The sequence below is a fragment of the Rutidosis leptorrhynchoides genome, chromosome 10 (assembly GCF_046630445.1).
Source record: "Rutidosis leptorrhynchoides isolate AG116_Rl617_1_P2 chromosome 10, CSIRO_AGI_Rlap_v1, whole genome shotgun sequence".
In the NCBI taxonomy this organism is placed as follows: domain Eukaryota; kingdom Viridiplantae; phylum Streptophyta; class Magnoliopsida; order Asterales; family Asteraceae; genus Rutidosis; species Rutidosis leptorrhynchoides.
The window spans coordinates 14,926,820-14,998,908 of NC_092342.1; the positions used below are offsets into that span (position 1 = coordinate 14,926,820).

The following is a 72,089-nucleotide window of genomic DNA, read 5'->3' on the forward strand; positions in this document are numbered from 1 at the left end:
CCTTGTCACAAACTGGTCACAACACAATTATAATAAAATACTAATAAAATAATTAAAATAAAAGCACTTAAGACTAAGCACAAACCCTAAGGGCAAAATAGGCAACTTACAACTAGCCCGGGTTTCAGTCTGTTACAATTCCACCCCCCTTAAGAAGATTCCGTCCTCGAAATCTGGTCTTGGTCAAACAAACGAGGGTAGCATTTTCTCATCAACTCTTCCGTTTCCCACGTAAGATTAGATCCCAAACTGTGTTTCGACTCAATCAACACCATCGAAATCTCTTTCTTTCTCAGCTTAGTCACCTTTTGGTCAACCACACGGACCGGCTCTTCCACCAATTTCTTATTCAAATCAACCCTTAAATCTTCTAAAAGAAGAAGTTGTGTTTCATCGTCGACTTTACACTTACGAAGATAACACACGTTGAATGTATTATGAATACCAGATAACTCTGACGGAAGATTTAACACCACAGTCTGATCATTCAACACTTCACTGATCGGAAACGGACCAATAAATCTCGGTGCTAACTTACCACGTTTACCGAATCTGATAACCCCTTTCCACGGCGAAACTTTCAGATACACTCGTTCACCCACATTAAAAGTTACCGGACGTCTACGCGGATCAGCATACATTTTCTGCCTATCTCTAGCGGCTTTTAACTTTTCTCTCGCAATTGCAACTTTTTCGGCTGTCATTTGAACAATTTCGGGACCTGCAAACTGTTTCTCCCCGGCTTCTAACCAACAAGTCGGAGTTCTGCAACGGTGACCGTATAACATTTCATAGGGCGGCATCCCTATACTCGAATGATATGAATTATTATACGCGAATTCGACCAACGGCAAATGTGTATCCCACGAACCACCGTATTCTAACACACAAGCCCTTAACATATCCTCCAAAGTCTGTATTGTTCTTTCACTCTGTCCGTCTGTCTGAGGATGATAAGCTGTACTTAAATTCACACGTGTACCCAGATTCTGTTGAAGACTATTCCAAAAATTTGACACAAATCTGGAATCTCTGTCTGAAACGATCGATAACGGCACACCATGACGACTAACTATTTCTTTCACATACAATTCGGCTAACTCACTTAACGAAGCTGTCTCACGAGTAGCAAGAAAATGAGCACTTTTAGTTAGACGATCCACTATTACCCAAATCATATCATGTCTTTTCTGAGTTCGAGGTAATTTGGTCACAAAATCCATCGTTATATGTTCCCATTTCCACTCTGGAATCTGTAACTGACGTAATGAACCATAAGGTTTCTGATGTTCGGCCTTCACTTGAGCACATATATGACACTTTTCGACATAACGGGCGATATCTGATTTCATTGTTGGCCACCAATACATTGTTTTCAAATCATGATACATCTTATTACTACCCGGATGTACTGTCAATCTGGATTTGTGAGCTTCCGTCATAATTAAATCCCTCAAATCTCCAAGCTTAGGCACCCAAACACGATTGTTTAAGGTCTTTAGTCCACGTGAGTCATCAATTAAGTCCACTTTTCGTTTGGTCATTTGTTCAGATTTAATATGTTCGTCCTCTAAAGCACAGGCCTGAATGGTTTTTAAGCTGTTAATCAAATCTGAAGTTATATTCAAACGAAGAAATTTCACATTTTCACTTGACTTTTTACGACTTAGCGCATCTGCAACCACATTTGCCTTACCCGGATGGTATTTAATTTCACAATCGTAATCTTTGATCAACTCTTGCCATCGTCTCTGACGCATATTCAATTCTTTCTGTGAGAAGATATACTGCAAACTCTTGTGATCTGTACATATAACACAATGGGTTCCATACAAATAGTGTCTCCACAGTTTCAAAGCAAACACTACTGCAGCCATTTCAAGATCATGCACTGGATAATTCTTCTCATGAACTTTCAACTGTCGCGAGGCGTAGGCGATTACTTTATCTCTTTGCATTAATACACAACCCAACCCAGCATATGATGCATCACAGTATACCACGAAGTTGTCTGAACCTTCTGGTAAAGCTAACACTGTGCCTGACACAGTAGTTGTTTCAAAATCTGAAAAGCCTTTTCCTGTTCATCAGTCCATCGAAAGGCTACATCTTTACGAGTCAACTTAGTCAACGGACCCGCTATTTTCGAGAAATCCTTGATAAATCTGCGATAATAACCGGCTAATCCCAGAAAACTCTTAATCTCAGTCGGAGTCTTTGGAGAATTCCAATTCATTACCGCTTCTATCTTTGTCGGATCAACTTTTATACCTTCGGCACAAATCACATAACCCAAAAACTGCACTTCACGTAACCAAAATTCACACTTTGAAAATTTTGCAAATAGTTGTTCACGTTTCAACATGTTCAAAACCTGTCTCAGATGTTCAGCATGTTCACTTTCGGTCTTTAAATACACTAGTATATCATCTATAAACACAATCACAGACTTATCTAAGAACGGGCGACACACTCTATTCATTAGATCCATGAAGATTGCTGGCGCATTCGTCAACCCAAACGGCATGACAAGAAATTCATAATGACCATACCTTGTTCTGAACGCTGTTTTCGGTATATCTGATTCAGCAACACGAACCTGATGATATCCGGATCGTAAGTCTATCTTAGAAAAGAATGAAGCACCCTGTAACTGATCGAACAAATCGTCTATTCGAGGTAACGGATACTTATTCTTCACTGTTCTTTTGTTCAATTCACGATAATCAATACACATACGCATTGACCCATCTTTCTTTTTAACAAACAATACCGGAGCACCCCACGGTGAAGAACTCGGTCGGATAAACCCACGATCTAATAGTTCTTGAATCTGTGACATCATTTCACGGATTTCAGACGGCGCTAATCGGTATGGAGCTTTTGCAACTGGAGTTGTTCCAGGAACCAATTCAATCTTATATTCAACTTCCCTTACCGGCGGCAGACCTGGTAACTCATCTGGGAACACTTCGGGAAATTCTGATACTATCGGAATATCGGCCACTGTTTTCTTTTCTTTCTTCGCATCAATCACATATGCAAGAAATGATTCACAACCCTTTGCCATCGACTTTTTCGCTTTCATCATGGTTATCAACAGAAAATTATACCCTCCCCGCTCCCCTCGGGCCACAACACGGGTTCTATCGGTCGAACGAAAGGTAATCATTTTCCTATCACACTTAATATTAGCCCTAAGCGAGCTCAACCAATCCATTCCTAGTACTACATCAAAGCTAGGAATAGGTAACACTAAACAAGTCACCGGGAAAGACTTCCCTTCGATCTCTATACAAACCCCAGTCACATAGGTTGTGACGGGTGTGGTCTTACCATCAGCTACTTCTACACTAACCGGCTTGGGTAACACAGTAGCTGGTAAATTCAACTTAGCACAGAAATCTAGGGACATAAAACACCTATTGGCACCACAATCAAACAATACGCGAGCAGGTATTGAGTTGATTAGAAACATACAGGTGATTACTTCGTCGGTTGCCACAGCATTTTCCACCGACATCTGAAAAGCTCTAGCCTCTGCTGTTGGAGGGTTCTTCCTCTTCTGCCCACTCGAGGCAGTTGACCCTCCAGCTGATGCTGAACGCGCCCCTGACCCTGCCCCGGAACTACCACTCTTTGATGGACAACTAATTGCACGATGCCCTGGTTTGTGACAACTTCAACACACACTATTAGGATACGGGCATGCTGAAGACTCATGCCCAACAACACCACACTTTAAGCATCTTCTTGTAGCCTCAGAACACTGACCACTGTGAGAAGATCGACACGTGTGACACCAATTCCCTTTACCTGATCCAGATCCAGTACTACTCTGACCACTTTTACCCTTCGATTTAAACCCACTAGACTTCTTGAATTTAGATCCTGATTGACCAGATACTTGCCCACCTTGTTGTAGCACATTACCAAACATTCTGTTTCTGGCAGCCTGAACATCACTTTCTACCATCTTAGCCATCACAACAGCTTGAGACAATGATGTAGCTGTTCTAACAAAAGTTCTGTACTCAGGCAGAATGATATTAACAAAATGCTGGATACGAGATGCTTCGTCTGGAACCCATTGTTGTACAAACCTCAGTTTATCCATAAACTTCTCTACTACCTCATCGATCGTCATTTGAGGTGTCATCTTCATTTCAAGAAACTCAGTCTTGATTCGGTTCATATCAAATGGATTACAATATTGTTCACACACCTTCCCATGAAACTGCTCCCATGTGATCATACTCACTTGCTCTTTTGGTATACTAGAAATCAAAGAATCCCACCAAATCATAGCCCTACCTTTCAACAGTCTACTAGCATATGTTACCTTCAGCTCGGGTTCACACTGACACGCTTCAAATACCCTTTCAACTTCTCGCAACCAATTGAGAGTTACAGTCGGATTAGTACTTCCAGAGAACTCGGAGGGTTTGCAATCACGGAAGTTCTTATACGTACATCTTTTGGGTGGTTGCATGTAAGGTTGATGGAACATTTGCATTTGGTATGGATTCATCATCATGGGATTTTGGTAAGTAAAGGTGTTTTGTGGTGGCATATAATATTGGTTAGGCATTTGATTCTGAAACTGGTTCTGGGGCACATTAGGTATCGTTTGGGATTGCGCTGTTGGGAATCTAGGTGGTGTATCATCATTTCCAGAATGCCTCGCCAATTCAAGCTCATTAATTTTGTCCTCAGCCTCTTTTAGCTTGCTTTCTAACTGAAGGATGTAACTACTCTGATCATCATCTGACTCAACACCTTCTTCTGGTGCTCTGAATGTTTCGGGGTTAGATGGGCCAGTTGCGTTTCTATCAGCCATACCTGTGCTACAAAATAGCTCACACAAAAGCTTAGTGGATAACAGTTAGTTCAATCACAACTAACACACGTATATCCTATTTTCACTTAGCCCCCACTCCCACAGACATGTTTGACTTACCTCAGGGTTTGGGAACAAAATACGCGCACGTATTTGCTGCCAAACCATGCTCTGATACCAACTTGAAACACTGGCCTTTTTTTTTTTTTTTTAAATACACAGCGGAAGACTTTATTAACAAACACAATATAAGTCACGTCATTACGTTTAAGTTTACACAACGGTGTTACGTTATCACAAAACATTATTTATACAAAAGTCCACATCAGAGTTGGGTTGTCAAACATGTCTTCTGCAATAGCACCCTTCCCGACTAGCAGTACCTAAACCTGCAAGGGGAGAATATGTGGGGGATTAGCGCACCGCTAAGTGAATGGAATCTATCTAACAGATATAGCTTAAGTCACACACAAGCTATATACTAACAACAACACATGCTAACTATCAACTAGCATACAATAAGTCAATACGAGGATCGGCGGCTTGTACGAGCACACGACTCCTAGCTGATCGGACTTGAGTCTACCGATAGTCCCTGCTACTCAATTCACAGTATAGTTATCCAGATGCAGGGGATGCATCATTCACACTATACTCTACAATCAGTAGCCTATGGACCCAACCTCCCCTAGGCACGGTTGACCTCATACAGACTCTAACCTCTCCTAGGCACGGTCTCGAGTCCCCAGTCTCCCTAGGCCCGACTGGTGCCATTCACACAGTGTACACATAATTCACATACAACATCAGGCATACTATATTATTCTAACATGGCAATTTCTACACTATGCATGGTAAAAGAGTCAACCACAGTAGCATGATATGCTACTTAAACTCTATCCGGAGATAGACCCACTCACCAATTACCAGCAACTGCTCAGTTATTATTTCTGAGCTTCCTCCTTGTCCTTATAGCCTGAGAACAACACAAACAAAGTTAATATACATGTCCAATAAATAATATAATCATTTCATACAATTAACTAGGTCATAACACCATATATTCATAATTTTATGAGTCTACGTCATGACTCCATTCAATAATGTCATACAGGTGCGTGCAAAACATGACATACACACTAAAACTCCTTTTCCGACCTAAAAACAGTTTGATCTAGTTTCTTAAAAGTTCACCATTGAAAAGTATTCTTTATTACAATTCTAACGATAGTTTATTCATCAAAAACGGAGTTACGTTTTGAAAGTTACGCCCGTTTCAATTTCATAAAAGTACTGTAGCAAACAGTGACACTGTAGCAACTCGGTACTGTAGCAAATAGTGACACTGTAGCAACTCGGGGGTACTGTAGCAACTCGGTACTGTAGCAAATAGTGACACTGTAGCAGATAACGAACACTGTAGCAAATAGTGACATTGTAGCAACTCGGGCACTGTAGCAACTCGGGCACTGTAGCAACTCGGGAACTGTAGCAAAATACTGTAGTAACTGGTTCGAACACATTCGCTGATTTCGTGATTTTTTCCCCAAAAACTCGATTTTTGAGTGATTTTGATCAAATTTTAAGCACATGGAAGCTACTAAACATATATACAACCTATTTCTAACATCAATTAACACATACAAACACATAATATGAAGATTAAGCTCAAAATTCATCAAAAACCCATTTACACCCAAAACCCAATTTCTATGAACTAAAGCACGAATTCAAGCTAACAAACCTGGATAAATGATCACAAGGATGATATGAATCAATCCTTAAAGCCTCACAATCCAATTTAAGACTTAGATTCAATTAGGGTTTGTGAAGGGATGAAGTTTGGGTACGGAGTACTTATTTTCTTATTTAGGGAAATGAGAAGAAACATACAGAAACATACATATAAATGGGTTATAAACCCATACCCCATATCACACGGGTATTTACCAGTTATATTATATGATAACCTTTCGTATCTTCTTAGGTGGTCCTAACGTAGTCCAAATTAAATAAACCAACCTGTTCTGGGACCCTTGTCACAAACTGGTCACAACACAATTATAATAAAACACTAATAAAATAATTAAAATAAAAGCACTTAAGACTAAGCACAAACCCTAAGGGCAAAATAGGCAACTTACAACTAGCCCGGGTTTCAGTCTGTTACAGTCACTTTGATAATTATGACCGATTGTGAGAAGTCAATCGTAGGTTTTTAGGAAGAAAGAAAAAAAAACTAGGGCTCGATACCATGTTAAACTTTGGATGATCATTATTATTGATGGTCCTCCCGTAGCATACATGAGAGTGGCTTATATAGCCAATAACCCTAAGAATAATAAACGGGCTAAGCCCAATACACATGAAACATGGGCTAAATAGATATGAGTACATAATATGTCTAACAATATTTATTGTATCTTGTTTCATTGTTAAGTGATTTTCTTCAAATACTACATCATGTAAATTTTCTAAAGATTTACTCCGTACAGTATATAATTTCTTAGATATTCATGCTCTTATCTTGTATTTTTTTACTTTAATCTCTTTAAGCTTTACTTTTATTACCTTATTTGTATTCAAATTTGGATAAGTAAATGTTATACGTATGTATGTATTGTTTTCAAGTAATTTAATAATCTGGAAATGTATTTAGTATGAATCTATTATTTCAAACAGATGAAGTGCCTTATACAATTACAATGGAAGAGTTTTTATACACAAATAAACTAACAACTACTTTTAAAGTATGGATCCAAATAATCTAACAACTACTTTTAAAGTGGAGCATTTCATGGGTTTGGATCTCGTCTATCAATTTCTCCCCAGATTCCCTGCATCGTAATCAATAAATCTTCGAGTGACATGTTAGCTTGTTTAATATCGTTAGCTTTTACATGTAAATTGGAGTTTTTGAGTTTATCTTTACCACTACTATAAGTGGTAACAAGAGCATCCCACAGGGACTTGGCTGTAGGAAATTCGGTCAAGTTGATGGCTAGGTTGGGCTCAATATTTTGAATTAGCTTTGAGAAGACTATTAAGTCTTCTTGTTCCCATTGATCAAAGTCATCACTGCTTTCTGCTGGTGGATTTGATGTTAAGTGTTTTAGGAGGTTTTTTGATTTACCTCATATGGTCACTTTGATCATTCGGGACCATAAAGCATAGTTTTGACTCGACAAGCTAATGTTGATTTTTAAAATATCAGATAATTTAGGTTGTGATTCAAGGTTGTTCTTTAAAAGATTAGCCAGTTGGTTTGATAATTCGTGGCTTGACTGTTGTTGGTTGGGTTAGATCGAGTTTCGCTACCGTCGGAAGACATGGCAGCAACTCAATAGGAAGATGATGAGGTTTAAAACATGTTGCTATGATCAAAGATCAGCACACCCGCTCTGATACCATGTTTTCAAGTAATTTAAACAATCTAGAAATGTATTAAGTATGAATCTGTTATTTCAAAATTCAAACAAATGAAGTGCCTTATACAATTACAATGGAAGTGTTTCACTTCTGATATTGTGTTTTTCAAAGATGCCTTGTGACCCTCTAAAACTGGAAATGATGAAGTCTCATTTCTTCTGATCCAATGGTCAAATTTCCCTAAATGAAATGCTATAACTTCAAGTACCTACTGTTTGTTAGTTGCTATTCTTTAACATGTATAAGTGTAATGTAATGCTTCGGTATATTTTTATGAAGTACAAACTGTAAATTGGTCCAAGAGGTAGTGTATTTATTAAAAATATTTATTGTTAAAACAAGTTCCAATGTACTCGTTTATAAAAAGGATTTCTCGTTACAAAAATAACGTGTGAGCTCAGACGAGCCAAAGAATAGTACACCCTTCGTCATATATTAATAGTCATGTTTTCGAATGGATCTCAAAGAGATCAAGGAAACTTTCCTTAGTATGGAGCCAATGGCTCATAAATCCTTTTGTTTTCGATGATAACTGCTAATAGTTGCAAATTGTAATTAGCATTATCCTGTTTAGTCTAAGCATTGCATGTAATATGTTTCCCTGTTTCTTGTTCGATTATCAAGTATGCCCTCACATGCTTTGATTTGTAATCTTTTTTATATTAATAAAAGTTGCCTGTTTTTAAAAAAAAAATAATATTAATAGTCATGTTTTGACTTTAAAGTTCTTTTTTTTTCAGCTCCGACTTTAAATATTTTAGTTTGTATTAAGCATTATCTGATAAAATTTATATCAATGGATTTGTCTTTGAACATATTTTTACCAATATAACGTTCATCAAATACTATATAACAAAAATAAAAAATAAAAAAAATAAAATCAAAGTTGAAAAGAAAAAACTTCTAAAACTAAAATATGACTATTAATATGAGACGGAGGTCCATTCGGAAGCCCGGGCAGATTTACTTTAGTACCAGGGTGGTAGCACGGGCTACCACTGAAATACGCAATCTAGTAGAAAATTATTTGGACTTTTAACTAGTTACACCACTGAATACTGTAAATTTTTTTATGTGACACCATTGTGTAGTGTAGTTTTTTTTTTTTTTTTTTTTTTTTTTTTTTTTTTTTTTTAGCTTTTAACTGATGACACTAGTGACTACGATTCCTAGATTCGTCACTGTCGGAAGCATCGATTTATTCACGATTTGACTGCCGTTTATAGCCTAAATTGAACTTTATGCATGTTTAAAAATAATGGGAATCTTATTCTACCATTTTCTTAGCGTGTCACACTTTTTTCTTCTATTTCTAACCTAATTATGGATGAGAGGTCTATTCGGAAAGAATCTCTCTATTCATAAAATATTGAGATGAAAGATTTTCTTTACTCTTTAGGTGGTTTGAGGATTAACTTCACATACTCCGTTTTTGTAGGATTAAGTTTTATTGTTGTTATTGTATTAATATGAGACGGAGGGATAGACCATAAGCTCCATGAAGACCACTATAGAATTCTTTCATTAGTATTTCCCGTTATCTATAATCACAATTACATTGTTTACATTTACAATTACTTCCACTATTTTAATTAAAATGATCGTGATTGGTCGACCAAGATGTCATTTAATAATATTTGACATATCACATATACATCGTTCACCTTATTATAAAATTATAACTATTATAACTATGTATGACTCCATGATGCCAAGAACATGATTGTTCTAATTGGATCCTCTGTTCTGCTATCGTTGATAACCGGTATCGCAGCTTGAAGAACTTGTCGTAACCGATCCCCGAACAGTCTTTTGCATTCGTGAACCAAAGACGTATCAGCATTAGGAAGATGTTGAGGCTTCATTGTTAGAACAAAGTTGTTAATGATGATTGAATTAGTGAAGCTACATTGAAGAATCTTGATGAGTATTTATAGAAACGTGCAAGTATGGTGGTGGGCCAGAATGGACCCAATAAGGACCCACTGGATTTGTTTGTTAAGATCGTGCGGATGATTTTATTTGGGAGTTGATATATCCAACACTCCTTTTACCACTTCCACCATATTTTTAAATAACTTCCTAAAATACCCCTACCCCTATAAAATAAATGTAATATTCATAAATCTACATCACAGATTCAAGTTCCCTTCTTGTTCCATTTTCTCTCTCTATTTTGTCTTTTATTTTACCTCAAAATTCCCTATAAAATATATGCATCGATACAGTAAAATTAAAGAAACAAAAAGTTAAAGATAAAAAGCAAACGCAGACGGCGGTACACTGCAGCAAGCGACGGTAAACGAAAACAAGTCCGCGGCGATAAAAAGGCCTGAAAAAATATTCCGGCGATGTTACCATGGTGGCACGAGGCAGCGCGTGGCAAAGGGTGGCTCACCAATCACCGGAAAAAAGTACGAATAGGTCCCGAAAATTGGTACGAGTTTAACGGTATGGATCTCGGCTTCTAGTACGCTCGGACTTGGGAGAAATCATCGATTAAATATTATGGTGGGTTTTTGTATTTGGGGTGCTAATCAGAGTTCATATTCTTGTGGTTGAAAAATATTCTTCAAATATTAACAAAATGACAAATGAATAAAAAATGGCTGGAAGTTAGTATTTAGAAAGAGACAAAAAGAGGGAAAGTAGAAATGGAGTGAAAGACGATAATGTAATAAAATTAGAATTTTATTAATATTAAATATTTATACTTTAAGGGTATTTTGGGAAAAAGACTATAAATTGAGTGGATGAAGTAAAAGGGTTGTTGGATATATCACTCCCCAATTTATTTTTGTGGAATACAGATCAGTTTTAGGTAGTTGTTATAGTTTGGGTTTTTTAAAAATCAAAAGTCGTTTATACTTTTTTCTTTTTGTTTCTTCTTTACAATTTTTTTATTATTTATTTTTTTGATAAAACAGATTTTGGATATCTTTTTGCATCGCATGGGGAAAAAAACCGTCGACATTTCCGGTCACTTCTTGTTGACTTTATTTAATTTTATAATCTAAAACAACATTTTATTACACAGATACATCAATAATATAATTTAAGTATTTAACTATATACTCCGTATATACAATAGTACTTGATAAACCCTAAGATCATTGATATCCCTCGGTTCTCACACCTCACGCTTACAATTCCACCGAGAACACTACTATTAACAACCAGTCTCATTTATATTCTTAAATTTCGTTCTCGATCTATTTCATGATGGTAAGGGCGACTGGCGAGACTACTAACCACCGTTCGCAGTTGCGGCAATACTATTTTGTATTTTGCATTCATACTTGTATTTTGGGTTACTTAATTAATATCGTGTATTTCAATTATCTTAAGAAGGGTGTTATGAATGTGAGGGTTCCGTTAGTTTTGAGAAGTAAGTACTCATGTAATAATCAATTCTGAGAGAAAATATAGTGATGAATATGTGTGTTCTAACTAGTCACTAGTACCTAGAAAATGATGTCTTCATATACTGTAACTCATACTATTACTATCAAAACAAAGTAAGTTTGATGACAACACCCGCCCTTGGGACTTAGTGGTCTAGTATGGTACACCGACACCTTGTGTGTTGGATGTGGGTGGAGGTATCAAGTTCGAGTCTCATTCCTTAAAACATTCTAGGGTATTTACTTGATTTATGGAGTGACTCCAGGGAGGTTTTACCGACTCGTGTTCGGCCCACTGCGCCTGCCCATCGTGATGGTTTAAGGATCGGGTCCCTTTAATGCGGTTTGGGTTTTCACCCGAAAAATGCATGTGTGCGTGGATGATCGGATGGGTGGGTCATTTATCCGTCAGTGATTTCAAATACTTATCTTAAAAAAAAAACATTAATTTTGATAAATAATTTGTAAACATTTAAATTAATATATTAATTTGGATCAAAATTTTGTAAACATTTAGGAGCATATCTTATGGTGGGTAGAGGAAGAGCTGAAAACAATCACCACCATACGTTTGGATGAATAGTTTTGATTTAAATCAAAACTATTAATCACCACGTCCCAAACGTGATGATCCACATGATCATATTAATGCTTCTTGAGAGCATTTTATCATTGATGTAAAGATAGAGTGTATCACAAATGACAATTGGTAACCCTTATAATGAGGTGATGATATCCCTATTTATAGTACTCTGGAAATCAATCCCGCATGTTTATTGATATACACGCTTAATTTGATAATCATGCGCATCTTTAATGCGTGCATAAATCAGTAATACAAAAATTAGATTAGGAACCCCCAAAAGAAACATGTTTTTTGATGATAATGGAAAAACCGGTTTCTAAAGTGAATAGAGACCGGTTTTCTAAAAAAAAACGGTCTCTATACATCGATGTTGTGAATATGGATATGTGCCGGCGCATATACAATCAATAAATCAATATTGTATATTTAAAATTGAATCTAAAATATGATCCAAAGTATATTGCGTGTATGCAATTGTATTTTGATATACGGTGTGTATGCGTATCAGTGTGTATCAAACTTTTAGTTATTCTTATTTTTTCTCTCTTTACACAAAGAAATACCTCTATCAGTGTAATTTTTAACAATATGGATAACTTTATAAAAAGAACGAATGAACTTTACACGATTTGAATTAGTACCTTTACTAAGTGGTGGTCCAAGTAGTTTAATACCACCATGCAAAGCCTAAAGATAACGTTTCTTAAACTGATCACTACAAATTAAACACAACTACAAAAGAATGTTATTTCCCGCGGTTAAACGTTAATTAATTTTTATATATTATATATAAGCCGAAATCATATGAGTTGATCCTTTATTTCTTTTGTCTTTTCTTCCAAGGAAAGGACATATTCATAATTCGATCAATATGTTTTTGACTTTGTATCAAATATATTCAATAAATGGTGTAAACATAGTTTACTATTAAACTTTTATTAATATGTGTCAAAGAAAATGAAATATGCAATCCTTCAGAAATATAGTTATAAAAACCAAATAGATGCATGCTATGCTAAGCAAATATGCAAGTGTTAAATTAAGCTTATACTTAATTTGAATTATAAATTATTACTGAAAATGTTGAAATACCAAAAGAGGAGTTGAGAAGTCGGCACATATATAGCTTATATTTAATTCGAATTATGAATTATCAATAAAAAGGTTGAAATGCCGAAAGAGAAGTTGAAAAAAGCCCGCTCATTTAAAGCTTATACTTAACTCGAATTATAAGTTATTAATGAAAAAGTTGAATTACCGAAAGATAAGTTGAAAGAAGCCCGCACTTATAACAAAAGTTACGCTTATTCTTAGCTTTTGCTCATATAACTCGAGAATATTCATCAAATAATTGTATCATAAATCTGTTCAAAAAATAAATAGATAAAGTTATTTCACAAAAGAGGATTTTACTATTAAGTGAAAAAACTATCTATTCAAGAAAGTACAACACATGCATGAATATAATTAACGAGAAAATTATGGAGATAATTCTTCTTGTTATATTGAAAATTTGTGTTTAACCCTTTTTATTTTTATTTATGTCGTTGGTCTTTTATTAATAAGTATAAATCATTTTTGGTAGTCATTTACATTAACAGTTGTTAAGTTTATAGTTATATTTGCTTTATCCTTAGTTCTTTTAATATTTCATAACCCATTTAATCATATTCTAAAATTTAAAATAAAAATAAATATATATAATATACTCAATAATAAATAAATCTATTACTACCTAAATATTGACACCATGTGTCATAAATTAGCTATAATAAATTCCCTGTTAAATCTATTACTATTGGAAATCAGATACAGTTTAATTATTAATATATAAATATAAGTTGTTTTAATACAAAAAAAAGTTTTTATAATGAGATTTTTATATTTTTTTTATTGAAATCCATATCTACGTTAACTCAAATCAACCGCCCCCTTCTCCTTCTCTGCGTGTTATACGTGAAGGGTGGATTTGCAGTTGAACTCAATTCAATTAGGGTTAATTTCACGCAGCCATCGTCTCCTACCATATTACCTGCCGATCTACCCACCGGTTATTCTTCTCCTTATGGTTCAGGAAGGATTGCAGTAGTTGGACGAACCGGGTTCGACTTTTCAATTGCTCGATAAACTACATCTTTAATGTTCTGTTATCACTCAAATTGAATGTTATCAATCAATCCAATTGAATGCCTAACTCTCACCTTCACATTCTTGGCCGCAAGATAGGAAACTGAAATTTGCAATTAAATTTTGAATTGAATCGATCAGTTGAAGAGTTGGTTCACATACCCCATCATCATAATTTGTACATGGCTATAAATTTCCATTACCTACACCATTGTTATGCATATAAACCAAAGCACCAGATTCAATTGCAATGGCAGAAAGTAAGGAAACCTGCACATCTGACCTTCACAAAAAAACTTATGTGTTCCTTCATGAACTTGAACAAGGACATGAAGCAGAGGTGAAGGTGATGATCTGTCGAAGGAAGTTTATGAGCACTGATTTCATCGACTCCGATGAGCAGGTAAAAACTCGCATTTATATAGCACATTATTATTTTAAACTTCGTATATCTGTTACCAATAGATTGTAGGTTGGTTATCAATCGAACATCGAACAACATATATACTTATCATTAAATTTATTGTTGCCACTTTATGTTATTTTTAATCCTCATACATCCATGAATATATGATATCATTCCTCAGTTAGAAGCTGCAGCTTGACCAGGTATTTTTCATCATTAACAACGTATTTCCAACCTTGACTGTTACTCGGATTTGTATTTTTAGGATAACGGTTAGCCCATGGTTTTTTTTTTTTTTTTTTGAAACGCATAAACTTAATATCATTAGGAATGATGGAGCTAAAAGTATACAAGTTTTCAAGCTAGAAGGAGTAGGACCCTTAAACAACCTTCAACCTCAATATCATTAGCCCATGGTTACTGAATATAGAATATTTCTTCACTTTCCATTTATACTGTGATTTGTAAGTATGGCTACCGTTATTGTCATTGACTTAAGATGGTGTGTCTTTGTAGAACATAAATTCAACACACATAACACACATATGGGGTTATTACTGACCCAACATATCAAACTGATTTTGCAACATTATCCACACAATTCAAATATACTCAACCTCCAATGTTTAAAGGAAAATTTAATATGGCTTTCTTTTATATTTTCACTTTGATATATAAAATGACCTCTCTGCGTTGCCTTTGTGATGCTTGATAAAATTGAAGATGTTGACTTTTAGGATAATTTGTGGTTGCTTTAACGAACACTTCCCACTAATTACAAAGTATATAAATTTGCAGGTTTTCATGACTGTTTATTTCTTATATTCCTTACGTTATAATTTATATACATAATACATAGTTATTGCTTCAACTGCATACAATTATCTTTCTGCTTACCCCGATCACTTACTTTACAACATATAACACAATTCAAATATGCTCACCAATCACCATGCCCCGTTTGCCTTTACAGTTGTCTTTTTTTTATGTTAAGGAACTTTTAGTCGCCTTTGTGATGCTTAGAATGGCTTTGTGTTGCTGAGGTAATATTGCATTTACTTTAAGTAGCATTTGTTCGAGACAAAAATTTAACTCGCCTTTGTTTACCGCAAATGTGAGGGTGCCTTTTAAGTTGCATTTGTTTGAAGGAATATTTAAGATGACTTTGTTTTATACTTTTAGTTTCATATTTAAAATGGCCTTTCTAAGCTGCCTTTGTGATACTCCATAAAATTGAAGATGTTAACATTTACGATAATTTGTGCTTGCTTATTCGAACACCTCCCATGAATTACATAGTGTAAATTTGGAGGATTACATGACTTTTTTAGTCTCCTTTTTCTTTCTTCCAAAAATGCAAGCGAATCCCATTAATGTTGTAACCTAACCAGTTCTATCATTATTATCAAAGTGTAGGAACCTTTGCAATTATTAGGTATCTAAATGGCCTATATTTTATTATTATAACTTGCAGATTTCAATAAAATTTCAGTTGCTGGACATCGCCATGTATAATAACATTAGTTTTGGCTCGACACGTCAATCCTCTATGAGGGATGTTGTGAGAACTATTTGTTTCTTATATTCCTTATTTTATAATTTTTATATATATTACACAATTTTGCTGCAAATGCATACAATTGGCTTGCAGTTTACATCCAAACAATTCCCGTCACGCCTGTTAAAAAACCTGCAGGGCCACTAGATATAGATCAACATGAGGTCGCTGTTTATTATGTCGATCATTTCTATTCTCACCCTGCTTGTCATGACTAAAGGAAGAAGCCTCCTTTTGTCGAAGATGGAGCTTAGTGAGTTCTTTTTGCGTATCTGAAAGTTGTTGCGTAACTCCTATGATTTGTATCCATCTATGAACCTGCATGAACAATCATGTTTAACAATCATTACTATATCTACCTAATGTAAAGAACTATTTGTTTCATACATTCCTTATTTGATGTTTTATATGCATTGTACAAATCCTTTGTTGCAACTGCATACAAAAAAGTAGCTGACCTCAGCTAAAAGCTTCACTATCATGCCTTTTAGATAACCTACAACAACCAATCTCACTTCCGAGTGGCATACACATACCGTAAACATATTCGTGCAACGCACGGGCATTGCATAGTAGTTATTGAATATATTATTAATATATATAATATAAGGAAAAGAAAAAAAAAAACCTAAAATACACCAATTAATGATTGTGAATTAACATAAATATCTAATTTATGACTTTACTAATATATATCTTTTAAACACTTACAAAATGATTCAATTTTATCATGACTTATGCTACAATATTAACAACAATTTATTAGAGTGGATTTTTCTATAAATAAATTAAAATGTATCTGATAAACATGGAAGTGTTTATAATAAAAAATGTATAATTAATGTACTATGTATTTTTCTTCTTTAAAAGAAAATTTAAGTAATCAACACTTCTAAACATGTGTCATTGAGTCACATGTGTACCATAGTCCTTGAAATGAAATTTAAAAACTAAATATAATAAACAAATGAAAATGAATATATTATATTCAACAATAAATAACAAATATAAAAAACGAATCTTAAATACATCAAAGATTATGGATTTGCATATAATATAACTTTCATTTAAACTTCTCTATACCAGGGGTGGACCTATATTAAATTGAGTGGTAGTACGGGATATCGCTGAAATATGCGATGTAGTGAAAATTTATTGGGATTTTTAACTAGTGACGCCGTTAAATAGTGTAAATATTTTTGTGTCTAGTAAAAAAAATTTGGGTCTTTAACCAGTGACGCCACTAACTACCATTTCTAGATCCGATATTGCGTGTATACATACGTCCCATAAAACTTGTAGATATAATGTATTTGATTTTATTATTATTTTTTATTACTCATCGTTTATATCTATGTACTGTGTGTAATAATACTTTTTGCTTTTCAAAAAAAAAAAAAAAAAAACTAACTGTGTGTAATATATTCATTTCTTAATTATATTTACTCTTTATTTTAGTTTAAACTTTAAAATTTTAAATATTAAGTAAGTGAGTTATGAAGAGTTAAAAAATATAGTTGTAAATGACCAAATTAGGGCTAAACCATATAGTAAATGACTAACTAAAAATAAAGAAAATTTAATTGAAAATTTAACGATCGTTAATGTAAATAACCATATAGAATAACACTTGTAAAATAATGGATCATCAATATAAAATAAAAGTGTAAAGAACGAACCATATTTTTTATACATGGACCATCCATCCATAGATTTTCTCATAACTAAACAATACTTGCAAAGCTTGATGAATTGAAGATCATTGGAACACATCAATGAAAGTACAATATATATTTCATTATTTTTAAAGAAAATAATTTTTGATTATTGGATCAACAAGTGTTATCATACTAGCATGTACAAACTATCTTAGTCTGAACTACGTATGACTACACGATGCCAAGAACATAATTCTTCTAATTGGATCCTCTGTGTTCACTCTTTTTTTGGGTGTTCTAAATTCTTCAACATAATAAACCTTCGTTTCTTGATTTAGGTTATCATTGACAATTGGCACCGTAACTTGAAATGCTTGACGAAACCGCTCCTGAACCATTCTTTTGCACTCGTGGATCAAAGAAGGATCCGCATTGGATAAATTGTGAGACTTCATTGTTAGAATGTAATTGTGAGTTTTGAATGTTTATTGATCGATATGAAGATTTGAATAGAGTGAAGCTACATTGAATAATACAAGAGTATTTATAGAAAAATTTGTTGGTATGGTTAAGGCCCACAAGGAAGTCCACAAGGGCCCACTAGTTTTGTTAGGATATGGTGGATGCTTTCATCTTTTGTGGGATACAGATCAGTTTTGTAGGTAGTTGTTATAGTTTGGGCTTTCTAGAATCAAAAGTTATTTACTTTTTCTTTACAAACGAAGGTGAAGATCAGTTATTTACTTTTTCTTTACAGACGAAAATTCGAGGTTTTTTCACTCTATCATCAAACGAAGGTATAACAAGAATAATATTCGAGGGTTACACATCAATGGTTCATGGCAAGAGGACCCAAATCTAATCAAAGAAGAGGTTTTTAGACACTTCAAAACTTTTTATGAAGATCATGAAACTCAGGGTCTATGCTTCGAGGGGTTTGAAACTTCAAAAATTTCCCAGGATGATGCGATGACACTTGAAGTATCATTTAAAGAAGAAGAGGTGTGGAATGCTATTAAAGATTGTGGAGTCTCAAAAGCTCCGGGCCCCGATGGTTTTAACTTCAAGTTCTTTAGAAAGTTTTGGTGGATCATCAAAGAGGATCTGATGAAAGCTCTAGGATGGTTTTGGGAGGTCGGGGAAATATCTCCGGGATGCAACGCTTCGTTCATTACTCTTTTGCCGAAGAAGAATGATCCGATTAGTCTACGGGATTATAGACCGATTAGTTTGATTGGGTGCTACTATAAAATAATATCGAAAATATTAGCCAACCGTCTACGGGGAGTTATCGACAAACTAATAGGTTGTGAACAAAGCGCCTTTACGAAGGGGAGGTCTATCCTTGACAGCATCTTGATAGCTAATGAATTAGTTAGTGATGTTCGGAGGAAAGGTTCCAAGTGTTTTATTTTTAAAGCGGATTTTGAAAAAGCGTTCGATTGTGTCAAATGGAATTTTCTTCTTGATATTATGCGTAAGATGGGCTTTGGGGACAAATGGCAAAAATGGATAACCTCTTGTTTTAGCTCAGCTTCGATCTCGGTGCTTGTTAACGGTTCGCCAACCAAGGAGTTTAAATTACACAAAGGGGTGCGGCAAGGTGACCTACTATCACCTTTTCTCTTCATCATTGCTAGTGAAGGGCTTAACATACTTGCTAAGATTGCGGTCAGGGACAGAGTCATTCGGGGGGTTGAAATCGGGAAGGACAAAATATGTGTATCGCATCTTCAATTTGCCGATGACACTATGTTTTTTGGGGATTGGTGCAAAAGGAATATCTCTAATGTGCAGAAAACCCTATTGTGCTTCGAAAAGCTTTCTGGGCTTAAGGTTAATATGTCAAAAAGCTCCATGTTTGGTATAGGAGTTGCACATTCAGTTGTGGAAGAAGTTGCTAGAAGACATGGGTGTAATGCGGGTACTCTTCCCTGTACATACCTTGGAATGCCCATAGGTCGCAATATGAAAAAAATGGATGATTGGGCCGTTGTCATTGATAAATTCAAAAAGCGTCTATCAGATTGGAAAGCGAGAACAATGTCGTTCGGGGGTCGGTTAACACTTATCAAATCGGTTCTGAGTAGTTTGCCTTTATACTACTTCTCGTTGTTTCGTGCTCCCTCATGTGTCATCAACCTTCTCGAGAATATGCGTCGTAAGTTTTTTTGGGGCGGGTCGGGTGAAGTGGTAAAATTATCTTGGGTCAAATGGGAGTCTGTTTTACTTTCTTACAAACGGGGCGGGTTAAATATTGGGTCACTTAAAGCAAAAAATTGGGCTTTGTTGGGTAAATGGTGGTGGCGTTTTCGTTCCGAAAATGGCACTCTTTGGGTTAATATCATCAAGAGCATTTATGGTAGGGATGGGGGGTTGGGGTCGTCTACTAATAATTCTCTGTTTAGACACTCCTCAGCATGGCGGAACATCATTAAATTGGGCGAAGAGTTGAACAAGCATGGCATTAACCTTGAAGATTACTTCGAAAGAGTTATAGGTGATGGACGGGATATCTATTTCTGGGAGGACAAATGGGCTGGGAACTTACAGCTTAAGGACACATTCCCGAGGTTATTCAGGCTCGAAAATAATAAAAATGTTTCATTGCATGATATTGTTTCTTGCGAAAATGGGAACTGGGATTTTAAGTGGAATTGGAGTCGCATGCTTACTGGTAGATTACATGGGGAGCTTGAATCACTTGTGGCCATAATTATTGATAAAGTCAGGTTTCAAGAAGGTGGCAGCAAGTGGAACTTCAACATGGGTTCGAATGGGGGATACACTTCGAAAGCAGTTTCAATAAAGATTGATGAAGCTTTATTGTCTAACTCCAATGGTTATAAAGAAACACTACGCAATAATCTTATCCCTCAAAAGATAGGTTTATTCGTGTGGAGAGCTTCGAAAGGTAGGATTCCGGTTAAAATAGAACTCGACAAGCGGGGAATTGATCTTGACTCATTGTTGTGTCCTTCATGCAATGATGTAGTCGAAACGGTTGATCACGCTATTTTTTCATGCAAAGTCGCAAGAGAGGTGTGGACGGGGGTGCATAAATGGTGGAACATAGCAATGCCTTCGAACTTTAACGAGGTAAACTGCTTTGAGGCGGAAGGTTACAACGGGATATCATCAAAAATTAAAAAAGTGTGGCAAGCAATCTTGTGGACAACAAGTTACTTAATATGGAAAAATAGAAACCAAAAACTTTTTCAAAACGAAGCATGGGGATCGGCGAAGGTTGTCAATGAGGTTCAAGTTAAAACATTCGAATGGATTATTAATCGCTCGAGAATATACACAGTGGAGTGGCAACAATGGCTCGTGAACCCTATCAATATGGGGTTTCCTCTTAGGAACAATATAGATCCAGGTTGAAAAAAAGGTGCATTCATTCGGGTAATTCGTTGTATATAATTAATCGTGGTGTAATCTCTTAATAGTGTATCCGAGGCATGTAGAAGAAAAAATCTGCATGCACCGCTTGTACATATTTGTATAGTAATAAAATACTTGCTTTTCAAAAAAAAAAAAATAATATTACTCCGTACGTGTTTCTTGTTTTCATTTAGAAAGTGTATACATAAGTATATAACTACACAATATTACTGTATATAAATAACGAGAAGTCAGCAAACTTATGAAAAATTTAGATATTTGTGAAGCTTTTTAAATGTCGATACACACATATCAATCAATATACAGAAAATCTATAAACGGATCAAACAAGTAACTTTTGTTCGCACAATGGAGATCTACTCATGTTGTTGCTTTGAAATTAATTAAAGGATATAGCACGACAAGGAGGTATTCACACTAAATTGACTTGCGGCGCCAAAGTATAGTGTACAAGGTATCAACAAAGTAAACTACTTTTGTGTCCATGTGCTAAAGTTATGTTGAAAGTAAGAAGCATTCAACGATTCAAGAACACTGGAGATCAAAAACAACAATTCATTTTAGTTAGCGTTAGTCGAATTTCATGGATAGAATCTGTTTTTTGTCTTTGAGCCTCCGTCATGGTGGTTTAATAGTTCCTTTGTTTCTTGTCTCTTTTTGAGATTAAGACTTGATATAAAGTTTTTGTTTTTTGTCAAAAAAATAAAAATAAATAACAATTCATTGATTGGCACAGTCAATTGTTATTAATTTTTGTTAGAAGAAATTGGTTACAGTTAATTTAATTAACTCTGACGAGACCCCGCGTACACCGGCTTATAAGAAGAATCTTCAATCTCGAAAGAAGAAATTGGTTCAAGGCGCCGCAAAGAAACAATTTGGCATGTTCATAAAGGATATTTGAATCTTGAGTTCGTTTATTTCGTTTTCTAGTTGTGTTGTTTAATTTTGGTTTCGTAGCTAGTTACTTTTGTTTAGTTCGGTTTAAGTGCGGTTCGGTATAGATAGTTTGTTGTTAGAAGCTTTCTAGGTCCGAGCCTCATTGGTGCTTCTCTTTTGTATCTTTAGTTGAATCCGTTTTCTTTTCGAAAACGTTTTCGTATCTATAAAAGTTCTCGTTATTTTGTCAAAAAAAAAAAAAAAAAAAAAAAATTTAATTTTTGTTAGAAAAAGATAATTCTTTTCTTCAAGTTATCATATAAAGTAGTAATAATAAAGATAACCATAATCTTTCAATATAAGGTATCTTATAACGTGCGTTTCAAAGACATACACTTGGTCATGTAATCCATCCACCTTTGTTCTTAATAAAAAGGGAAACGAGCAATACTCAAACTGACACGATATACTTTCTTAAAAGTAGTAGTGGTCCTTAATACCATCAAACCATAAAATCAGTTTTACACAACTAATAGTATTACACAACAAAACTTTATTTGATAGAATGAGATGTTACGTAAAGGATATTGTCCTCTTCCAACTTTATTTCACTACCAAGATACATCCATTGCCTGCAGTACCCTCAGGGCCTCAGTCCAGCAATACTAATAAGCTTAATGATAATGATAACAAAAAGATCACAAACTCATAATATTCGTCAAAACATGCTCGATACAACTACTTTAAATCGATCTTGATACAAAATTAGCAACACACTATCATATACGAAGCCTATATTTCTAGTGCACGTAGACAAAACACAAACTTCACTCCAAGTAGAGTGCTATAACAAGTTATTGAAATAAGCAGTAAGATCCTGAACATTTATCGTTACTTTTAAGAATGTAGAATCCATTTTATAAGTCAGGAAGCTTATAATAGTTTTACGTAGATATTTACAAAATTATTTACTACTAATACAATACCAATTTACCGAAGTTAAAGGAGGTCATATTATCGTATCATTAAAATTTACAATTTACACAATTCATTTATGTTTCTCATTTTAGAAAGAGTCTTCAGGCTTCACGAAATTATGATATTCCAGTTGTGTCATCTCTCCGCCGGTTGTAGGATCAAATTTGCATCGATAAAAACTGTACCAAAGATAAAACATGAGACAATATACATTAACAGGATGAATAACAATCAATCTGACAAGAACTTCATGGACCAATAACCAATTTTCACACGAATATAACGTCAAGGTGTTGGCCCTTGGTGGTGACCTAATTTCCCATAAGGGAACTCAGGGGTTCGACTCCCATGTGTTGCAAAAATATTTCTCTTGAAGTTACTCGCCCATTTTATGGGCCTTGGAAGTCTCGGACGTCTTGCATTTGAGCCTCACCCGAGGGGGTTTTTACCACACGCGATGCCCGTATGGATTCGCCGTGGGGGTTTCCTCCTGAAGGGCGGCAGGACTGTAATGTTCGTCCCAGAAAATGATTAGATGGGTGGGTTCCGACATCGCGTTCAGAATTGTATTTGTTCTTTTAACCAGCTTTGATCATCAAGTTTATCGGTTATCGATATGCAAAAATTATAGATCTTGTAAAAAATGGATGTCATATAGGTACTCTAATGCTATCTACATCAACAAGAGTTTACACTCACACAACCGGTACAACACCCGAATATTTTAAAGATTATCTAAGTTGAACAATGTCAAATGGATACTTTAAATTGTTTGATTTCAAAGTTTACAATATTGGATCTTTTTAAGTAGTAGGTCTGGTCTATTCATACAAGAGAAAGTTTCGTTTACCAACCTTCCATCCATGCCGAGAATCACCACTGTATTCTTTTGGTGGCCAAATGCAACAATGTATTGAGAACCTTCAATCAAACGGAACTGGGCCACTGACCACTCTGAGCTGAAGTACTTAGGCAATACTCCTGCAATAATTTCTATTTTGTAAGCCACAAAAGCATGGACCAATATTCATAAACTTCCAATTAACAAGATATAAGGAACAATAGCCTTATAGCCTCATACCGCTTTTTGTACATCTATCTACCATTTCATGTACTTCTTTTAAGTTAATTATAACAAGAGCAGGGTGTTTTGAGTTACAGAAGTAATAATCTGATTAGTTAGGGGGACCAACCCTCATTTTTGAATAAAGAGTTCCATAGAAGCAGCGAGCAACTGATTAGCTAAAGAGTAAACAAAATTTTAACCAACATTTAGAGATTTACAACGACATCATTATATATTTTAATTTATGAATGTCCTTTTTGGTGATTTAATCCTTTACTTCCTGAAATATAAAGATCCATCAAACATCAGATTTGCACCAACTTATCACAATTTAAAGGTAAAACAAATACCAACTAATCCCCATAACTTTTAAAACCCATATTAAAATTTTGACAATTGTCAAAGACTCATATATCGGACTACTCCGATAAAACAGTAGCGATTTATCACATTAAAAAAAGTACCAACTGATTATATACCTTTAATGAAAGAGAGGGACGAGCTTGATGAAGGAACAGGGGTATTCTGATCTGATGATTCATTAGACTTGTCCATGCCTTGATATCCATGAGAAGGTTTTAGGCTGAAAACATGAACGGTGCCCTTGTCACTTGAGACTGCTAGCCACTGCATAGTAGTTGAAAATGCCAGGCTATATATTTCTGCTCTGTCTGCACCTCTTCTTACCTGCATCAAGCATCCACTACTTAAGTTATACCACAATAATGAAATGAAATAATACCTTATGCTTTTCTACATTCTACAAATCAAATGAAGCTAAATAACCAGCCAACTATAGGTCATTCATACAGGTGTAAGAACTCTTCAGGTGTAAGCTAAATAAGCTGCCTGGCGAATACTACAACATTGGATCTCTTACACATGTAAGTCGCCCTAAGTCGCCTATTTGTCAATTTAATTTTTGATATTCTCTTTTATACTCCTTTTTCGCAGAAGACGGGAACCACATCATATTTGAAACTTCCACAGGAAGTCATGAACAATAATTTTTTCGTCTTTCGTATCTTAAAACAATCTACTCCAAATACAGTTCTTAATAGTGGATTTGTTTCTTCCGAACAAACTACAGAGACATTAAATTATCTTGTAAAAACAGTTGTTAAGTGTACTCTCATAGTTAATGATTATCATATCTCACACAATATTAAACTTACGGTGTAGTGCATGATAATTCATATCGTCTCCTTGTGACTTGCACTCTAAAACAATATTAAAAGTGACTTGCACTTTGGGAAGAAGAAAATATCATGTATTTTGACCCAAGAGATAAAAGTTACTGGCCTATTTGGATTCAAGAATCATTCAACAACCCATACATAGCACGGTTCTTTAGGATACACAAGTTAATTCATGATTCTACAACTTAATTTAAAGAAAGCATACCTCCTGCAACAACGTCCCATCATGTGTATCAAAAATTCGAATCAAAGTTCCTTTGGTGCTAGCTGTAGCAATTATATGCGAATCCTGTGCTAGAGTAAAACACGCAATCCTTGAATCATGGGCTAAAATATGCTTTGTTTTCTTCGAAGCATAATGTTCAACCCTAACTTGCCCTTTCTGCAAACCAGGACAAACAAGCACAAAATTACCCGAACCTTGCGAAACCTCACACAGCCCTTTCAGATTCGTAAACGTCTCAATCTGATGCAACAACTTCAAATCTGTAAAATTATACACATATATCTTCTGTTCCAAAACAACGATAATCCGATCACGTCTTAGCTTAACTCCACGAACTTCGGACCTAAACGACAACTCACCGATACACTGACTCTTATGATCATCCCAAATCATAACCTTATTAGGAGGATACTGTGGTTCACTACCACCACCAACTAATGCAAGTATATTACATCTAAATAACATCCCAACAATCGCAATACCGCCTCCGGTTTCGAAATCTCTACGAAAAATCTCTTGAAATGGATCACAATTATATATTCTAAATCCATGATTAATACCACAAGAAAAACAACCGTGATCTTGATTAAATGAAACGTGAAGCAACGATAACGGTAACTGTAACGGTAAATTAGGTGATAAAGTATCGCTAAAATCAGGTACCTCAGTGTTATCATCATGGACCGGTGCCGGATCATGAACCGGTGCCAGATTAGGTCCAGGTTCAACTAGACCATGAGTTTCTTCAGATTCTGGAAGAAATTGATTGAGCCAGTCTCTGACGTTATCTTCACCGTTGTTGTGAGTGAATTGAGCTTGTTGTTGATTAGGGTTAATAGTGATCGGCGAGAGGAGTGATGAGAGGTCGTCGCCACCGCCGGAGTCAGTAGGTAGTATGGAGGACTGGTCGCCGGAGTGAGAATTGGAGTTTGAGTTAGAGCTAGGGTTTGGCCATGATGGAGATGAGAATGAAGAAACAGTTGCCATGATTAGATCGGAAATGGTTGAAGTCTTCATTAATGAAGACTTTTTTATCCATATCCAAAATTTTGTATTTGCATAATATTTCAATTTGTCCCCAACGAATATACGATTTTACAGTTTGATGCCCTTCAGTTTTAGATTCCTCGCTTTTGCTCCAATTATGTGATATACTCCGTATTTGTTGTACGATATATATCACGTTTGATCTCTTCTTACAGGTATATTCACTGCAACTTCCTTTTTACTCGATGCTATTCCCTTTGTGACATATCGTATTTTAATACCCCATCACTCTTAAAACTAAATTTAGTTAGTATTCCATAAAACGATTGTAATTGTAACATGAAAAGCACGTTTTAAATGAACGACAATATTGAGTATAAATTTGTAAAATTAATTCGTCTATAAAGAGATGTGTCAACATTTTTTAAGTAGACACAATTCGTGAAAACATTTGTAAAGTGTATGAGTTTGCCTGAAAAAATTTCTGGTTAATAAACTTTTCTTCAATTCATGGACTTATGGTATAAGATTATAAGTGCAAGGGGCTTAAGTTGAATATTAAATAGAACAGGGGGCAAAGCAAACTTTTCTTATAAAACCAGTATTCGCTAATTGGGGTACACGTAACACGAAAAAGGAATCTAGATGCTTTGGATTGACTCTTTCCCCATATTCCTTTACCAGTAAGCTTCCATATACTGTAATTCTGACTTGTACATTGTCTTCTTTCTACTCACATCCTACTCACTATGACTATAACATTATCAATAATCTTTGTTACCAAATTTTTTGTTACAAGATTAAGCACACAATAACATGGTATATCATTCGACACGCTCTGTATACCATTGCTCAAATCTGCGAGAAATATGTGGATAAAATGGTGATCTCTTCCGTCCCTTTTACATTAACTTCTTTCCTGTATTAAGGATTAGGACAAAAAAACTGTTGTCAACATTATAGATAGAGTCGAATACTCAATGCGACAGATCATAAGTATGCATTTTAGAGAGAAAAGAGTGCTAGACGTACCAAGGAGGGTGAATACGAACCAGTGTCCCAACATCAAGATCTATGTCAGTACATACTCGTGAACTAAAGATGATTGTCATGTTTTTCCTGTTAGCTACGTTTTGAGGGTTAGCTTTTCTTGTTGAACTCCGCAGAAGAATACAACACTATAATCAACAATTCGTGCATTAGAGAAGATAACTACAACGAGAAATGACAGCTTATACAGTTCAAAACGTTCATTTCTTTTTAGAATGCATAATTAACGTTGTAGTAATTACGACTACAACCATATTATCATAGTAGTAATCTGGAAATTTTCAAAATAAAGCAATATCGAAGATTTGGTCCATTTGACATTTCATCGTTTACCTTTGACTTATTTAGCCTGGTAGAGAAAAAACATAACCCAAATCGACCGATTGTATATAAATGGGTCAAAATCGCACCTCTCTGAGTATTGATCCCCCCCCCCCCCCCCCCCCCCCCCCCCACCCACAAAGGGAGAACAGTTTGGTGGATGAACAGCAAGGGTTTAAGTGATGTGCGCTAGATAATAAAGTGACTTACAGGTGTGCCAAATAATGATGACTTATACTTGTATCATAGTTTGTAAACAAACCTCGAAATTGTCAATGGAAGAGCATGAACAGACGGTCAGCCTTGCTTCAAGAGATTTTGAAAGTATCTTCACATCAAAACACATGTCTTCATCTAAATTGAGAAAGATCACGAATTGTGTTACCTTCAGTGTTTATGTTTGTAGTCTCACAATAACATGTAAAACGTGCATATGATTTAACGTACTTTCTCGTTGTAAATTGTTTAAAGAGTATAGATCTCTTTCCTTCTCAATCTGCATTACCCGCTGCAACTGTCCAAATAAACCAATGCTACAAACACGCCATTGTAGACGGAAAATTAGATCATTTAATTTTAAAATGTTATAACCAGTAGAAATGTTCAAGACAACAAGAATTCAAATCAGATCACCCACCCTCTGAGTCTAGGAACAGCATATGTGTGCCCTTCTTCGTTTGTCGAAGCAGCACCTAAAGCTTCTTGAAACTGATCAGCTATGGTCTTTTGTTTGTACCCTGCTAGGGTATGTTCCTGAACTTGATGGTTGTCCTGAAAATTCATGTAACGGGCTGTAAACACTTGACGATAAACTGTTGTAGTTAGAGGAAGTAAGATGGGCAAGCTGTATAACTATTTTAATTTGACCCATTCCCCTAACTATTTTTCATTTTAATTTGACCCGTTTGATCCACTTGAAATAAAACAGTCCAAAAGCCAATTCTTGTTGTAATAACAGAAGCGATGGTGAAGTGATGAAATTTCATACCTCGTCTTCATCTGATGTGTCACTGCCCAAACACTCGACATCATCTTCTACGTATCTCTGATCTACTGATAACAAACTTCTCCCAACAGATGGTTGTTCCGAGATGTCTTCCGTTATATTGTACTGGAGCATATAAGCATATCATACGCGAGTACGATATATATCTATAAAGTAAGTAAACTATTATATACTACAACAGCTACCTTCATTGTATGTTCTTTTGAAATATCATGTTCATCCTGAACACGATCTAGGAGCTCTGCTATTGAAGTTGTGGTATGCGTATGTAAAACTGGTAACTCAGTTATCATCCCATATTTCTTCGATTCATCCATATCTTTTTCCTGAAAAACGTAAAAACTTGGATGACTACTTGATTTTGATATGAAACTGGAGACACTCACGTCACTTAATGTAACAACCTTGACTGATGTGTGAATTTCATCCACAAGACTTGTATCTGTATACAAGTTGTTATTCACATGTGTCCGAATAGAAAACTTGTGCTTCGTTTTCCCTAGGCCACCTGACAGCAGATGATTAACCAAGAACCGTAGGGAACCGTTAGCAAATTATATAAATTTGATTAAATTACGTATTACATTTGCTTGCAACAATACTATATACTATATACTGTACTTTAAAAAAGCAAGGTAAAATTCTAAAATAAAAAGACTTGGTAGTTACCTTTAGATGACCTCTTTACTTTGGCAGATGCAGAGAGAAGGGAAACAGAATCAGCATCATCTTTCACATTAATAAATGCATCTGATTCGGTGTTTGCTGCAAGCCATGTGCAAATTCCATCTTTACCATTTCCCCCAATACTAGAATGTACGTTTTTCTGATAGTTGTCAGCCTCATAAGCAAAGCGTTTACTCAATTGCATGCAGTTTCCTGTAATCTTTTGATCACAAATTGAACACTATTATATGTGCAAATAATTGGAAATGTAGCTTAGATATAAACGATAATCCACCCCACAAAATTCTTTTTTACTCTGTGGACTTCAATTTTAGTAGTGAAGCAACCAAACACCTCTGTATAAGTATTCCTGTAACTGAGATGCGTAATGTGTATACCTCATTATCGGAGATAACATCTTCATCTGAGTTGCATGCATAGGTGAAATCACCATTATTGGCAAAAATTGGGAATTCAACATCATCTTCATCACAGGTATCTGCTTGACTCTGATAACATAATGAGAGAAGAACGTAAATGTAAACAATAAAAGTAAGCTGACTACTGTAGCAAGTTGCATTTGCTATTAGCAACATTAAGAAGTGATGATGAATATTTCACGATGTACCTTTTGACTTAAACTAGTTTGATCTCTTTCATGATTGACTTCATTAGCATCTGCACCAGACAACGTGGTTCTTTTAAGACACATTTGGTGAATAATTTCTAGTGGCCAGTTACATAGACTGCAATTTAAATGGAAATTATAATCGAATCAATTGTATACCTCTTAGCATATCAAGTTGAGAAAGAATTTGTACTTCACCCTGCCCAAATTTACACATAACAAGCTCAAGTAAGAGTATAAACTATCAGAACTGCAAAATATTGTCTCATAGGTATATGTTTTTCGCCTAATAATAATAAGTATATACTCCGTATGAAGCAAGGACTGTTAGGCATAATAAATTCATATGTAAAATTCTATAAAATCACAACAAATGCTTAAAACATACAATATACAATATATACATCTATCTATTTTGTAAAACTATGTAATGTAATGTGATTAAAATAATAAATTATTACGGAGTAATAATTAATAACCTTTATATCAGCTGAAATCCCCAAAGAGACATGAACTCCTTCATTCAAATCATCATCCTCTTCAATAAAACATCAAATTCAAAATTTTCATTTTAAAAAACATAATCAAAACCTAGAAAAATAAATAAATAATAGAAATTTAATCTCTAACTGTATTACCTGATATACTTTGATCAGAATTCTCATTTTCCTGCCAACAACAGACCAATTTTAAACAATATTTGTGAAGACGTACTATTTGATCAGAACAAATATGCAGTTATTATGGAATTTAATCAAATTACCGTAAATACGGTGCTCCGCCACATTTATGCGTCGTGAGTAGGGTTGCTCCGCCACTTCGCGGCAGACGGCAGCTCAACCGGCGAGTGTTTGCTGCAGCGTCAGTTAAAACTTTTTCTTTTATCAAGTTTAGTGACTGTAAATCGGGCCTATTCTGTTAAAAATCTCACTGCTACATTGATATGACAAACACCTAAAAAATTATGTTAATTTAAAAAAAAAAAAAAAAAATCCTGAATAGTATAATTAACTTTAAAAAATTTAGTATTTTGTAAATTTTTTTAAGAAATAATTGTGCCGTTGGTCCTTCATTTTACCCCAAAAAGCTAACAGCGTCCCTCAAGTTTTTTTTGGCTTTCAGCATCCCTCTATTTTACAGCTTTGAGATACAGAGTCCCTCCGTCAACTTTCCGTTAAAAAGTCCGTTAACTCCTATCATGTGACTTGCATGTGAGGGTAAAATCGTCTTTTTAACCTCCTTCTTCATTAAACTCGTGTTCTTCCCCAACATTGCAAACCCTAATTTAAAAAAACATCAATCTGAAACTCGTTCTAAAAAAACATCAAATAGATCTGAGATTCAGTAACTCGTTCTAAACAAATCGATTTAAATTTTCGGACTGTAGCAGTAACAGCTCGAAGAACACGATGAACAACTCAATTGGTGATTTTGGATTTAAGGCTGTTTTACATTATAATTACAACATGAAACGTGTTGTAAATCATGAGTAGAAACTTTGTGAATCCTCAATTTTAACAAAAACAACAACAATAACTCGAATTTCATGAAGAACAATGAGTTGACTTTTTGATTTTAAAACTTTGACTCGCGAATTCGAACTCATTTTGAAGAATTGAAGGCTGAAACTTTACAGATAGTTTGTGTAAAAGATTCCTAACAACTCTACATTTTTAGATTTTGAAATTTGATACGAAATCGAGATTTTGATTTAATGAACTCAAGAACGGAGGTACGAGCCTGTTTTCTTTAAATTTCTGTTTAATTTTCAAATTGCAGTAGTAGTTTCATAATGTAAAGTTGAATGATTAATCAACTAACAACAATTTGTCAAGATTGTATTGTAGTAGTCCAATGGCCGACAGAATCACGATCAAAAGCAAAAGAAGAGAAAAAAAATTAAACAGATAGGGATAGATAACAGAATTTGTACATATCTGATTTATTATGTTTAATATTACTAATAAATATAAATATATTAATAATTAAAATACTGTTAATATTATTATTAATAATAAAAATACTAATAATAATAATAATAATAATAATAATAATAATAATAATAATAATAATAATAATAATAATAATAATAATAGAAATAATAATAATAATAATAATGATAATAATAATAATAATAATAATAATGATAATAATAATAAGAATAAGAATAATAATAATAATAATAATAATAATAATAATAATAATAATAATAATAATAATAATAATAATAATAATAATAATAATAATAATAATAATAATAATAATAATAAGATTTTCATTTTTTGCACCGGTGGTCCCTCGATTTTAGTGAAGAAAAGAGTAAAAAAGATGATTTTACCCTCACATGCAAGTCACATGATAGGAGTTAACGGGCTTTTTTAACGGAAAGTTGACGGAGGGACTCTGTATCTCAAAGCTGTAAAATAGAGGGATGCTGAAAGCCAAAAAAAAAAACTTGAGGGACGCTGTTAGCTTTTTGGGGTAAAATGGAGGGACCAACGGCACAATTATTTCTTTTTATTTCTTTTTTTAATTATAATTATAGTATATAAGGATAATTATATCATTTACATTAACGATTAACGATGGATGGATTAACCACCTTCGGAATCAATATTATAAATGCTGACCTTGCTCCTTTCGGTAACCGGCAGTCAATAAATCCTGGAAAGATAGATGAGACCAAATCGGGACGTTTTAAGTTGCAAACACGAGACGTTATATTGATCTTCATGCCTTTCACGGAGGCTCGGTTAGCACGGTTTAGGTGAGATCTCTACCTCGTAAGGTTAATATTTTTATTTGGAGTGTTTCGTTGGATAGGTTGCCTACACTTCTTAATTTTTCTATAAAACGGAAATAGGTTAAACAACGAACGAAGAGACATGACACATATACATATTCACCTCATAGCCCCATCTTGCTCAACAATCGTCGTACATCGCTTGTTTGACACGACTTGAACCCGTAACAATGGTAGCTAATCATTGTTACGCGAGCACGTCGCATTAACTTGCTAGTACAACGTCTATCTCGCTTGATGATCGCAAAACACAACACAAAACGATTTATGCATAGTTAGTTCACCTAAACCTAGGCACTAACCAATTCCCGGTCCGACCCGTCTCCTACAAGTCTCGCATAAAGCGCATACACAATACAAGTCTAAGTCTAGGCACCTATCTCAAGTCGCCTAAATCCCTTAGACCATGCTCTGATACCACTTGTAACGACCCGACTTAGTTATCTCAAAAACACACTAAAAAAAAATTCTGATTCAATACATCTGGACGGCGTTCAGACTTCTGGACGGCGTCCAGCAAAGAAGCCTTGGACGGCGTCCAGAAGGTCTGGACGGCGTCCAAATGATCTGCCAACTACTGATTTGGGTGTCCTACTTACGTGAGCGAAAAACCCGCTTCCCGACACTTTTAAACGAAAACCTTTTCACAACATGTCAATATAAGTTAAACTAAGAGATTTCCACAATAAAATCAAGTTTTACAACATCGGGCCCACATCGGCCGTTTTACGAGTTTCGTTCAAAAACACAAGTTTCGACCGCACTAGTTTAATTTCCAAACGACACTAGAGCATGGTGTTTGGGGTTAAACTACCCAATTCTTGGCCGAACTTCCAAAAAGCTAAACCCCCGAGATCCACTACTATTCCAAACGAATACCTTTGCCCCTGTCCACGCCGGAGCCTAAAAAGGTAAACAACGAGAGGGTAAGCTAAAGCTTAGTGAATGCAATAATTATACATATACATATATAATCTACTTACTTGCAATCACTTACACAATACCGCATACAAGCTAGCAATTCGACAACTATGCAAACATTATGCATGAACCAATAACCGCAATTCATAATAAGCTAGCGACATCAAAAGCATATAGTTCACAATTAAACATGCTAATACAAAATTCACACAACCATAGTTAACCAATCGTACAAGGGAACGGTACTCGCTAGAGACCATCGGAGTTCATAACATCCATTAGTGTACATACGACGCGTAATCACTAATCCCTCGGGTGATGTCTTGAACACCGCAACAATTTCACCCCCATGACAATGTGGTGTCTTGAACACCGCGACAATTCCACATGTCAATCAAACCAAATGAGTGGTGTCTTGAACACCGCGACAATTCCACTCCCATGACAATGTGTTGTCTTAAACACCTCGACTATTCCACATGTCAATCAAATCAACGAGTGGTGTCTTGAACACCGCGACAATTCCACTCGTAACGTAGAAGGTGGTGTCTTGAACACCGCGACAATTCCACATTCCACGCTACACAAATAAATACATTATATACGTACACGCATAATTATTCCACTCACCTTATGTAAGACCCAAATATTTATTGTACATAATGTATTTATGGTGTACGATGCGTGTATGAAGTGTACGTGTTGCTTGCTCGAACGCCGAAGGAAACTGGACGTTGTCTGAAGTGACAAGGTGTGTACGTATCTTTTCAACCCCAAATAAAGTTTGTGTCGATGTTTCAAAGCCTTACCATTGGAAAGGAAATCTTATTATGTTTCCAACGATATTTGATTCATCGAAAACGGAGCTACGGTCAAAAAGTTATGGCCAAAACAAGTTTCTGAAAACTGACCTGTAGGTTGGAGCGGCGCTCCACCTTTCGGCGCGGCGCACCGAACCTGTCTGATGCAATTTTCAGCCTTTTTTAAAGGTTTAAATGAAGGGTACTTTGGTCTTTTCACTTAGGGTCGGTTTGGGGTCATCAAAGCTGATCTAGAACTCTATTGGAGCTCATTTCTCACCCACACAAACACTCTCATCCACATATAGAGAGAGAGGAAGAGTTCTAGAGTGAGAGAGCTTGAATTGGAGAAGAAGGAGCTTGAATTGATCAAAGTCTCGGGTTTTAAATTTGTTCACCTCGTTCCTAGCTACGTTTTGGTTGTTGTGGTAAGTTCTAACTCCGAATTTCATTGTTTGATTTGATATTCAAAGTTAGGGTTTGAACTTAAATTGTTAAGAAACCCATTTAAACTCATGAAGTGAGTTTAGTGATGCTAGTAATCGGGTTTATTGTTAGTGTTGGTGGATTTCGGGTTGGTGAACAAATTGGCCTTGATTAGGACTTGTAATTGGGTTTAATCACTAGGTTTAGTGATTATGGAAGTGTTGGAACACTTTTAGGTGTGTTTGGTTGACTAATTTTGACTAGAGTCAAAATTAGGGTTTGGTGATGATTATGACCCAATTGTCGATTTAATAAGGTTTATAAACTTAAAATGGATTAAGTTGAAGTATAAAACCGGGTTAAATATATTTTGGTGTCAAAACTTGTAATTGGTGAGATTTTGACTTTATGGGTCAAAATTAGGGTTTATGGGCGATTTTGAGAACGATAGGTGTTTAACACTTGTGTTCGGGTTTAATGGGCATATTAGGACCATTCTCACTTGTGTTAGTGATAATTGGTTAGTTTGGGCACGGTTGTGCTTGGAAGTGCATTTGGGTCGAAATTGCACTAAGTGTTGTTTTGGGTTGGTTTATAAATCCACTCTAAGTGTGTTGATGTATTTGTGAAAATGGAATAGGTACTTTCCATTGACGAGTTGCGGATTATTCGGTAGCATTCTTCAAGGCGACAAGGTGAGTGTTAATATCCTATATGCATATGTATGTGTAGGATGGGTGCGGGTCGGGTGAAGTGGTTCTCGGTTATAGAGCTCACTTCACATATAGGTGGATTTGATGGACTTGTGTATAGGTCCAATTGGCACGGTTGTGCGTTTTGGTTGACCACCTTTGGCGAGGTGCACACTTTGTGTGTACGTTATCACATGGGCGTGTGATGTGGATTATATAACCCCAATGGCGAAGGGTTAATATTGTGAGTGGAGTAATTATACATGTATGTATATGGTATATTTATTTGTAAGATATGGTGTGACACACGGAGCCGGGAATGCCATAGTGTGTGTGTGAATGTGCTATGATGCGAACCACGATGCCGGTAGCACCATAGTGCATGTTTGAGATGTGAACCATGGAGCCGGTAGCATCGGAGTGTGAACCACGGAGCCGGTAGCACTATAAAATGAGGTGTGAACCACGGAGCCGGTAGCACCAAAGTGTGAACCACGGAGCCGGTAGCACTATAAAAGAGTATGACTCAAATGCGTAGTGACGTGAACCACGGAGCCGGTAGCGTCATAGCATTGCGTACGGTGTGAACCACGGAGCCTGTAGCACCATGACGCGTTTATGGTTAACCATATAGTTGTTTATGTATATGTTGTGATGTATCGTATTATGTTGTTGGATATCGTTAGCATGTTAAATATTGAATACGTATAATGTTGTATTGTCGTGATGTAGCTAACCCTCCGGGTGTAGCTTATTGGCATTGTTCACATCGTTGCTGGTGAACTTATATTTTGTTGATATATCTTTAGCTCGTTGCTTAGTGATCTTACGGTATGCTTAGACTAGCTTGCCTTTATGCTCGGATGCTCCGGTATGCGGTATTTGGTTTTGCGTGGCGTGTCCATTTTATGCATATATATGTATGTAGTATATTCTCACTCACTAAGCGTTAGCTTACCCTCTCGTTGTTTACCTTTTTATAGATTTGCATGGATTCGGTGGCTCGGGTAAGCGTGTGACTAGTGGACTCGCGTAGTTGCTTTAGAAGGCTTGCTTTTGGATTGATTAGGATTGGGTAGCGTATCCCCAATCGCCATGCTCGGCTTTATTTTGTGTTAAAAGTCGTGTGGTCGAAAACTTGAAATTGGTACTTAAAGGGTAATTTGGGCATATGTGGGCCCGGTGTTGTAAAACCCTTTTTATTAATGGAACGTGTTAGTTTTATCTATTACAATATGTTGTGAAAACTGTTTAGTCTAAATGTGTCGGGAAGTGGTCAAACATTTTCGCATTTCATGACTTTTTGGACAGGCCACTTTGGCGCGCCGCGCCATATGCTGCACAAAGAAATTTTTTTTTATTCCGCGTAAATGGGTTGGTTAACGGGTTGGGTTGTTACAAGTGGTATCAGAGCATGGTCTAAGGGATTTAGGTGACTTGAGATAGGTACCTAGACTTAGACTTTTATGTGTGCTTAATTTGTTGCGGGACTTGTAGGATTACGGGTCGGAATAGGTTATAGTTAGTGCCTTGTTGTAGGTGGACTAACGTTTATATTAGTAATGTGGATATTATTAATATACTTTTTTGTTGTGATAATAATTATCACGTGTGTTTATATCGCGTAGAATTTTGTTTGTGTTTGTTTATATCATCAAGCGAGGCGGTCGTTGTACTAACAAGTTGATACGGCATGTATGCGTAATAAGGACTTGCAAACCTTATTACGGGTGCAAATCATGTCTAACAAGTGATGTACGACGAGTGTTTTGCAAGATGGGACGGTGTTGTGCGTGTGGTCTATACGTTCGTGATCTAATCGTTTGCATCCCTTAGAATGAAAACGGAAAATGGATGCGGAACGAGTGAGCCTATTCACGAAGGGAAGGATGATTTAACGTTAAAGATTGAGGCCGTGTTTGAGCAATATGTCTCGGTTTTCACCGGCAAAGTTAGGGAAGTAACTAAGGAGTTGGTCGAAGGACAAATGACGGAAATGGTCCGAGACCAAGCGACTAAAGTTGTAAAGGAAGAGTTTGAAAAGAGGTTTCCCAAACCTCGAGGTAGTGATGATGAAGATGTACATGCAAGGTTAGGATTACATGGTGTTCATGGTAAGAGGGCACGAAGTACGCCTGAAGGCGTCGGGAATGTGAAGAAGAAGAGTAAGAAGGGTTACAAGCTCACGTGCTTTAAGTGTGGGGAACGGGGTCATTTGTGACAAGATTGTACGGTAGTGCCTTTAGGCTCAATCAGGTGTTTCATTTATCGGATGGAGGGACACCGGAAGTCAGAGTGTTCCGAATAGCATGACGATCGGGTTAGGAGGTTAGAGCGCGAATACATGATGGGTAGTGGAGCACGGAAGCCCAACAGCGCTACATCAGGTACCTTTAGTACGAAATTATATGTTGTTCGTTCGTAATAACATGAGGTATGTGCGTAAGTCTTTGCTAAACTTTATTCTTCGTTGGAGATAATTCGTAGCAAGCGGGCGGTTTACGTTTATGGTTCCGGTTTGCTCTCAGCAGAGTGTATAAGTGGTGTGTTGTGCCTTGATCCTATGGTGCGAATCCTTGGGTGCTTAAGCATTTTGGTTGGTATCGGGTCGTTAAGCTCGTTTGAGTGAGACCCTTAAAGTCTCAATGGTGTTGTGCATGTTACTGATATGGGTGGCGTTCCTAATGGAAGTACCCTATGGTGACGTTTGATTGTCGGGCGAAGGGCGTAAGACTTGGTGCAACCAAGCATTCCTTATTTGGGAAATGTTTCTACCAAACCATGGAAATGGGTTTTGGTGTTCGGTCGTTAAGCGCGTGTTCACTTTCGCGTTGAAGTTGATGAACCATGAGGTTCGTCGGGTGGATTGAAATTCTTGAAATCGAGTGTTGATCTCAATGTATGTTGGTAAAGGAGTCTACGTGACGCGACGTTAGATGCCTTTTTATTCCTACTAGCGTGGTGTTCAACTCCGATTGTGTTGCGGTTACATTGTACTTAGGGTACCGAAGTGAAACCCTTAGGTTCATGAGTGATCCGGTGAAATCCGGCAAACTAAAGCAATTGGATGATTGCGAGTGTATAGTTCGTGTAATTTGTGGTACACTTTTCGTTCGAAGTATTTAAGGATAGGTTAGGATCCTTGGTATGCTCAAAGTTGAAGCAAGACGTGGTGATGGGCCGTGTGAACCCAATTATTAGTAAAGTCTACCTTTGGTAGCATTGTGCGGGTGTACAAGATGCGGTCATGGAACGTAGCTCCAAGTGGGGGAGTTACACTCCCGCACGAGGAGGTTTTAGTGTGAGATTTCGGACAATGCTTTTGGTAGATCCGAAATTTGTGTCGGGACCTAGATTTGGTTGATTTGTGGTGGAGTACAATTTCGGTAAAATTGTACCTACGATTTTGGATTTGAATTACCACCAAGGTAGTAATGTGGTAAATCTCGTTGAGAGATAATGGACGGGTATGGTGAGCAAGGTGAAATTCCTAGGTTAAGTGTGACACCGCTGATTTTTTTTTTTTTTTTTTATAAATACGTGGCGGAAGCATTAACGTTAATTAAACCATTATAATAATATAAACATATCATAATTGCATAACCAAAACAGTTGACAGCTAGCATTTAACTAATACATATGGTGTCACGTGACGTTTCAACAAAAGTTTAGTTTTATAGGAAAAGACACATCAGAGTTGGCTCCTGTCAAACATAACATCAGCATGCCCCGTCTTCTCCCCAAAAGCATCATCTCTACAAAAGCTAATAACCTGCAGGGAGGAGATGGAGGGGAATTAGCACGAAGCTAAGTGAGTACGACTAACCACAGGCAATAGTATACAGAACAGTTATACTAATCATGTCACAAAGAGCTAACACACAAACATCACCCAAGTGCCGTCTACAGAGACTCTGGCGGCTCGGCCAAACCATTAACCACCAGTTGATCGGGCTGGGGCTTACCAGAAGTTCCTCCACCACCGTATGTATATACATAATCCACACGCGACGGACGCGTCATTCACATATATATACACCACGGCTGTCTAGGCTACCACAGAGGAACCCAACCCGCAGGTTGATCTCTCCTACCGAGGCTACCACACAATAGGGACGCACTGGGCTCCGGCAGATAAGCATCAACTAACATGCAGTCATCACAATAAACTAACTAACTGTATCAATAAGTACAACTAACTAGCATGGCAGTCATAATATAACATGCTACTCTATACTAAATTCCACAGTTAGTCCCACTCACCGATTACCAGCAAACGAGAAGGTGTTCAGCTATCTAATCACTGAACCTTCTCTTTCTCCTTTTCTCCTGAGAAATACATATACACGAGTTAGTTTATGTCCATAAACACCAAATAACACAAATATAGAAATTTTGTCAGAAAATCTGTCCGCTAAAATTTTTCTCCTTAACACTTGTGCACTTTTGAAATTTACATCAAAATCTCAAAATACAAACGGACAGCATAACGGCTAGAAATCAACACTTAGTAAAAATTTCACTGTCTAAGACCATCGGTCGATCGTCAGAGACTATCGGCCGATCGTCACTACTCCATCGGCCGGTGGACTACACCATCGGTCGATCGTTAAATTTTCAACCATTCGTCGAAGGACTTCCACCATCGGTCGATCGTCTAGTCCGTCGACCGATCGTCTCACTCTATCGGTCGATGGTCAGAGACCATCGGCCGAGGGTAGTTCATCTGCAGTAGCAGCTACCAAAGTGACGGGTTTCAACCAAATTCATCCAATTCTCGATCTAGAGCTCGTTTTTAACCTCAAAACTTACCAAATCTGATACACTAATCATTTAGAAACACAAACCCACAAGATTTTGACACTAACAACACCAAATCAACCCATTTTGACCCAATTTATACTTTTAATAAAAACTAACACAAAAGCTTCAATTTCTCAAAGATTAGATCAAGAAATGATACAAACCTTACCTTAAAAGAATCAGTAAATCGTAGAGAACACAAAGCTATGAACGATTTGAGCTCTAGTACAAGAATTTGGAATTAGGGTTTGATAGGTGGAGAAGGTGAAGTACGGGTTATTTTGGGAAGGATCTAGAAGAGAGAGACAGCACACTAGTCACTTAATGGGTTTAATTCCCACACTGTGTGGCACACGGGTGTTTATCAGTTATCTGATATCTTTCGTACATCATTTGGCAAACCAAACGAAGTCCAAATTAAATAAACAAACCTGTTCTGTGACCCTTGTCACAAACTGGTCCTAACCTCATCATTAATTAATAATAAACATTAAATAAAAATAAAAGCATATAATAACGCAATACCAACTTAAGGGCAATCTAGTAATCTTACATCTAGGCCCACTTGAGGATGTTACATTAAGGGATGTGGGTATCGGATCCTCTTTTAGAGAATTATTATTTTGTGCCTATGTTTGATACAGGCGATTCTTGCTCGACTGTGTGAATGGTTAGTGGTATCCGTTAGGATTCACTATGGAGTAGCAGAGCGCGATGTTACGCTACTCGTTGTTCGAGGCCAAAAGGGATCGTTGACTGGTGGAGCATGACCTTCGGGGTCCTCTGACTTCATCATGAGATCATTGATTGGTGAAGCATGACCTTCAGGGTCCTCTGACTTCATCATGAGATTGTTGATTGGTGAAGCATGACCTTCGGGGTCCGCTGACTTCATCATGGGATCGTTGATTGGTGGAGCATGACCTTCGGGGTCTGCTGACTTCATCATGAGATCGTTGATTGGTGAAGCATGACCTTCGAGGTCCGCTGACTTCATCATAGGTGTAGTGTTATATCGGTGAAGCATGACCGTTGACGGGGTCCGCTGACTTCATCCGGTGTTAAGATTTGGGAAGTGGCTCATGTGTAGTTTTCGGCCAGCCTTCATGATTGTTGGATGTGTGGTCTATTGGTAGTATTATACGCCGAGAGTGGGGTCGTGAGGACCATGTTGTGTGATTAGTAGGGCGATAGCCGTGTTTCGCTCACATGTTGTTACGGGTGTGACAATAGTCGATTTTGTGCACCTTAGGTTTAGCGTTGCCATAGTCGTTTTGGGCGCTTTTGGTTTTAGCCGTTGCTTATGATGTTAGGATATTGGCGTATTAGTTGTATTGCGCACTACAAAGGATGTTTAGTGGTAAGTGTAATCCGTAAGGATTCATGTGGTTCGATCTTCAACGTTCGGATCGTTGACTTTAGGTTGAGGCTTGGTCACTTTTAGCGTTGTCCTTGGTAAAGGTACGCTAAGGAATTGATATCTCGGTACGAGATTGGTTGAGTTTTTCCCGATATGGGGAAAAGAGCATGTTTTAGTGCTCGGATAGTGGTTTTGATAAATCGCGAGTGACGATTTTAGTTGTTAAAGGTGATTCATTAGGAAGAATTGTCTAGGAAAGTTCGGATTGGAACTTAGGATTGAGGGCCGTTGAGTAGTTCCGGATTGGTTAAGTGGAGAAGATCACGAGGATGTGATCGAATTTAAGTGGGGGAGAGTTGTAAGACCTAAATATTTATTGTACATAATGTATTTATGGTGTACGATGCGTGTATGAAGTGTACGTGTTGCTTGCTCGAACGCCGAAGGAAACTGGACGTTGTCTGAAGTGACAAGGTGTGTACGTATCGTTTCAACCCCAAATAAAGTTTGTGTTAATGTTTCAAAGCCTTACCATTGGAAAGGAAATCTTATTACGTTTCCAACGATATTTGATTCATCGAAAATGGAGCTACGGTCAAAAAGTTATGGCCAAAACAAGTTTCTGAAAACTGACCTGTAGGTTGGAGCGGCGCTCCACCTTTCGGCGCGGCGCTCCGAACCCGTCTGATGCAATTTTAAGCCTTTTTTAAAGGTTTAAATGAAGGGTACTTTGGTCTTTTCACTTGGGATCGGTTTGGGATCATCAAAGCTGATCTAGAACTCCATTGGAGCTCATTTCTCACCCACACAAACACTCTCATCCACATATAGAGAGAGAGGAAGAGTTCTAGAGTGAGAGAGCTTGAATTGGAGAAGAAGGAGCTTGAATTGATCAAAGTCTCGGGTTTTAAATTTGTTCACCTCGTTCCTAGCTACGTTTTGGTTGTTGTGGTAAGTTCTAACTCCGAATTTCATTGTTTGATTTGATATTCAAAGTTAGGGTTTGAACTTAAATTGTTAAGAAACCCATTTAAACTCATAAAGTGAGTTTAGTGATGCTAGTAATCGGGTTTATTGTTAGTGTTGGTGGATTTCGGGTTGGTGAACAAATTGGCCTTGATTAGGACTTGTAATTGGGTTTAATCACTAGGTTTAGTGATTATGGAAGTGTTGGAACACTTTTAGGTGTGTTTGGTTGACTAATTTTGACTAGAGTCAAAATTAGGGTTTGGTGATGATTATGACCCAATTGTCGATTTAATAAGGTTTATAAACTTAAAATGGATTAAGTTGAAGTATAAAACCGGTTTAAATATGTTTTGGTGTCAAAACTTGTAATTGGTGAGATTTTGACTTTATGGGTCAAAATTAGGGTTTATGGGCGATTTTGAGAACGATAGGTGTTTAACACTTGTGTTCGGGTTTAATTGGCATATTAGGACCATTCTCACTTGTGTTAGTGATAATTGGTTAGTTTGGGCACGGTTGTGCTTGGAAGTGCATTTGGGTCGAAATTGCACTAAGTGTTGTTTTGGGTTGGTTTATAAATCCACTCTAAGTGTGTTGATGTATTTGTGAAAATGGAATAGGTACTTTCCATTGACGAGTTGCGGATTATTCGGTAGCATTCTTCAAGGCGACAAGGTGAGTGTTAATATCCTATATGCATATGTATGTGTAGGATGGGTGAGAGTCGGGTGAAGTGGTTCTCGGTTATAGAGCTCACTTCACATATAGGTGGATTTGATGGACTTGTGTATAGGTCCAATTGGCACGGAGCTGGGAATGCCATAGTGTGTGTGTGAATGTGCTATGATGTGAACCACGGTGCCGGTAGCTCCATAGTGCATGTTTGAGATGTGAACCATGGAGCCGGTAGCATCGGAGTGTGAACCACGGAGCCGGTAGCACTATAAAATGAGGTGTGAACCACGGAGCCGGTAGCACCAAAGTGTGAACCACGAAGCTGGTAGAACTATAAAAGAGTATGACTCAAATGCATAGTGACGTGAACCACGGAGCCGGTAGCGTCATAGCATTGCGTACGGTGTGAACCACGGAGCCGGTAGCACCATGACGCGTTTATGGTTAACCATATAGTTGTTTATGTATATGTTGTGATGTATCGTATTATGTTGTTGGATATTGTTAGCATGTTAAATATTGAATACGTATAATGTTGTATTGTCGTGATGTAGCTAACCCTCCGGGTGTAGCTTATTGGCATTGTTCACATCGTTGCTGGTGAACTTATATTTTGTTGATATATCTTTAGCTCGTTGCTTAGTGATCTTACGGTATGCTTAGACTAGCTTGCCTTTATGCTCGGATGCTCCGGTATGCGGTATTTGATTTTGCGTGGCGTGTCTATTTTATGCATATATATGTATGTAGTATATTCTCACTCACTAAGCGTTAGCTTACCCTCTCGTTGTTTACCTTTTTATAGATTTGCATGGATTCGGTGGCTCGGGTAAGCGTGTGACTAGTGGACTCGCATAGTTGCTTTAGAAGGCTTGCTTTTGGATTGATTAGGATTGGGTAGCGTATCCCCAATCGCCATGCTCGGCTTTATTTTGTGTTAAAAGTCGTGTGGTTGAAAACTTGAAATTGGTACTTAAAGGGTAATTTGGGCATATGTGGGCCCGGTGTTGTAAAACCCTTTTTATTAATGGAACGTGTTAGTTTTATCTATTACAATATGTTGTGAAAACTGTTTAGTCTAAATGTGTCGGGAAGTGGTCAAACATTTTCGCATTTCATGACTTTTTGGACAGGCCACTTTGGCGCGCCGCACGGCCACATGGCGCGCCGCTCCATATGCTGCACAAAGAAAAAAAAATTTATTCCGCGTAAATGGGTTGGTTAACGGGTTGGGTTGTTACACCTTACGTCTTCGGTGAATTGATAAATCAAGCTCGCAACTTCAAGGTAACGTACCTATTACATTATGCACATATATCAAACATTCATCCAAGTTGGTTGTAACGACCCGGATTTTTCCAATCGTTTTATACTTATGAGATTAATATTTACATAAATTAAACCTTACCAACATGATAAGCAATCCAAATTGTTGAGACTTGTGTTTTTGAAAAGAGTTTTACACAACGTTTGACCGTCCAATTTGACCGATGATATCACGAACTATATAACATACGATAATTATACGTTTGTGTATATATATGTATTTATATATATTTAACATGATCTAAGGATGGTTTAACATCTCATTGTGTACTAATGACAATGAGTTATAAGTATATTTTGAAACTACTAACTTAAGTTTTCAAAACGATAACTATACGTAACATTCTTTGATATATATACTTATAACCTATAATGCTTATACATGTATCGTATATATAATGTATTTAATCACTTTTTAAGGACTTAAATACATAAAACAATATAAGTATATTTACAAAAGATAGCTATATTTGAATTCTCATTCCGTTTCCTCAAGATTTCTATACGTATATCTAGGGTATATGTACATGTATCATACCCAGCTTCTATACGTATTTACTATTGGTATATACACATCAAATCAACATCCTAATCAACATTATTACTGCCCTAGATATGAGGTAACTAGGATTTGTCAAGTAGCATGAATTATTAGTAAGAAAACAAAATTAGGAATCGTTTTCTTTCTTTATAAACTAAAAACGTTTTTATGAATGAACACCATTTCTTCACTCCATTTTCTCATACCTACACCCTCATTTCTCTCTCAAAATACTCCTAACTTCATACTTGATCATCTCCAAGCATTTTCCCCATCATTTAGCTTCAATTACAAGCCTTAAACACCATAAGAAAACTCTTTCAAGAACATATCAAAATAACCACCCATTTGAAGAAGTATATTTCCAACCTTTTGATCTAACTCCACCACTCTTTGATTCCAAGATTATTTCTTATCTTTTGCAGTAACTTTGTCCAAGTAACTTGAGGTAGTAACCTTGTTCATAATCTTATTCGATTCATATTCATATAGCTATCTTATTTTGTAATGTAAAATTTTAACAACAAGAACATAGTTTGAATGATTTCAAACTTGTTCGCAAACTAAATAGATCATTCTAACTTAACTTTTAAAACACTTCAAGATCTGTAATATATCATAAGGATATGCTAACTTAACAAGATACAACTTGATTTTACAAAGAACACCTTAAAACTGAATCTACATAGTTGGAGTGCAACCGGGGGCTGTTTTGGGTTGGATAAATAAAAACTATCTTGAACTTTGAATTGGAAGTTTATGTTCTGGAAAAATGATATTTCTTATGAATATGTTAACACATAAAAATTTCATGGTTTAACTCAAAGTGTAAGTATTTTTAGGAAAATGATCATTAAATGTTGTTTTTATGATGGAAAATGATCACTTTCATAAGTTTCACCAAAGTTTGACCTATAACCTGCGATTTCGAATGCAAACTAAGGTATTTTCAGTTCATATTCTTAAAATTTGACTCGATCCAAGGAAGTGGCAAGTTGAACCAACAAAAACGGAGTTGTAATGAAGAAACTACGACTAAAACAAGATTGGGTATCCGAAGCTAGTTTAGCTACGAAAATATTTGGAGATAAAGTAAATTAATCATATCTTTTCTAATTAATATGATATTTTATATATAATTACTTATGATTTGATTTTATATATTTCAGGACCACCCGTAAACAACACGAGAAGATTAATCATAAGACCTCATCATTGTACGCAACACGTCATTTGACAACACGGTACTTTATGTACGCAACACGTCATTTGACAACATGGTACCATGGGTCGAGATTAATTCTGATCAATATGAATATGATGGGGTCTTTATTTATTTTATTGAGCAACTAATTGTGGACCACTAACATCGGACTGCTAACTACGGACTAAGAAAACATTAAAAGTATATATATATATATATATATATATATATATATATATATATATATATATATATATATATATATATAACGATTACTTGAAAAGAAAATATGTTGATATATTATATATATGGTTAGGTTTGTGATATCTATTTGAGAACAAGTCGAGTTAAATACCTTCAAGGCAAAAGTGAGTATATAGTCCCACTTTTAAACTCTAAATATTTCGGAATGAGAATACATGCATATTATGATTTACGTTATGGACACAAGTGATTAAAAATATATATTCTACGTTGAGTTGTACCACTGGCATAATTCCCTGTAACTTGGTAACTACTATTTACATGATGTATTGTAAACGCGAATCCTGTTGATAGATCTATCGGGCCTGACAACCCCAACCGGACTGGACGACCAGTATTCAACGGTTGCACAGTACTTCGTTTCGGTGTCTACACTTGGTACGGTGTAGTAAGATTTCATAATAAAGGGAATATGCGATGTTGATTAAATGTTAAGTATGGTTATCAAGTGCTCAACAACTTAGAATATCTTTATTAAAACATTTATATATGAAATCTTGTGGTCTATATTTATAACGCTGCCGGCATTAAACCTATATCTCACCAACTTTATGTTGACGTTTTAAGCATGTTTATTCTCAGGTGATAACTAAAAGCTTCTGCTGCAACATGTTGAATTTAAGCAAGATCTTGAGTATGCATATTTGTGTCAAAAATAAAACTGCATATCGGAGAATTTGTAATGTAAAATACGTTGGAAATCGTGTTGTTATCATCACATGTAAAATTTGTAAGGCTAAGATTATCACTAAACGATAATCATTATTATGTTGTTTAAACCTTGTATTTGTAATAAAAGCTATGGTTTGTATTGTAAAAATGAATGCAGTTTTTGAAAAACGTCGCATATAGAGGTCAATACCTCGCGATGAAATCATATGTTATTGTATTCGTCCTTATGGTTAAGGTCGGGTTATGACATGTGGTATCAGAGCGTTGGTCTTAGAGAACCAGAAATTTTGCATTAGTGTGTCTTATCGAGTTTGTTAGGATGCATTAGTGAGTCTGGACTTTGACCGTGTTTGATTTTGAAAACTATTGCTTATCCTTGTTGGTTAAAAATTAATATGTAAATATTATGTGGTACTAACGTGCTAGTTGTTATGTGATAGATGTCTGGCTTAGAACTTGTTATCACATTCAGCGACTCCGAACCAGAATCTTCAGATGGTGTTCCAGTCATTAACCTGTCCGATGATGAAAACGGCGCCTTTGGGGAAGACTCACAATTTTCGGATGAATCAATTGAAGAGGAACCGAAAAGTGATCCTGAGGAGGAAGAAATACAGAAAATTACGAAAGACAAGTTCGAAAGAGGAAAGAAACGAAAGGCTACTGAATTGGAAAATCCAAATCTTGAGTTTAGTAAGGATGTTGTGGCACCAACTCCACCAGACACTTCCACCCCTATTCCCGCTATTCCTATTAGTTCTATCCCGGCATCTAGTTCTTCAGCCCTCAGCCAAAATGCAGGGAGACAGTCAAGATAACCTTTAAGCGATTTCTTTGAACACAAACGTTTTGGGTTAAATGATGCGCTGTTGTTTTAAACCATGGGATCATATAACGTTTTGTATAATATTACTAGTGTGGTTTGCTTAATGTTTGATGTAAGATAAGCATATGTAAAATAGTGAAGTGTGAAATGCAATAATTTTCCATGGTTGAGTATTATTTGGATAGTAGTAATTAATTTCTGTACTAAGCTATTAAGTATGAACTTTAACGGGTAGGTACTACCCTAGATATAATTATAAAATGCTAATAAGAAGAAAAGGCTTTTACAATAATAACTGGTTCATATTATTAATAAGCTACGATGTACTGTAAATACATACTACATCTATAATATTCCATGTGAATAATTATTTTTTTCATTCTTATTGAAGATTATGGCGCGATTGAACCGAATGACGAAACAAGAAATCGAGGAACTCATCAATCAGTGAGTGGACGACAGAATGTTATGGGTCGAGGCTGCGAGAGGTGCTGCAGTTAACCCAAATCCTCGTGTGGGATGTACTTACAAAACTTTTCAAGGTTGCAAGCCCTCATCATTCAGTGGAACAGAAGGACCGATCGGTTTAACCCGGTGGATCGAAAAGATTGAGTCTGTGTTTAAAATCAGTGGTTGTATTGAGAAGGACATGACCAAGTATGCATCTTACACCTTACAAGATAGTGCACTCAAGTGGTGGAAAAACTATGTGAAGGCCGTAGGAGGAGATGTAGCTTATGATACTCCCTGGGAAGAATTCAAAACAATGCTAATCAACGAGTATTGTCCAAGGAACGAGGTTAGGAAGTTGGAAGCTGAATTACGAAGCCTGAAAGTTGTTGGTACTGAACTCACCAACTACAATCAGCGATTCATGGAATTAGCTTTGCTATGTCCCGAATTGGTACCAACCGAAGAGTGGAAGATAGAACTATACACAGATGGTTTACCTAAAAATGTCAAGGCAAATGTTACAGCATCGAAACCCAAGACTATTCATGAAGCCATCACCATGGCAAATGAGTTGATGGACCAGATTATTCTGGATAAGAACACCGATGTCAAGACATCAGAAAACAAAAGAAAGTGGGAAGGTAATCAACAATCCAACAAGAAACAAGAAACCACGCAGGGTATGGGTAGTGGTTCAAGCTTAGGTTACAAAGGACAAAATCCTTTATGTAACAGATGCCACAAACATCACTCTGGTTATTGTAATGTGGTGTGCGATAATTGTAATCGAAGGGGTCATCTTGCTGAAGATTGTAGGATTCCTGTTACAAATACCAATGGCACCAAGACTCCTGCCACCAATGCAAATAGAACTGCCTTGGCCACTGTTACTTGTTATGGGTGTGGGAAACAGGGTCATTATAAGAGCCAGTGCCCGAATCCAGAGAAGAATAACGGATCTGCACGTGGAAGAGCATTTATTATTAATGCTAGAGAGGCGTATGAAAACCCGAAGCTGGTTACGGGTACGTTTATCATTAATAACTTATCAGCATCTATTATATTTGATACTGGTGCCGATATAAGTTACGTGTGTAGAGACTTTTACGCTAAATTGAATTGTTCATCATTACCTATAGATACTAAGTACATGATTGAGTTAGCTAATGGTAAACTAATTAAAGCCGATAAAATTTGCCGTGATTGTAAAATAAGTTTAGCCGGAAAAACATTTAAGATTGATTTGATACCCGTAGAATTAGGAAGTTTTGATGTAATTATCGGCATGGACTGGATGTCCAAAGTAGGAGTCGAAGTGGTGTGTGCTAAAAAGGCAATTCGTATTCCTCGAAAGGATAAATCAATGATAATGATTTACGGAGATAACGGTAACCCAAACCTAAATCTCATTAGCTGTTTGAAAGCTCGAAAGTGCTTAGAAAAAGGATGTTATGCCATCCTAGCACATGTAAAGAAAGTTGAAGAAAAGGAGAAGAATATTAACGATGTAAATGTAGTAAGAGACTTTCCCGATGTATTTCCGGAAGAATTACCGGGACTACCTCCTTTCAGGTCTGTAGAATTTCAAATAGATCTTGTACCAGGAGCTGCACCGGTTGCTCATGCTCCATATAGACTTGCACCGTCTGAGTTAAAAGAACTTCAGAGTCAGTTAAAAGAATTACTGGACCGAGGATTCATACGACCAAGTACTTCACCGTGGGGAGCTCCAATTTTATTTGTTAAAAAGAAAGATGGATCTTTTAGGATGTGTATAGATTATCGTGAAATAAATAAGTTAACTATCAATAATCGGTATCCACTACCGAGAATTGATGACTTATTTGATCAACTGCAAGGATCATGTGTTTACTCGAAAATCGACCTAAGATCGGGCTATCATCAACTACGTGTCAAAGAAGAAGATATTCCGAAAACTACTTTCCGGACACGCTACGGTCATTACGAATTTTTGGTCATGCCGTTTGGATTAACGAATGCACCAGCTATATTCATGGACCTCATGAATCGAGTTTATAGTCCGTATCTAGATAAGTTTGTTATCGTTTTCATTGATGATATTCTCATCTATTCCAAAAATGAGCAAGAGCATGAGCAGCATTTAAGGTTGGTATTAGAATTGTTAAGAAAAGAACAGTTATACCCCAAATTTTCTAAATGTGCATTTTGGTTTAAAGAAGTGCAATTTCTTGGTCATGTTGTTAGTAGCAAAGGAATTCAGGTTGATCCAGCTAAAATTGAGGCCATTGAAAAATGGGAGACTCCTAAGACACCAACGCAGATACGCCAATTTTTGGGTTTAGCCGGTTATTATAGAAGGTTTATTCAAGATTTTTCCCGAATAGCTAAACCATTAACAGCGTTAACGTAAAAAGGGAAGAAGTACGAATGGACCTCTGAGCAGGAGAGTGCATTTCAATTACTGAAGAAGAAGTTGAGTACGGCGCCTATTTTATTGTTAACTGAAGGGAACGATGATTTTGAGATATATTGTGACGCTTCGCGACAAGGATTTGGTTGCGTCCTTATGCAACGGAAGAAAGTTATTGCATACGCATCCCGACAATTGAAGATTCACGAGCGGAATTATACGACGCATGATTTAGAATTGGGAGCAGTAGTGTTTGCATTAAAGATATGGAGACACTATTTATATGGGGTTAAATGCACTGTGTTTACTGATCATAAAAGCCTTCAACATATTTTTGATCAGAAACAGCTGAACATGAGGCAACGTAGGTGGGTCGAGCTGATAAATGACTATGATTGTGAAATTCGCTATAATCCCGGGAAAGCGAACGTGGTGGCTGACGCTTTAAGCAGAAAGGAACGGGAACCAATTCGAGTACGAGCAATGAACATAAAAATTTGCATGAATCTCAACTCACAAATCAAAGAGGCTCAACGAGAAGCTCTTACTAAATAAAACATAGGAAATGAAATAATGAAGAAGTATGAGAAGCAACTTGTTATACGGGAAGACGGAATTCGATATTTTGCAAACCGTATTTGGGTACCAAAGTTGGGTGGATTAAGGAAGTTGATATTGAATAAGGCGCACAAGACAAGATACTCGATACATCCTGGAGTTGGAAAGATGTACCAAGATCTTAAGACGCATTATTGGTGGCCTAATTTAAAGACATACGTTGCAACATATGTTAGGGAATGTTTAACTTGTTCCAAAGTTAAAGCAGAACACCAGAAGCTGTTAGGGTTACTTCAACAACCAGAAATCCCAGAATGGAAATGGGATGGTATTACCATGGATTTCATCACAAAGTTACCTAAGACTGCCTGGGGTTATGACACCATTTGGGTAATAGTTGATCGTCTCACCAAATCTGCACATTTCTTGCCTATAAAGGAAATGGATAGGATGGAGAAACTATTACGACTGTACATAAAGGAAATTGTTTCAAGGCATGGAATACCTATTTCCATTATATCCGATCGTGATAGTAGATTTACATCAAAGTTCTGGCAATCACTACAGGAAGCCCTGGAAACTCGTTTGGATATGAGCACTGCATATCATCCGCAAACTGATGGGCAGAGTGAAAGAACAATTCAGACACTTGAAGACATGCTCAGGGCATGTGTGATCGATTTTGGAAACGGATGGGATAAGTATCTACCATTAGCAGAATTCTCGTATAATAATAGTTATCATGCGAGCATTAAAGCTGCACCATTCGAAGCACTATATGGAAGGAAGTGTAGATCCCCTATCTGTTGGAATGAAGTCGGAGATCGACAATTAACTGGTCCCGAGATCATACATGAAACTACTGAGAAGATAGTACAAATCAATGAGAGATTGAAAACAGCCCGTAGTCGCCAAACGAGCTACGCCGATGTCCGAAGGAAACCATTAGAGTTTCAGATCGGTGACATGGTTATGCTAAAGGTGTCACCTTGGAAAGGTGTAATACGTTTTGGAAAAAGAGGTAAACTGAACCCAAGGTATGTAGGCCCGTTCAAGATCATCGAACGCATCTGACCGGTAGCTTATCGACTCAAGTTACCACAACAACTCACCGGAGTACATAATTCATTTCACGTCTCAAACCTTAAGAAATGTCTTGCAAAGGAAGATCTCACCATTCCTCTTGAAGAAATCCAAGTCGACGAGAAACTACAATTCATAGAAGAACCAGTCGAAATCATGGACCGTGAAGTTAAACAACTCAAGCAGAGCAACATACCAATCGTTAAGGTTCATTAGAATGCTCGAAGGGGTCCTGAGTTTACTTGGGAACGAGAGGATCAGATGAAACAAAAGTACCCACATTTGTTTCCCTACAACGCAAAATAGGTACAACTTTAAAATTTCGGGACGAAATTTATTTAACGGGTAGGTACTATAACGACCCAGATTTTTCCAATCGTTTTATACTTATGAGATTAATATTTACATAAATTAAACCTTACCAACATGATAAGCAATCCAAATTGTTGAGACTTGTGTTTTTGAAAAGAGTTTTACACAACGTTTGACCGTCCAATTTGACTGATGATATCACGAACTATATAACATACGATAATTATACGTTTGTGTATATATATGTATTTATATATATTTAACATGATCTAAGGATGGTTTAACATCTCATTGTGTACCAATAACAATGAGTTATAAGTATATTTTGAAACTACTAACTTAAGTTTTCAAAACGATAACTATACGTAACATTCTTTGATATATATACTTATAACCTATAATGCTTATACATGTATCGTATATATAATGTATTTAATCACTTTTTAAGGACTTAAATACATAAAACAATATAAGTATATTCACAAAAGATAGCTATATTTGAATTCTCATTCCGTTTCCTTAAGATTTCTATACGTATATCTAGGGTATATGTACCCGTATCATACCCAGCTTCTATACGTATTTACTATTGGTATATACACATTAAATCAACATCCTAATCAACATTATTACTGCCCTAGATATGAGGTAACTAGGATTTGTCCAGCATAAATTATTAGTAAGAAAACAAAATTAGGAATCTTTTTCTTTCTTTATAAACTAAAAACATTTTTATGAATGAACACCATTTCTTCACTCCATTTTCTCATACCTACACCCTCATTTCTCTCTTAAAATACTCCTAACTTCATACTTGATCATCTCCAAGCATTTTCCCCATCATTTAGCTTCAATTACAAGCCTTAAACACCATAAGAAAACTCTTTCAAGAACATATCAAAATAACCACCCATTTGAAGAAGTATATTTCCAACCTTTTGATCTAACTCCACCACTCTTTGATTCCAAGATTATTTCTTATATTTTGCAGTAACTTTGTCCAAGTAACTTGAGGTAGTAACCTTGTTCATAATCTTATTCGATTCATATTCATATAGCTATCTTATTTTGTGTTGTAAAATTTTAACAACAAGAACATAGTTTGAATGATTTCAAACTTGTTCGCAAACTAAATAGATCCTTCTAACTTAACTTTTAAAACACTTCAAGATCTGTAATATATCATAAGGATATGCTAACTTAACAAGATACAACTTGATTTTACAAAGAACACCTTAAAACTGAATCTACATCGTTGGAGTGCAACCGGGGGCTGTTTTGGGTTGGATAAATAAAAACTATCTTGAACTTTGAATTGGAAGTTTATTTTCTGGAAAAATGATATTTCTTATGAATATGTTAACACATAAAAATTTCATGGTTTAACTCAAAGTGTAAGTATTTTCAGAAAAATGATCATTAAATGTTGTTTTTATGATGGAAAATGATCACTTTCATAAGTTTCACCTAAGTTTGACCTATAACCTGTGATTTCGAATACAAACTAAGGTATTTTCAGTTCATATTCTTAAAATTTGACTCGATCCAAGGAAGTGGAAAGTTGAACCAACAAAAACGGAGTTGTAATGAAGAAACTACGACTAAAACAAGATTGGGTATCCGAAGCTAGTTTAGCTACGAAAATATTTGGAGATAAAGTAAATTAATCATATCTTTTCTAATTAATATGATATTTTATATATAATTACTTATGATTTGATTTTATATATTTCAGGACCACCCGTAAACAACACGAGAAGATTAATCATAAGACCTCATCATTGTACGCAACACGTCATTTGACAACACGGTACTTTATGTACGCAACACGTCATTTGACAACATGGTACCATGGGTCGAGATTAATTCTGATCAATACGAATACGATGGGGTCTTTATTTATTTTATTGAGCAACTAATTGTGGACCACTAACATCGGACTGCTAACTACGGACTAAGAAAACATTAAAAGTATTATAAGTATATATATATATATATATATATATATATATATATATATATATATATATATATATATATATATATATATATATATATATATATATATATATATATATATATATATATATATATGTAACGATTACTTGAAAAGAAAATATGTTGATATATTATATATATGGCTAGGTTCGTGATATCTATTTGAGAACAAGTCGAGTTAAATACCTTCAAGGCAAACGTGAGTATATAGTTCCACTTTTAAACTCTAAATATTTCGGGATGAGAATACATGCATATTATGATTTACGTTATGGACACAAGTGATTAAAAATATATATTCTACGTTGAGTTGTATCACTGACATACTTCCCTGTAACTTGGTAACTACTATTTACATGAGGTATTGTAAACGCGAATCCTGTTGATAGATCTATCGGGCCTGACAACCCCAACCGGACTGGACGACCAGTATTCAACGGTTGCACAGTACTTCGTTTCGGTGACTACACTTGGTACGGTGTAGTAAGATTTCATAATAAAGGGAATATGCAACGTTGATTAAATGTTAACTATGGTTATCAAGTGCTTAACAACTTAGAATATCTTTATTAAAACGTTTATATATGAAATCTTGTGGTCTATATTTATAACGCTGCCGGCATTAAACCTATATCTCACCAGCTTTATGTTGACATTTTAAGCATGTTTATTCTCAGGTGATAACTAAAAGCTTCCGCTGCAACATGTTGAATTTAAGCAAGATCTTGAGTATGCATATTTGTGTCAAAAATAAAACTGCATATCAGAGAATTTGTAATGTAAAATACGTTGGAAATCGTGTTGTTATCATCACATGTAAAATTTGTAAGGCTAAGATTATCACTAAACGATAATCATTATTATGTTGTTTAAACCTTGTATTTGTAATAAAAGCTATGGTTTGTATTGTAAAAACGAATGCAGTTTTTGAAAAACGTCGCATATAGAGGTCAATACCTCGCGATGAAATCATATGTTATTGTATTCGTCCTTATGGTTAAGGTCGGGTTATGACATTGGTCAACCAACTTATTCGCCATACATAGTGCAAACGTGACCCATTTGCACCATTCATTCTAACACTAGGTCAAGATTTCGTCAAACCCTTACTAACAATTCGATTATGGTCTTCATACACCTTTTAACACAAGGTTATCACACTTTCGCACCCATTAACCCACCTAGGTCATCAAAGACTCATTTGACCTATTTCTGTGACGACCCGGGAATTTTCGACTAAATTTAAACTTAATCTTTATATGATTTCGATACGATAAGCAAGATCTGTTAAACTGAATCTCAAAAGTTTGAACTGTTTCATATATTCAATTGACCTTCGACTGTTCCCGACGATTCACGAACATTATTTGTAAATAAATATGTATATATATTGTATAGATATAAATATAAGAATATATATATATATATATATATATATATATATATATATATATATATATATATAATATTTTGAATTAGTAAAGTATACTCTATTTAATTGAAATATAAAATGTAAAATAATACTTAGAATAAAGAAGCTATTGTTAATATAAAGTAAATATATATAACTTGTTATATCTTAATTGTTATTTGTATAATTAACAGATATTATTATTACCCTTATCATTAACAGTCAGTATTAGTATTAATGATATTATTATTATCATTTTTATTATTATTATAATTGTAATTATTTATTATTAATATTTGTATCATTAATATTATTATAACATATAATATATAGAAATAAAAATTTATGACATGTAACAAGTTATTACTAGTATTATTATTTAGTACTAAGATTAAGAATCATTATTATTATTATTAGAAATATTAATTATAAACTATAAATATATATATATATATATATATATATATATATATATATATATATATATATATATATAAATATATATAAATATAACAGATATACATATATAAAGGTAAACATATACAGATATATATAATTAAAAATAAATAAATAAAAATACACAGATATATACAGATTCATATTTTAGGAAATCTGTATTCATTTTATTTTGATTATTAATATTAATAAATATAATTATTATATTAATTATTGATAAATTGGTATAAAAATCCTACACATGATTTTAAGAATCAAGAGTAGGTTTACATCTCAATCCACACTATTTTTATTATTGTTTATATCCCTAAGATTCGTTTTACCTTGCATGAGATCGTACCAATCTGTTAAAGTTACAGCTTAGTTTTTTTTTATTTGTTTTTCTATTTAACTTTTATTTCTGACTGAAGTACCTGTCGACAATTCTCAATACAAAACAATACAGATTGATTAGGATTATTATCACATTCAGTTCCCTTTCTCAATCTGCTTTATTTTTTTCTTCACCTGCTCGTGATTTCCCGTCCAACCTAATCACCACTAAGAAACAAGTTTGTAATTATTGTTACTGCATCGATTATTCAATGACATAATATAATCCCTGCTACTACCATTCATAAATGAAAAAAAAAAAACCCAAGAACAGGTTCATCTTTCTTTCTTTCCTTCACGATCTGTGTAGATCAATAACTCGATCCCAAACAATTAATCAAAATCAAAAATGCAGAAGTACTATAATTAATTTATTTGAAATCTCTACAAATATATAGATCCTAACCATATGATTTGAGAATAATTTTCGAAGTCAAAACATATGAAATAAAAGTCAACTGAAGTTACATTGATCAATTGGAATGAAATATCAATTTTCAGATGATCAATCTACCTTACGAGCATTAGATACATGATTTCCAAAATATTTTATGTTGATTCCAACACTTGCAACACACTAAATCTCGAATTCAATTCTCAAAACCACGAAGAACTCACCGTTCCTGTTCCTTGTCGAATGCAATTAAATACGGTTGTATTGATTAATTTTGCTTCAGCAAAACACTTAGTCGTTGCTTCTAGGTGAGTATTCCATTAAATTCTCCTTCAATTGATCATCACAGGTTACTCGATTTAAACCCAATCGAACCCATCTATTTCCTGCTATTTACAATCGGCTTTGCCATAAATTTCTGCTGTTCGTTTCCTCTTGATCTTGTTCAATTTTTCGGTTGGTTGCTGCTAATTCCTTCTTACTAATGTAACCGTCGACATCCAACCCTAGAAAACCATCTGAGGAATTAAACTGGATCTTGTTACGGTTTCTATTTTTTTTTATATCTGACATTGATTTAGGGTAACGAGTCATTTAAAAATTGGTGAGGGTTGTTGGGCTTATCGACTGGGCTCCTTATATAATACTTGGTGGACTTTAACTTTGGACTTCAATTGGGATTAATTGAACGTGTTATTAAGTTCAGATCGGGATTCAAAATGGTATATAGTAAACGGAGCAGTGGTTAGGTGTGTTTGCTTGGAACGAGAGGTTTCGAGTTCGAGTCCCGTCCCGGGCAATTTATTCCTTTTTAATGTTTCTAAGGTATTATTTGTTATCATTATCATTATTATTATTATTATTATAAGTAACATATTGTACATATATTTTATTATCATTATATCTATTAACATTATTATTACTATTATTATTATTATCAATATTATTATTAATATTAGTATTATTATTATAATTATCATTTTTAACATTAATATTATTATTATCATTATTATTGATTTAACTAAAGTTACTAAAATTATTATTATTTTCATTACAACGGATATTATTTATAATTATTACTTATAGCATAAGTATAATAATATTACAAGTTACTATGTTTTTATATCTTAACTAACATATTATTATAACATTAAATTATATATTTTATATATAACATAACATATTATAGGTACTAATATAATTATACATAAACATATTAATATCAATACATTATAAAATATATATATAAACTTTGTTCGATTACAATGTGTTAATATATATAATTGATATAGGTTCGTGAATCTGAGGCCAACCCTGCATTGTTCAGTATAGTCATATGTATTTTTACTACAAAATACAATAAGTGAGTTTCATTACTCCCTTTTTAAATGCTTTTGCAATATATATATTTTTGGGACTGAGAATACATGCGCTGCTTTTATAACTATTTTACGAAATAGACACAAGTAATCGAAACTACATTATATGGTTGAATTATCGAAATCGAATATGCCCCTTTTTATTAAGTCTGGTAATCTAAGAATTAGGGAACAGACACCCTAATTGACGTGAATCCTAAAGATAGATCTATCGGGCCTAACAAGCCCCATCCAAAGTACCGGATGCTTTAGTACTTCGAAATTTATATCATGTCCGAAGGAGGATCCCGGAATGATGGGGATATTCTTATGCATATTGTGAATGTCAGTTACCAGGTGTTCAATCCATATGAATGATATTTTTGTCTCTATGCATGGGACGTATGTTTATGAGAAATAGAAATATGAAAATCTTGCAGTCTATTAAAATGATGGAAATGTTTATTTATGTTAAACTAATGAACTCACCAACCTTTTGGTTGACACTTGAAAGCATGTTTATTCCCAGGTATGAAAGAAGCATTCCGCTGTGCATTAGCTCATATTAGAGACATTACTTGGAGTCATTCATGGCATATTTCAAAAGACGTTGCATTCGAGTCGTTGAGTTCATCAAGATTATTATTAAGTCAATTATAGTTAGATGTATTATGAAATGGTATGCATGCCGTCAACTTTCCATGTAATGAAAGATTGTCTTTTCAAAAACGAATGCAATGTTTGTAAATGTATCATATAGAGGTCAAGTACCTAGCGATGTAATCAGCTGTTGTGAATCTTTTATAATCGATATGGACTTCGTCTGGATGGATTAGGATGGGTCTTCACAGTTGGTATCAGAGCTGGTATAACGCCGTCCATGTGTGGCGGGTTAGTCGTAAAGGAGTTTCTCACAGTGTTGCCTGTGACGAAGCATTGGCTCTTACTCCTTGCGATCCCTTATGAGGGTTGGCAATTGCCGAGAGGCAGGCCCTGAAATCAGTATCTGAGGTACACTCAGTGGTCACCAGGCGGTTAGCTGGGAAGGCACTGGGTGGGACGGTGGTTGTCCCCACTGTATTCACAGTTGGTATCAGAGCGGTGGTCTTAGCGAACCAGGTCTGCATTAGTGTGTCTAACTGATAAGTCGTTAGGATGCATTAGTGAGTCTGGACTTCGACCGTGTCTGCATGTCAATATTTTTGCTTATCATTTCTAGTCGGAAATCATCTGCTTATCATCCTTAGAAAATTACCTACTTATTATTCTTAGTCTAGACACATCTTACTGCAATGATTGCATGAATAGTGTATAGACAAAATCCATATCTTAGCGAATCTGTCACTGTAGACTTTATCTGACACTTTTCCTTAATTTTCTCCGTAATTCACGGGATCTTTGGAAGTATGTAAAGATATTCTATATATATAATTAGAATATCATTCGATATTCAAAAATCATTTCATATCAAAACCCTTTAACTAATCGTGAGAGATGGATCCTACACCTAGCTTGGATTCCATTAGTTCCGGAAGCGATTTTGAGATGTATATTGAAGCAGACTCCGAAGTCAATGAACCAGAAGTGCCTCAACCATTTAGTTATTTTTCTTTCTGGAGGAGATGGGGGTGGGTCCGAGACTTACTCACTCGATGGAGAAATGAAGAAGGCGAGCCCTACCGCGAACCAAACTTGCCTCCTAACATCGGAGAAAACGATGTACTCACCGGTGAACCTATGCGCAACACTGTATTCACCCTTCTTGCTAAAGTTTTTGAAATGACCCGTTCATATACATTATAAACGATTCACAATAGTTGATTACATCGCGAGGTATTTGACCTCTATATGATACGTTTTACAAACATTGCATTCGTTTTCAAAAGACAAACTTTCTTTACATCAAAAACTGACGGCATGCATACCATTTCATATTACATCCAACTATAATTGACTTAATATTAATCTTGATGAACTCAATGACTCGAATGCAACGTCTTTCAAAGTATGTCATGAATGACTCCAGGTAATATCCTTAAAATGAGCTAATGCACAGCGGAAGATTTCTTTAATACCTGAGAATAAACATGCTTTAAAGTGTCAACCAAAAGGTTGGTGAGTTCATTAGTTTATCATAATCAATCATTTCCGTAATAGTAATAGACCACAAGATTTCAGTTTCCATAAATATCCATACACTCGCAAGTGTTTAAAAGTATTCTATAAGTTGTAGGCACCCGGTAACAAGCCTTAACGTTCATGTTTTACCCTCTGAAGTACACCAGATCAGGTGTGTTTAAAATAACCTCGAAGTACTAAAGCATCCCATAGTCAGGATGGGGTTTGTCAGGCCCAATAGATCTATCTTTAGGATTCGCGCCTACCGTACATAGACAAGTAGTTTAATGTTACCAAGCTAAGGGTATATTTCTGGTTTAAACCCACATAGAATTAGTTTTAGTACTTGTGCCTACTTCGTAAAACATTTATAAAACAGCGCATGTATTCTCAGCCCAAAAATATATATTGCAAAAGCATTAAAAAGGGAGGAAATGAAACTCACAATACTGTATTTCGTAGCAATTATGTATATGACGGCACTGAACAAGTGCAGGGTTTGTCTCGGATTCACGATCGTATCAATATTGTGATTCAATATTGCAGGAAAGTACGTAGACGCAACGAAAATGATAAACGTTAGGTTGACCTCACGAGCAATACCCTCGATTAATACCCATAACCTCCATAGCTATAACCCATAATTTCCTTAGCTCTATCCCGTTTGAAAACTTATTTTGAAATCGTCTGAGTATAACTCTGTCGTTGTATTTTATGTATACTAATAATATCTTAAAATAATACAAAGAAAATATATATATGTAATTCAATTGAAAGAGTTTAGAGAAATATATTTTCAAGTTTCTATGAAAAAATGAAACCTATTGAATTCTATTTATAATAGATTTTTGAATTATTAAAGTGAATTATTAAAGTATGAATTATTAAAGTGAATTATTAAAGTATGAATTATTAAAGTGAATTATTAAAGTATGAATTATTAAAGTGAATTATTAAAGTATGAATTATTAAAGTGAATTATTAAAGTATGAATTATTAAAGTGGATTATTAAAGTATGAATTATTAAAGTGAATTATTAAAGTATAAATTATTAAAGTTAAAGTAAAGTAAAAGTAAAGTAAAGGTAAAGTTAAAGTATAGTAAAAGTATAAAAACTATGTATGTATAATACGCGTATAAATATATATAATATTAATTTAAATCGTTATATATATTTAATAAAATAAAATATAAATATCGTTATCTTTATCATACTGGTTAAGTAATGAGTTGTCAAAAGTGATTCTAGATATTTATAAAAGTTATATACGTTTTAATAATAAAGTTCTTTTTAAATTAAAAACGTCTTTGTACGTTTGAAAATAGATTAATAGAATATTATGGAAACCAATTCTCCACTAACTTTTGTCTAACTTTCGTAAATGACACTTTATGTTTTTATTTATAAATAGCTTTACAAATTATTCTGAATATCGTTAAGAGGAATAGATTTTCTCAAATCAAAGTGGACCTCTCAATAGAGACTTGTAATCATAATTCAATGTTTCTGATAATTCAATCATTTAATATATATTTTTTAATTTCGTCAAAAATCATATTGAAACAAATACGTTCGGGTAAAGTATTATACGTTTAATACTTTATTAATATTCTCAAGTTATAATATATATATACATATACATATCTATTTATATATAACGGTTCGTGAATCGTCAGAATTTGATCGAGGTTATAATGAATGTATGAACACAGTTTAAAATTCTTGAGATTTAACTTAACAAACTTTGCTTATCGTGTCGGAATAATATAAAGATTAAAGTTTAAATTTGGTCGAAAATTTTCGGGTCATCACAGTACCTACCCGTTAAAGAAATTTCGTCCCGAAATTTGATCGAGGTCGTCATGGCTAACAATAAGAATGTTATTATGATGAATATAAGTTGATTCATAGGGTTTTATCATGATTGAGAAATATGGATAAAATAATTCGATTACTCGAAACGTATGAGTGAAGCTATCGTAAAAGAGTGAAATGAGAAAATAGGGATTCGTCTTATATTTTGACATCATTACGGTTGATCTCCGGATTAAAGAAAATCTTTGTAATCTATATAGGATTTGATTCTTCGATGATTAAGGAAATTATGATCCTCTTCGATTTAATGCGTTGATTCATCTCGATTTTTCTGTCGGATATTTCACTATAAATCCACCTCTTTCATTTCCTTTTAATTCACACCTTCTATTCTTTCTCCCTCAATTCTTACTTTAAAATTATTTGTCAATACGCTTCATCCAGTACTGATTCTTGATATACTCCTCACTTTCATATCTGCCGCTCTTCTTTTTCATCTGCCTCTGGAAGAATCTATTTACTTCTACTATACTCTTGGTTTTATAGTATTTTTAGTTCTCCCGTGTCTTTATATTGCTATATGCATTGATATATACGGTTTGTGATTTCTGGGTTGTTGTTGGGTTTTATATCTTCCCTTATATTTCAAAGTCCTTGCTTCTTATATAATCATTGTCATCCACAGTTAATGCTCTCTTCTGTTTGCTATGATTTATACTCCCATTTCTAGTTCGGAGCTTTGTCCTTTCGTTTCTTCTTCTTGCGATTAAGCACCGCTTGTAATGGTCCAGAATTCGCAGATATAAATTTCGGAATGAACATTGTTAATGTTCTAGGAAGGAAATTGTAATGGCACGATCTTGACTTGTCAAATTACCAGAATACCTCGGAAAAGGCCGAATCATCAAGAAATATTTTCTTGATATTTAGAGATCAAATAGAATACAAGAGTCGTGTAACATAGCACATGATGACGTTATGATCTGTGAATCATCATGTTCCATTTAGAAACTCAGCATGAATTACTGTAATATAATCACGTTGATCAAGTGTCATTATATTATACTAGTTCATGCTTCAGTTCTCAACACTACTTCAAAAATATTCCTTTTTTAAATTCGAAAGTTTCAGAATTTAGAAACTAAAATAGTTTCTTTTATGATGTAATACAGACAGCACGAAGAGGTAAATGATTTCAGATAAGAATAATTATTGAAATATCTTCAGAAATATGAAGGATATTTATAATGAAAGATACGATGATATCTTAGAATGTCTAATATCAGAGGATGATGAAGGATATTGTCCGCAGGGGTTTAGAGTCAGGAGCAAGGTATTCGTTAATGACTTCAGCAAGTACTGAATCATTTGGATTCTTTGAAGGCAGGTTCAGCCTTTGTGATTTGTCCACAGCCTCCTTCATACTTTGCTCAATCCGTTTTCCAGTTCCAAAGCTTCTCTTTTTCTGAGCTTTGCCAATATACTATCATTTATCATCCAACTTTTTACTGTTAAGGTCATTTACAGTTTTTGCTGCTTCATCAGCATTTTTCAAAATTTTGAGAACTGGTTCGCAGTTTAGGGTGTTTTTCAGAAACTTCACATTCAAAGTATATAAGTCCAGAAGATAGACACATATAATTGTTGGCGTAGACATGCTGCGAGACTTCAAAATACTGATTGCTAATTTCCGATGATTCGTATGGCAATTCTCGTTACAAGATGCAGATGAGTAAATGATGGGGTTTTGATAAATATAAAGATTTTTCGGAAATTCAAAGATCAATGAAGTTGTTAATAAGTTTACTGCTAATGTGGCGAGATATGAAAGGTTCCCCGGTAATAATGATGAAGGGGTAATCATTATAATAAGGCTTATTCGAATGAATAATTGAAGTTGGTTTGCTGGAGCTGTGACAAAACTGTCTATTTTGAAACGGAATTGAAAAGTTATTTTAGCTAGTAAATGCCAAAGAGTCTAACACGGATACGTGTCGAAGTATGACTTGGGTTTTGAGAGTTTTTCAGGTGTATAACTGTGGGTAACATGTGGTTGGATCATCATCTCAATTGTTCCTTAGTTGAAGTGTCTTCAGGAATTTCGAAGGGTTTGAGCACATATTGTAATCGTTAATACATATGATATTCTAACACAGTTTTGAAGTCAAAGTATAGCTTTGAAAGATATAGGAATCTAAGAGTGATGATACTGGTTATATTTCGAATTGAATTATGCGATTTCAAAATCAGAATATGTAATTGAATTTGAATGAGTATGATTGTTTTGATTTATATGAAAGAATGGATATTGTTGTGAAAGTAGGGAGTATAGTTGATGATTTGCTGAATCAGATTCGAAGAATGTAATGTATTAATTGTGAATTTATATATCTCTCGGGTATTACCTACCCATTAAAAAAAATATCACAATTAATATTTTGTACAAAAGAATTTTATTACAGTCTTTATGGAAATATATGTGTATATTTCTTCAGATGTAATATAGATTTAATGAGTTAATATTAAATTAAACTCACTTGATTTATGGTTAAGGCTAGGATAGATAATTTCTAAACTTTAGAAATTACATAATCGTCGTAGAATGTTTTCCCAATGAAGTTATGAATCAATACTTCATCGTTGTGGTATTCCTTAGTATCTACAGGGCGTATGACGTCGATGCTCATGGGACAGATTGTGAAGTTGAGGTTTGCAATGCGGTTGTTATTGGTGGTGGTAATGGTACTGTTGATGTTGTTGATGGTGGCACTGGTTATGTTGCTGGTGCTGCTGCTGGTGTTTGTAACCTTTGCACCATATTCTCCAAAGCCACTACCCGAGCGCGAAGCTCGTTGACTTCTTCTATTACACCGGGGTGATTGTCGGTTCGGACGAGCGGATAAATAAGATCTAGAATTTGGTGTAGTATATAATCATGACGAGATACTCTGGAAATGATAGAGAAAATGGTGTTTCGAACAGGTTCGCCGGTAAGTGCTTCAGGTTCTTCGCCAAGAGGGCAATGTGGTGGATGGAAAGGATCACCTTCTTCTTGTCTCCAATGATTAAGGAGGCTACGAACCCATCCCCAATTCATCCAGAATAGATGATGACTAATTGGTTGATCCATTCCGGTCACACTGCTTTCGGAACTTGAGTGGGATTCCATTTTGAAATCCGAGGAACTTGAACTGATGACGAATTCCATTTCGTACAATTTGATAAAGGATTTTTCGATATGAAATGATTTTCCGGCTATCGGGTGGTATTCTAATTATATAGAGCAAAAGGTTTCGTAGATTACGGAGGAATTTACGGAATATGTCAGGCAAAGTTTACGGTAATAGATACGATAAGATATGATTTAGCAGATACGCTAAGATATGAATTTTGTCTATACATTATTCATGCAATCAATGCAGCAAGACGTGTCTAGACTAAGAATGATAAGCATGTAATTTTCTAAGGATGGTAAGTAGATGATTTTCGACTAAAAATGATAAACAAAACTTTTGACATGCAGACACGGTCGAAGTCCAGACTCACTAATGTATCTTATAAACTATCAGTTAGACACACTAATGCAAGACCTGGTTCGCTAAGACCACCGCTCTGATACCAACTGAAATGACCCGTTCATATACATTATAAACGATTCACAATAGTTGATTACATCGCGAGGTATTTGACCTCTATATGATACGTTTTACAAACATTGCATTCGTTTTCAAAAGACAAACTTTCTTTACATCAAAAACTGACGGCATGCATACCATTTCATATTACATCCAACTATAATTGACTTAATATTAATCTTGATGAACTCAATGACTCGAATGCAACGTCTTTCAAAGTATGTCATGAATGACTCCAGGTAATATCCTTAAAATGAGCTAATGCACAGCGGAAGATTTCTTTAATACCTGAGAATAAACATGCTTTAAAGTGTCAACCAAAAGGTTGGTGAGTTCATTAGTTTATCATAATCAATCATTTCCGTAATAGTAATAGACCACAAGATTTCAGTTTCCATAAATATCCATACACTCGCAAGTGTTTAAAAGTATTCTATAAGTTGTAGGCACCCGGTAACAAGCCTTAACGTTCATGTTTTACCCTCTGAAGTACACCAGATCAGGTGTGTTTAAAATAACCTCGAAGTACTAAAGCATCCCATAGTCAGGATGGGGTTTGTCAGGCCCAATAGATCTATCTTTAGGATTCGCGCCTACCGTACATAGACAAGTAGTTTAATGTTACCAAGCTAAGGGTATATTTCTGGTTTAAACCCACATAGAATTAGTTTTAGTACTTGTGCCTACTTCGTAAAACATTTATAAAACAGCGCATGTATTCTCAGCCCAAAAATATATATTGCAAAAGCATTAAAAAGGGAGGAAATGAAACTCACAATACTGTATTTCGTAGCAATTATGTATATGACGGCACTGAACAAGTGCAGGGTTTGTCTCGGATTCACGATCGTATCAATATTGTGATTCAATATTGCAGGAAAGTACGTAGACGCAACGAAAATGATAAACGTTAGGTTGACCTCACGAGCAATACCCTCGATTAATACCCATAACCTCCATAGCTATAACCCATAATTTCCTTAGCTCTATCCCGTTTGAAAACTTATTTTGAAATCGTCTGAGTATAACTCTGTCGTTGTATTTTATGTATACTAATAATATCTTAAAATAATACAAAGAAAATATATATATGTAATTCGATTGAGAGAGTTTAGAGAAATATATTTTCAAGTTTCTATGAAAAAATGAAACCTATTGAATTCTATTTATAATAGATTTTTGAATTATTAAAGTGAATTATTAAAGTATGAATTATTAAAGTAAATTATTAAAGTATGAATTATTAAAGTGAATTATTAAAGTATGAATTATTAAAGTGAATTATTAAAGTATGAATTATTAAAGTGAATTATTAAAGTATGAATTATTAAAGTGAATTATTAAAGTATGAATTATTAAAGTGGATTATTAAAGTATGAATTATTAAAGTGAATTATTAAAGTATAAATTATTAAAGTTAAAGTAAAGTAAAAGTAAAGTAAAGGTAAAGTTAAAGTATAGTAAAAGTATAAAAACTATGTATGTATAATACGCGTATAAATATATATAATATTAATTTAAATCGTTATATATATTTAATAAAATAAAATATAAATATCGTTATCTTTATCATACTGGTTAAGTAATGAGTTGTCAAAAGTGATTCTAGATATTTATAAAAGTTATATACGTTTTAATAATAAAGTTCTTTTTAAATTAAAAACGTCTTTGTACGTTTGAAAATAGATTAATAGAATATTATGGAAACCAATTCTCCACTAACTTTTGTCTAACTTTCGTAAATGACACTTTATGTTTTTATTTATAAATAGCTTTACAAATTATTCTGAATATCGTTAAGAGGAATAGATTTTCTCAAATCATAGTGGACCTCTCAATAGAGACTTGTAATCATAATTCAATGTTTCTGATAATTCAATCATTTAATATATATTTTTTAATTTCGTCAAAAATCATATTGAAACAAATACGTTCGGGTAAAGTATTATACGTTTAATACTTTATTAATATTCTCAAGTTATAATATATATATACATATACATATCTATTTATATATAACGGTTCGTGAATCGTCAGAATTTGATCGAGGTTATAATGAATGTATGAACACAGTTTAAAATTCTTGAGATTTAACTTAACAAACTTTGCTTATCGTGTCGGAATAATATAAAGATTAAAGTTTAAATTTGGTCGAAAATTTTCGGGTCATCACAGTTTTCCACCTCGAAGGTCGCGTTACTGCAATCTCAGAAAATATTCAACCTCTACTTCCGAATACCAATCGAAGGGGAATATTAGAAGAAGTTAGGGAACTTCGAATTGATAATCAAGATCTATCGAATCAGATGAGTGGATGGATAGATATGATAGAGGGTAGGATAGAAAACCTGACAAGAACGGTGCGTGATCTACAAGCTATACTTACTACACCAACATCATCACCAACCTCAGCACCAACAACACTTGTAGCACCGACAGCAACAGTACCACCATCAGCAGCACCAGCAGCCTAACCAGTACCAACAACAACAACATCATTGCACATCTCAACCTCGCAATCTATACCTCAGGCATGATCATCGTTCTACGAATCGTTCTATATAAACTATCTTCGTCTTTCATGGTGATTATGTAATCTCTAATGTTTTAGAGATTATGTACTCTAGTTCTAGCCGTAAATCAAATGAGTTTAATATCGTATTAACTCATTGAATCCCTGATTACATCGGAAGAAAATATATATGTATATATGTTTTCATAAAGAATGTAATTAATAATTCTTTTATACAAATTGTTAATGGTGAAAATATTTTAACGGGTAGGTAATACCCGAGGAATATTTAGATTTCACATTAATAAGTTACACTGTACATTCTTTCAAATCTGATTCAACAATCATTTACTATACTGTTTACATCTACAGATATACGTATCCATTCACCACAGAATAACCATATTCATTCAATTTCATATTTGGATTTTGACCTATCAGAATCCAACAAGTGGCATAATGAAGAAAATATTTGACAAAATAAAATTTGTTAGAAACAAACAAATTAACTATGAGAAATTTTGTTAAGAATACACGCTAACTATTCCTAGCTAACTGATTACATTTTATTTATCGCAATTTAATTATCGCAATTTATTTTATCGCAACTTTAATTCTCGTAATTTTATTTATCGTCATTTAAATTCTGTTATTTACTTTACGCACTTTATTTATCATCATTTAATTTATGTTATTTATTTTACGCACTTTAAATATCGGGACACGTATACAAGGTTTTGACATATCATATCGACGCATCTATATATATTATTTGTAATCACCATAGACACTCTATATGCAGTAATGATCGAGTTATCTATACAGGGTTGAGGTTGATTCTATAATAATATATATACTTTTAGTTGTGATCGAGTCTGAGACATGTACACGGGTCACGATACATATTAATTAATTCGAATATTATATATTAAACTATATATGAATTGTTGTACTACAAATTGTGAACTATGAACTGTGGACTAATGACATTGGACAATTAAAATGTATTAAAATATTGATTATAACATATAAAACTAAACATCTCTACAAGTTTGCCACTTGATCTCATCTTAAACCTCATTTGTATCTTGACAATTACAATCTGCGATTCAAACCTTTCATGATTCTTGAAAACACCTCAATATAGAGGATGAACCAACCGCACTTCATCTATGGAAGAAAAGATTGATGCATATAGTTATGCACCTGAAAACTCCCGGACCCTAAGTAAAAAGTTTAACACGTATCTGTGTTAGCTCCTTTGGCATTGTTATTACCGAAAATAACATTGCAACTCTTTTTCAAATTAGCCAATTCTATCATAGCTTCAACAAATCAACTTCAACTTCTATTCGAATTAGCCTTATTATAACCTCGATATATAAGTTGCCTGTCATCATCGTTACCGGAGAACCGTTTATATTTCACCACATTAGCAGTAAAATTACCAGCAACTTCAATGAATTTGGACTTTCCAAAAAATCATTATATTCATTGAAACCTCATCTTGTATTCATCTATACCCTGTAACAATAATTGCCATACCAATTACCGGGAATCAGCAATCAGTATTTCGAATCTCGTAGCATTTCTCCATCAATAGTTATATGTATACATATAACAATTATCTCCTAGAATTACGACCTTCAATTCTGAAATTTTGAAAAGGCACCCAGTTTACGAATCGATACTCTGAATGTTGAAAAAGCTGAATGAAGCAGCAGAAACTGTAGGCAACCGTAAACGACCTTAGTCGTCGGAAGTTTGATGATAAAGAATAATATGTTGAAAAAGCTCAGAAACGTTGGAACTGGAAAACGGATAGAGTTAACCATGAAGGAGACCAAGGACAAATACAAGGACCAAACCCTATATTCAAAGAATCCAGGTAATTCTGAATCCGATGAAATTTTTAGAGATTATCTTGCTCCGAAGTCATGTTAAAATCTTGCGAAAAATCTTTCTCCATCAACCATCGAATTTAGAAATTCCAAAATATCATCATCATCAATATCTTCGATATTTCTGAGGATATTTTCAAAAATATTCTAGTCCGAAATTATATACCTCTTCGTGCTTCCTGTGTATCATTATATTGGAAACATTCAAGAGAAAATTTAGTACCGAAAAGCAAATTATGCAAAACTATGAAGAAAGCCGTAGACAAATCACAAAGAATAAGTTTGACTTCAAAGAATCTAAATGATTCAATGTCTGTTGAAGTCTTTAGCGAATATCTGGCTCGTTACTCTAAACCCTTGCAGACAATAGTCTCCATCATTCTCTGATCTTAGATATTCAAAGATATTATCGTATCTTTCATTATAAATATCCTCCATATTTCTGAAGATATTTTTATAATTATTCTTATCTAAAATCATTAATCTCTTCGTGCTATCAGTGTTACATCATATAGAAACTGTTAGTTTCTATATTCTGTAAACTTTCGAGCTTAAAATATGAATGTTATTGAAGTAATGTTGGGAACTGATGCATGAGTTAGTATAATATAATAACAC

The 72,089-nt window shown here is 35.0% G+C and overlaps 2 protein-coding genes across 2 annotated transcripts; both read right to left on the minus strand.

Annotated features, from left to right (window-relative positions):
* Positions 1–23,147: 23,147 nt before the first annotated feature.
* Positions 23,148–26,760, minus strand: LOC139869958 (autophagy-related protein 18a-like). Its single transcript, XM_071857809.1, has 4 exons — positions 25,741–26,760; positions 24,816–25,023; positions 24,125–24,251; positions 23,148–23,449 (listed from the first exon to the last, which is right to left on the minus strand). Exons 1-4 carry the CDS (start codon positions 26,746–26,748, stop codon positions 23,359–23,361), a joined length of 1,434 nt encoding a protein of 477 aa, XP_071713910.1. The 5' UTR covers positions 26,749–26,760; the 3' UTR covers positions 23,148–23,358.
* A 1,738-nt stretch (positions 26,761–28,498) lies between these two features.
* Positions 28,499–31,318, minus strand: LOC139873216 (uncharacterized). The gene is made up of 12 exons (XM_071861148.1): positions 31,183–31,318; positions 31,058–31,088; positions 30,899–30,957; positions 30,579–30,618; positions 30,420–30,469; positions 30,190–30,300; positions 29,795–30,011; positions 29,530–29,633; positions 29,311–29,451; positions 29,108–29,230; positions 28,757–28,890; positions 28,499–28,652 (listed from the first exon to the last, which is right to left on the minus strand). Exons 1-12 carry the CDS (start codon positions 31,204–31,206, stop codon positions 28,514–28,516), a joined length of 1,173 nt encoding a protein of 390 aa, XP_071717249.1. The 5' UTR covers positions 31,207–31,318; the 3' UTR covers positions 28,499–28,513.
* Positions 31,319–72,089: the final 40,771 nt, after the last annotated feature.

Excerpts from the sequence above, each read along its gene's own strand:
- LOC139873216 (XM_071861148.1), bottom strand. The coding sequence starts at position 31,206 with ATGTGGCGGAGCACCGTATTTACG. Across the intron at positions 31,089-31,182 it reads GGCGGAGCACCGTATTTACG|GAAAATGAGAATTCTGATCA; the intron begins GTAATTTGATTA and ends TGTTGTTGGCAG. Across the intron at positions 30,619-30,898 it reads GGATTTCAGCTGATATAAAG|GGTGAAGTACAAATTCTTTC; the intron begins GTTATTAATTAT and ends AAATTTGGGCAG.
- LOC139869958 (XM_071857809.1), bottom strand. The coding sequence starts at position 26,748 with ATGGCAACTGTTTCTTCATTCTCATCTCCATCATGGCCAAACCCTAGC. Across the intron at positions 25,024-25,740 it reads ATGGGACGTTGTTGCAGGAG|GTAAGAAGAGGTGCAGACAG; the intron begins GTATGCTTTCTT and ends TGCTTGATGCAG. Across the intron at positions 23,450-24,124 it reads ATTCTCGGCATGGATGGAAG|TTTTTATCGATGCAAATTTG; the intron begins GTTGGTAAACGA and ends TCTTTGGTACAG.